At 36.1% G+C, this 72,089-nt stretch overlaps 1 protein-coding gene across 1 annotated transcript; it reads right to left on the bottom strand.

Annotated features, from left to right (window-relative positions):
• Window positions 1–38,752: 38,752 nt before the first annotated feature.
• Window positions 38,753–47,375, bottom strand: LOC120626604 (allantoicase-like). The gene is made up of 8 exons (XM_039894214.1): window positions 47,256–47,375; window positions 45,812–46,010; window positions 44,523–44,603; window positions 43,039–43,199; window positions 41,868–42,024; window positions 40,157–40,303; window positions 39,708–39,889; window positions 38,753–39,513 (listed from the first exon to the last, which is right to left on the bottom strand). Exons 1-8 carry the CDS (start codon window positions 47,313–47,315, stop codon window positions 39,382–39,384), a joined length of 1,119 nt encoding a protein of 372 aa, XP_039750148.1. The 5' UTR covers window positions 47,316–47,375; the 3' UTR covers window positions 38,753–39,381.
• Window positions 47,376–72,089: the final 24,714 nt, after the last annotated feature.

Below are 72,089 nucleotides of genomic sequence, written 5' to 3'. Positions count from 1 at the left end.
TATTTAAAATATAGGTTATACTTCCCTAGTAGACGTTCCTAAATCTGAGAACAGCTTGGATATGCGCTTACTTACGATGTAATTTCGTGCTGAGATTGTCAAAGGACACATTCCAGAATCCATCCACTCCATTACAGAATCTACTCGTATTTTCGCTCCACTGATATAATTATTTTGAGATGATTACAGCTGATATCCCTATATTTATGTTAATACAACTTTTATTTTACAGTGGATACTTACCCGTTATCAATAATATTATAAATTTGCGGATGCAACCGACATCAGCAGCAACAACATTCGTAGAATTTGTAATCGCATGAGATTGAGAAATAAGGTCCTCCAAAAAGCTAAAATAAAAGTCAGAACACCAAATTTATGGATCACCATCGTGATCATGTCCGGCCCAATACAGGGCACAGATCTCCTTTCACAATGAGAAGGGGGTTATGGCCATACTCTACCACGCTGGCTTTGTGCGCATTGGTGGACTGAATTTATTTTTGTGTTGTGCTTTGGATATAACGGACATTATGCATATAACTTTAGTAACGCAATTGTCATCAACAGTCTATAACAGTCCACTGCTGGACTTAATGTCTCTCCCAACGGGAAGGTGTCACAACGCTGGGCAGATGGGATGGTGATCGCAGTAGATGGTAATCGTAGCACAGACGCTGCTGCCCGTTTTTCCTTATATTCCCAGTCACCTCGTAAGACAACCGCAACTCTATACTGATCTGCCATCCCCACACAGCACTATAATAATGCAATACTTTTCCAAAAACTTTTATACTGTTGAATTTTACTCCGAAATCAAAATTATCATTGCCTTATTCTATTAGTTAAGGTCGCCTGGAAGAGATCACTTTTAGTGACAAGGCCGCCTTTTGCATATAATTTATGTTAATGTAAGTGTTCCTGTGTGTGTTTCCTTTATTATGCAATTAAGTTGTTTAAATAAATAAATAAATCATTTTTCGTCGAAATAGGTCAATTGAAATATACAATGTCGAAAAATGAAGGACTTTCATAAAAACGTTCATCACCATTTTTAAACCCTATATCACTCTTTTAATTATAATAGTAGTATAGCGGTTTAGGCTGTAGGTTGTCGGTAAGTTATTCAGGATAAATCCATTCGAAGATTTTGATTGGAGATGTGAAAGTGTTTTGCATCAAAGGAACGAATTAAAGATTTTTTTTAAAATTAGATTTGCGATAATTATTAGTAGTTTTAAATAAAAAAATATTATAAAAGTGACAGTGAATATTTCTATTTCAATATTTTTTTATATTTTTTTCTTTCGTTCTATAAGATAAATGAATATACATCGCCATCTAGCCCCAAAGTAAGCGTAGCTTGTGTTATAGGTACTAAGATGACTGCTGAATATTTTTATGAATAAATAAATACTTATAGTGTACAGATAAATATTTTTCAGGAGTTGGGATCGAACCCAAGGCCTTGGACTCAGAAAGTAGGGTCGCTGCCAGCTGCGCCAATCAGCCGTCATAACATTACATGGGACTGTGGGATAAGGGATACAGTTCACGGGTTGATCTGGTGTATACTTTAGACGAATACGAGCGTACGAGCAAGCTTGTGTTTAGGGATTGGAAATAGAATATAGATGTTTAATACTTACACCTGTATTTGCATTTCATGCAGTTGAGGTTCCTGAATTTAAGTGTAATGCTGTGTAATGCTTACACTCGAAACATCCGGTTTCCAGATAGGTTATCTGTCGCCTTTCCACCATCTTCCAAAAGAGGAAGTTATAGATACAAACTTTAGAAATTTGGAGATATTGAACTGCTTATTTTATTGCCACGTTATTTATTTATAATATTATGCCCAACCATCGTCCAGTATCAAAAAAAATTGTTTCAAATTGTGTAAAGTATGTTAAAACTCTTTTGATGTAAATATTTTATTACAGATGAATCATTTGAGTAGGTATCTGATAAAAAATTATAGTTCCTGCGGAATTCTTGCCGTTAAAGTCAACCCTATAAACCAATGGTAGAGTATATTTAACTTGCTAGACAGTATTTGCAAAATTACGTCTGACTATAAGAAAGCTCGGTTCTGCTGTAATAATAAAGGATCATTAGTGAGAAACAATAATTTAGTAACGTTTACAATTTATGTACAAGTAAAAACCGTCTGAAATTGAAAGCTTATAAACTTTGGAGCGGACATTAAATTGACAAATACGATCACTGTCAAACTAGTTTGGCAAATTACACATAAGATTGGTCAGCTCTAGGTCAGCTCATACCAATTATAACTAAGTTCGAATTGTGGTTTAGTTTGAAGAGAACTCGCACGACCTCTGTTATGAGGATTAATGAGGGTTTACTTAACATCAACTCATACTGGCAACACGTCGTGTCTAGTTGAGATGATATTGTTTTCTATAATGACAATAATTTGTTTTGCGTTTTTCTTCTTGCTTAATGGCATTCTAGAGGTTATGTCCAGCTTCTGGTGCTACTGTAAAGTTCTTAACTATACCTTTCTATACTGTCATGTAAAGAGTAATTCACTGTCAAAGCTGTAACACTGTGGAACTCGCGTGAAATAAATATATATCATAAATATCGATTCTAATATATACATTGATATTGTTTAGTAGTAGTTTTGTTGTTATTATGTTCATTTAAGTTTATTTTATTTTTTTGTAACATAATTTATGCACGATCGACTTTCCACATGTTTATCGGCATCGCAAGCTCAGGTTGCCTTTGAAAGATCACTTTTAGTGATAAGGCCGCCTTTGCATCCTAGCACTATTACTGTTTTCCTCATGTTTTTCCTATTGTTTTGTGTTGCAATAAAGTTTTTCTATAATTTTCTATTCTGTAGGTCTTGTTCCTTTTTTGTAATAAACAATAGATGGACTAAGCAGATAGAGCTACTTTCTCGAAAGTGCTGGCACAAAAAGCTTTAATACTACTAAACACAGTGTTAACAGAGATGCCTGTAAGCGAATTTATCAAATGGTTGGTTTCTTACCCTCCACCTGGCCTACCGCTATAAGTTTAACTAGATATTTTTATAATTTTTATTAGTGTTTTTGCCTACACTTTTGAGGAATTATCAATTTCGGGCCGCGATTGATTTAATATGCATTTTAAAATTTATACAATTTATTCAGATAAATGGGCAGGTGTCGGGCAAACCTTTTTGCAAATTGCAAAATACTGCACTATCTGTCACCACCCAGAATGAACCATAAATGATATGCGTCTTTATAAAAAAAAAACTACACTTACATAATGGTAGTTTGCAACAGAATAACAGACTGTTGGAAAGCGAAATTGTTAATACTTGTATTCAACCAAGCGTGCAGCAATTCCCTAGCAAAGCAATGGCCGATTGCAGTCTGAATGCTCACATTCTTTTGTTAGTGCAGATCTGAAATAATCTACCAAATTATATTGTAATTACTCATCCACAGAGTAAGTAAAGTGAGTGTGCACACTGTGGTTTTAAGTTGGTGGTCAAACGAGTGATGTCATCCTGAAAGAAAAAGCTAAAATTACACAGTAAAAGTTTGGCAGCTGTATAAAACAATTATTATATGTAAAAACTCGTAACGTTTTCGACAGTTATGTCATTATTTTTTTATTTTAAAAAAAGACTATTTACTTATGTTCTAAAAAAGATAACTGCTCGTTTGTCTAGTGGTTATCATATTTGACTGAACTATTTGATAGAAAAACCCAATTCTATCAAGAAATTCTTAGTAACATCCCGGCATTTGGAACTTGGCAGTCATACCCCCGTGCCTCGGAGAGCACGTTATGCGGTCCTGCGCCTGATCTTTTTCCGATCGTGTCGGAACTGCCGTCCTATTGGACTATGAGAGAGCGAGAACAGAGAGTGCACCTGTTTTGCGCACACACTAGTGCAGTATAATATTTCCCGCGAGGTTGGAAAATCTAAGGTTGAAAAACAGTTTAAAAAAGAAAATAACGCAACTGTTTTAAGCAATGGCCTCTAAAAACTATCAGACACCTTTCTTTATCTGAGTTATTATTATATCTGAGGTATTTCAAACCTACCTCGCAACAGTATAAAAATGTAAAATCTTATCCCATCGATGCAGTTTAGATATTCAAAGTTGAAATTCTCTTCATTTCGAAGTCCATTCCAAAGTTGGTAGAAATATTTTTACGGAAATACTCGCAGAGAAGCGAAATGTTGATAGTCAGATTGTGATAAAATGGCTTTTGTAGAGTGGGAGCCAGCTGGTGAATGGATTATCCAAGTTCGGAATTGCGATGTCTTGTTTCCTTGCTGGTGCCGGTTTTTGGGACGGATTTTTGCATATCAATAATTGTACGAAGCCTATTCGATATTAAACGAATAGATTCGGTCGCGGTAAGTCGGTCGTCTCAACTTATAAACGGCTACTGATGAAAATAAAGTATTGTAGCGATGACAATAGTCGAGTATCTTATGCCCCATGATTGAAAGATATTTTTTATACACCTAGTGGAGGGTCTACTAATGCTTAACTAGAGCGACTTCAACTAGGCTGCACTATCACAGACTATTAGGAGTCCTTGCACCCGCGCATCTATTTGAGTAGTTTAATAAATATACAAAAACAGAGGTTTGTTTAACAACCGAAAAATACTACTAAGTATTTTATGTATTATATTCATTAATAAGAATTAAAAACCCCCTTGACTTTCAATATGGTGCATATTCTACTAGTCAAGTCCTTGAAAATGTAATTCGCCATTTTGTCATGGCGTCCATCTTGGAAATATGTTATAGTGTACTGTGTAGTATTAAACTAGTCAAGCATTTTTATTTCATACGTTAATCCGCCATTTTGTAGCGGCGGCCATCTTCGACCAATTTTCAACAAACATTGTTAACAACATGCCCGACTTATTCACCTTTCAGACAAAAAAAAACAAAAACAAAATAAGTTTATCCGTTCGAGACATACGATGCCATAGACACACACACATAAACCTACACCCGCAGCCAAACTTATAACATTTTAAGCTTGCTCCCATCCTAAGTCTTAACGTATTAATGTAGTATATTAAATGAATATGTGTGTAGCTTAACGTATGTGAGTAGCTTAACTTGCTACAATCCGCGAAACCCAGAAAAATCTTAAAAGAACTATGATTGACGGTCGACTGGCGCAGTGGGCAGCGATCCTGCTTTCGGAGTCCAAGACCGTGGGTTCGATTCCCACAATTCGAAAATGTTTGTGTGATGAAAATAAATGTTTTTCAGTGTCTGGGTGTCTATCAGTATATTATAAGTATTTATGTATATTATTCATAAAAATATTCATCAGTTATCTTAGTACCCATAACACAAGCTACGCTTACTTTGGGGCCAGATAGCGATGTGTGTCGTAGTAAATTTATTTATTTATTTAATTTTCTTAGCTATTATGTATTGTAAACGCAACATCTCTTCACTCATGCTTCGGTGTTGGAGCGACACGTGCGAGAGAGAGCGTGAGTTCGGAAGTTCTGTGTTGTCAGGTATATAATATCAAAGAAATTACAATGTGTACATTTGTCAGGTTTTCGCGGATTATAGCGAATTAAGCTTAACGCCTGCTTAACTTAACTATTTTTATTTTATGTTCCATTTGTAATAAATGAAAAGATCATAGAATAATATTCGTGGCTTATATGTAACGCATGAGGTGGGATTTCCACCAGACTTGTAATAAAATGGTAATGAAAGATACCTACTTATGCGCAAAGTAGCTGTGCAAATAACCCCTCCGGTCATCTTTAACATATGAAGGTTTTCTTTATTCAGACGTGGTTTACGAAACCCTAAGAAAATATTGGCATAGGAACCAATGTTTCTTTGGATTATGCTCGCTATAAACGCTGACGCAGTGACGAAATGAGACTTTTTTCACTTTCATAAACCAAATAAGATTTTAAAGATGCATCATTTTGCTCCCGATAGATATACACAACAACACTTTGTTGCACACAAAAAGAAACAACACTGATGACAACTTATTAAATTTAAACTATAAATACAACTATAATAATTAAAAATAAATACAACTATTGGATAGAAGCAGGCGTTACTTTGCGGAAATCCATAATATATTATGAAAATTAAACTTAATTTGTTATACTCCGCGAACAGCAGGAAAATCTGTATGGTGTAATTTATAATTACTTCAATCCGTATATTCCACACCAAACAGATCCTAGGCAATGTACCCTCTACGCACGTTTCGCTCCGAAACCGGAGCATCCTCAGGAGATGTTGACTTTACAATGAATAATAGTTAATGACTTAACAATTATTTTTTGTAAAGTAAACATGCAGGAGTAAGGAGTATACGGATTGAAGTAATTTTAAATAACACCATACAGATTTTCCTGCTGTTCAAAATTATAGCAAATTAAGCTTAATTTTCATAAAATACAACTGTATTTGGTGAGCCTTTTTACTACGGAAGAGCTCAAAGTTCTTCATTAGGTAAACCGCATTAAACTTTACTTTTTAAATTATCGTGGAATGGTTTTTGAGGTAGCCATTGTATTTTTCTTAGCAACATTTGAATATTAAATTATTTGAATTAAAAATTAATAGTAATATATATATTATGTCAGGTGAATATTATATAACGTAAATGAGAAATTTAAATTGTTTTGCAATCACAGTGAGAAACGTGGTATATAATATAAGGTATATATCGCGGATAAGTATCCTCGCCATTGGCTCGGGTTGATAATAAAGTGGACTGAGCATGAGAGTATAGCAGTGAGTACAGCAAGTATAGCAGTGGTAACGCATTGGGTGGGAGCTCGACTTCACTTTCGGGGGGCCGAGTTCGAATCCCAGCACGCATCTCTAACTTTTCTAAATTATGTGCGTTTTAAGTAGTTAAAATGTTACTTGCTTTGCTTCAACGGTGAAGGAAAAAATGCCTGACAGTAGGTACTAAATAAAGTTCTCAGAGGTGTGTGGAGTCCACCAATCTGCTCTAGGCCAGCGTGGTGGACTACGGCCTTTACCCCTTCTCATTGTTGGAGGAGACCCGTGCTCTGCATTGGGCCGGTAATGGTTGACTCGTTGTACAATTTAGTATTTTAAAATTAATTATCAAACAAAAACCTGTCAGTTTATAATAATTACTCTTAACGAGTATCTATACGTATACATATGTATACAGAGCATTGACGTGCACTTCATATATGCGACAAAGCACTGTCTATCCAAATTATTTTAAATAACTCGTATTGAAAGGGGATCTTTCCATGTCCTTGCCTTATGCGTACCCTGACCAAGGAACCTGTTCACGCCACTGTTACAGAGTTATAGTTATACAGAGCCGTGCTGCTGCTGTACCACAGCCGCGCTGCACCACAGCCGCGCTGCTTTCACGAGGGATATATTCTTAAACCCGTGTGGAGTTGGCCCGTGTGGAGTTGGCTGCTCTTCCATCGGGCGCGTCCCCGGCTGGCGGATAGGGGAAATCCCTTACCAGATTCATCTGGCGGGAACTGGGGAAATAAAATACTCAGCGCGGACCAAAAGCAAGCAAAACAAATCCAGGCAGCGTCTGTACTCGGAGCGAGCGGCTGTCTGGTCAGCGTCTGTTCCACATTGGGCGGCTGTTTCCCTTGAAGAGTTGTAGGAGAGAGAGATAGTTAACATGGAAGCACGACAAGAAAAATACTTACCCCAGGCGGGTTCCGGCGCTGAAAATAGCGCTGGGGAATCCCGCCCCCTGACAGTCTTGGCTGACAGGGGCTGCCCCTCGTATTCTGGGGGGGGCGACGTTTTGCCAAAATGTGATAAGCCATTTGCTAGGTCTGGGCTGCTTCAACGCACGCCACCTAAAACTTCGAAGCACGCACGAACATTGACCGAATCAGAACAAACGGAGACAGAAGACGGAATATCTACTGGCGACGAAGGGCTGCAATACAAACGACCACCTTACGTCAGTCCTCTTACTTTTTTCTCGCCAATGGCGAGCACGCCTAGAATTAGAGGAGAGTGGAAACGGAAAAAGTCACCAACGAGTAAGGAGACTGAAACCCTTGAAGAAAAAGAAGAGCGTCTATTGAAAGGGCTGTTCGACAATATTATAGCAGTAAACTCACTTGTCGACAGGCAAGGACCCTATAAGAATACGGCCAACGAGGTCAAGATAAAACTGCGGGAACTACAAAAACTTTGTGGACGGGTTATGGATGTAAGAAGAATGCAAACAGAGAAGGATGAAGTGACAGAGGGGACACCAAAAAGAGCTAAAAGAATAGTGGCTGTAGAAGACAAAGGTACAAACACTTCGACTGGAGGTGAAAAGGAACAATTAGAATGGGATGATGACTTAGGCACGGAAACTGATTGGAAGGAAGTTAAATCCAAAGGAAAGCGAGTTCGACAAAAGGAGAAAAAATTGCCCTATGCAACACAGATGAAGGAAAAAAATAAAGAGAACCCCATTTCGAACAAGAAGAACAACAACGAGAATGCTCAGGTACCAAATCGGTCAGACAAACAGAATAAAGAAAGTGAAAACCCAGGAGGTAGAAAACTAAGAGGGAAAAAACCTATGGCAAAGCCCGAAGCACTTCTAGTAGAAGTCAAAAATCGTGACTATGCTAGTGTTCTAAAAGAAGTGAAGTTGGGATTATCCCGAGAGGAAGTTGTTTTTACAAAGGTTAGAAAAACAAGAAAAGGCGACATACTTCTTGAGCTGGAAGATGCGAAAAAAGGAGGAGCCTCTCAAATAAGGGAGAAAATTGGAGAAATATGTCCTAATTTAACATTTAGGGCATTAAAAGAGTCAGCTGATGTGATAATACGGGGACTTGACGTCACCGTAGAAAAACAAGAAGTAGAGGAAGCACTACGACAGAAAGTGAAAGAGTTCCGCATTAAGAGTTTCTGGGAGAATAGCTACGAAGTGAAGACCGCTATAATAGAGTTGCCGACGGAGGAAGCCAAAAAACTAGCAGAAGAAAAAAAGATCAAGATTGGATGGATGAGGGTCTCAGTTGCGCTTGTAGTGCATAAGAAGCGCTGCTTCAGGTGCCTCGAGTACGGACATATTTCAATAGGCTGCCCAGGGTATGATCGAAGCAGAATATGCTATAACTGTGGTACTGAAGGACATAAGGCCAAAGACTGCAAGTACGAAAGGACATGCGCTATATGCAAGGACAAGGGTAGAGATGATTTAAACCACCAAATTGGATCAAAGAGCTGTCCAGCCTGGAAAGAACATGTGCCTGGAATACGAAACGTGAGGCCAAAAAACGGGGAGTAGAAGCTGGAAGTAGAGCGCTAGGCTCTGATATAAAGGTGTTACAAATAAACCTCGACAGAACGCGAGTCGCCCATGATCTGTTAGCAGTGACAGCAAAAGAACATAAAATTGATTTAGCTATCATAGCAGAACCGAATAAAAAGATACTAGAGGCCCGAGACTGGGTAACGGACTGTAGAGGAGATGTATCACTGGTCATATTCAACAACAGCATCCAAACCAAGGTAGTAGCTCGAGGAAATGGCTTTATCGCGATGAAAGTGTTTGAACTTACGGTATATAGTTGTTATTTCTCGCCTAACAATAGATATGAGGAGTTCGAAAAAGATGTTAGTGAGCTATTTGAAAGTATTGAGTCACAGCGTGGGGAAATAGTGGTGGCTGGAGACTTCAACGCGGCATCGAACGTTTGGTCCACTAAAACCGAAAATGCTAGGGGACGTCTTATTATGGAGCTTCTCGCGAGTGCAGACATGATCATAGTCAATAGGGGGTTTTCGCCAACGTTTCAAAGAGGCAGTAAGAATTCCACTCCAGACATTACCTTTGTAAGCCCAGGCCTAACACACAAAATATCGGAATGGCAAGTCCTTGATGAAGATAGCTTGAGTGGTCACAGATATATAAAGTTCCATATACTCCAAAAGGAAATGAAACCGACCACACCACGGCCAATAGGATGGAGACTTGACAAACTAGAGCAGCCGGTGTTTGAATGTGTTCTGAAGGAACAATATATTAATACACCAGATGAATTAGTAGCTGCCACTAGAAAAGCTTGTGATAAAGCGATGCCAAAAAAGGGATTACGGAAGAAAGCACCCGTTTATTGGTGGAACGAAAAAATTAGGGAGATAAGAGAGATCTGCACAAAGTGCCGTCGAAAATATACTCGGCAAAGGCGAAAAAAGGGTAAAAATAACTTTGGTATAGTTGAGATGGACCAAACAGAAAATAAACTAAGAGAAGAATATAAGTCTGCTAAACTCGTATTACAACTGGCGATAAAGAAATCAAAAGAACGACAGTGGAGAGAGCTTTGTGATGAAGTGGATAGGGATACTTGGGGCCTAGGTTACAAAATAGTAACTAAAAAATTGCGAAGTAGTCCTCCAAGCCTTAATATGGACCTAATCACATCTGTGGTCGACGTGCTGTTTCCGTCCCATAATGAATTCTGTCGAATTCTATCCGATGCTTCCCCAAAAGTAAATGTTGCTATAGAGGAGATAATGAAAGCAGCCCAAAGCCTTAAGCTGAAAAAGGCACCAGGGCCTGATCTCATATGCTCAGAGTTGGTAAAAATTGCAATTGAGGTCATTCCTGAAAAAGTGAAAACCGTAATAGATGCAGCCTTTACATCAGGCATATTCCCATCAGCCTGGAAGATAGCTACCCTTGTGCTTCTTAAAAAAACAAACAAACCAGCTGACGATCCGACTGGATACAGACCGGTTTGCTTGATAGACAGCTATGGAAAGCTGATGGAAAGAGTTCTCCTAAATCGAATCGAGGAATTGCTTCCAGATCACGGTGGTCTCTCTTGCCATCAGTACGGCTTCAGAAAGGGTCGATCCACGATAATGGCGATACAAAAAGTCGTGGAAATCGCCTTGAAAGCGAAACTGGGTACACGGAGAACTAGAAAATTATGTGCTCTAATATGTCTAGATGTAAGAAATGCCTTTAACTCTGCCTCCTGGAAGGAAATAATCCTAGAACTTCGAAAGAGGCAATTTCCTGGATACATTCAAAACATGGTTGGCAGCTATCTCGAGGATAGATACATTAAAGTTAGGGATAACACGAGAAAGGAGAAAATTATAAAAGTTAGCTGCGGGGTACCCCAAGGGTCGATTCTCGGTCCAACTCTCTGGAACATCCTCTACGACGGGGTCTTCAAGATTAAACACGAGGAGGGTGTTCAACTGGTGGGCTTTGCAGACGATCTGGCATTGGTTGTCGTAGCTAAGACCGAGAAAACCCTCGTAACTAGGACAAATACAGCATTGGAACGACTCAATGGGTGGATGCGAGAGAAAAAACTGTCTTTAGCACCAGAGAAGACTGAAGCAATTGTTTTTAGCGGGAGGCGGAAGCTAGACCCTATAAAATTCCAAATCGAAGATGCGACAGTAGCTCCAAAGGAGCATATCAAATATCTTGGGGTATGGCTGGACAAATGCCTCAACTTTAAAAAACACATTGAGGAGGTAGCCAAAAAAGCGCAAAAGTTAACGGATGCGTTGCATAGACTTATGCCGACAAAGGGAGGTCCCAGAGCAAGCAAAAGAAGAGTTCTGGCATCAGTGGCTCATTCCGTTATCCTTTACGCTGCGCCAATTTTTGAGGGTGCAATGAAGATAGAACTCTACCGGAAAAAACTTGAAGCGGTCCAGAGACGAATGGCGATAGGTATCTGTGGAGCGTATAGAACAATCTCCACAGATGCTGTGCTTGTGATTGCAGGGCTTATTCCCATTGATTAAATGGTAAGAGAACGTGCCCAGCTGTACAGGGATAGAGAATTTACGCCACTAGAAGTACGGGGCAATGTCCTTACGGAATGGGATAAAGAGTGGTCTGGAGCGGGAAAAGGTGCCTGGACGAGGGAGTTAATTGGGGACCTTAAGAAGTGGCATAACAGGAAGCACGGAGAGGTGGACCGATGGATCACTCAGGCGCTCAGTGGCCACGGGGTGTTCAACACCTACCTTTTCGCAATTGGGAAAGCTCCAAGAGAGGAATGCTACTTTTGTGGAGAGGAAGACACCCCAAGACATGCTATTTTTGAATGTCCTGCTTGCACAGACTTGAGATCCGTAGCACAGGGAGCGAGTAGTAATGTAGACTCCCAGAGTCTGATAGCACGCATGCTCTCCAGTGAAGAGGAATGGCAAAAATATGCACAAATGTTAAGAAACATTATGGTGAGGAGAGAGGAACAAGAAAGAGATGAGAAGGAAAAGAGAGAAAACACTTAAAGAAGGTCGGCATGAAGTAATGCCCAGCGGTTCCGTGCAGACCTGGCAGATAGGGGGGGTTGTTTTAGTCCGTGCAAGTCGGACATGCCCTGCCATAAGGCAGAAGTCCGAAGGGATTTTTTTCCTCCTCGTTTAAAAAAAAAAAAAAAATATTCTTAAACCATGAAACTTTTCTTGTGTTATTGCTATTTCAGAATGGGAGAAATAATAGAAAAAGGCAAAGGGCTTCCGCATTGAATATTTTTAGGGTTGTCATAAAAAAAGATTTTTTATTAAAATACAACGGTCGCAAACAGACTGTCGTTGCGCTATAGAGGTTAAGCTACAGCCTAAAATAAGAGGAAGAACTAGTAATTGTTAGGTATAATGACTTTTTGAGGTAAAGTGGCAGGCAGAAGAAGGCCTGGCCGGAGAAGAATATCATGGCTCAAAAACCTACGACAATGGTTTGGAAACAGCACCAAATCATTATTTAGAGCAGCGGTGTTCAAAGTAGAGATAGCCAACCTTCGTTAGGAGACCCTAAGGAGAAGAATGACTTTTCTGCCAATAATGTTCAGTTCCTGGAGTAAGGAAATTTGGCAGGGCGCACCTACGTGCTCCGAGAGTTAAATTGTCGGTCAATGACATTATCATTATTTCGTGATATTTAAAGTCCTTCAACCCGCACCACGGTGTTCCAATGTGAGTTGCCGCAAACGCTCTCTCTCTCTCTCTCTCTCTCTTTCTTATAATATAAGGAAGGCCTGTACCTGGCTTTGGGACATTAGACTGCGCATGAACTCTGCTAGCCTTCATAGTCAGAAAGAGGCTAGCAGTACAATGGTACTCACAAATGACCAACTTCTAGGTTCCAGCGGCCACCTTGCTCTTGACAAACATAGCTTGTAACTTGCTTATAGTTTATTAAGTTTTTATTACAAGTTATAACGCTTGAGTAAATGACACTTGATTACGATACAGTTTATTATAAAAGCATGATAACCTAGAAGGTTTGGTAGCTTACTAATTTTATATTCAAATTGCATGCCATCGTACCGTAATGCGAAAGTCACTTAACGGCATGGCTACGCCGATGGTGTTGTAATCATGGAAAGTAATACTAAACCCGTACGGTTTGCATATATAAGTGTACTAGAACCATTCGCAACAAACGATAATGATGAAGAAATTCATAAGAAAAAAGACATTTAATCCCCTTTTACATTAACAAGGAACAAGGCAATGCCTAAACGAGTAATGCCCAATCTAAGGAGATTCCTACATCAACCGATCACCAAAAGTTATCAACTAAGAGTTGATGAAACGTTTTTTAGAGAGCGCCTAAATCATGAGCGGTTTGTTGTAGGCAATGTCTAGGTTTAGTGAAAACGGTCATTCGAGTACTGTGTCATTAAGACATCCCTTCAGTAGGTACGTAATGGAGAGCTATATCAAGAAGAAACAATATCCGCTGTTTTAACATCTGTATCTAAAAGAAAAGTTGAATAACTGACTGTCTAACTAGATAAGACAAATCTGGGTCGAAATTTGGCATGCGATAATGACCTAGGTGGATTTTGGGAAAGTCATCCCCTATTGGTGCTAAATAGGAGTTTGAAATTCGAATGGAATTTATCTTCAGTCTAAATCGAACTTGACGTGAGCGAAGCCGCGGGTAATATATATGATTTATGTGACGGTTAACAACCCTACGACGCACACTGAAACATGGAGATTCACTTTCAGGGCCGTATGCCTTTTATGGTAATAGCAATGCTGACTTTCTCGGGTGGAGAAGAATTTTTATTTGGCTTACACTATTCAAATGCGGACTGGAATAGTGAAAATAAAGGGGAAAAATTATTATGTTAGATATACTCGTATGTAACTTAGATGACCGCACTCTATTGCAAGCGTTGCAAAAGGTTATAATGCCGAAAAAGGTACTAAAGCCACAAGGTAAGCAAAAGCCAAAGAAGGCGCAAAATCTGGAAACGGGAAAAGACATGAAACGAAAGGTAAAAATATCACAAGTTGTGGATAAACTACAAAAACCGAAAGAAGTGTAAAAGCCGAAGGTAAAAGCTGCAGAAGTGCAAGAGGCGCAAAATCCCTTAGAGAAAGCAAACGACAGCTTTTAAAGTTAGCTCTTGACTGCAGTCTTACCTGGTGGTAAGTCATGATGCAGTCTAAGACGGTAGCGGGCTAACGTGTACTAACTAGGGAGTAGTCATACCCCTAATAGTTTTCTACGCGACATCGCACCGGAATACTAAATCGCTTAGCGGCACGTCTTTGTCGGTAACTAGCCATTGCCGAAGCCTCCCACCAGACCAGACCAGAGAGAATTCAGAAATTATAAATTCCCAAATTGCCTCTGCTGAGGCGAGCCCGGTACCTCCTAATTTAATTCACAGCGCTTACCTCTGCGCCAGGTAGGTCGTCAAAATACTTAACTTACTTTGGAATTAGTGGTTATATTTCGTCAACTGATGTCACCGTCTTCCTTAAAACCATATTAATCAAATTAGCCACTTTAATTTATCGATATCGTTTTCCACGACCTATAAATAACTTTACCCGATTAAAAAAAAAAAAGTCGATAAAGTATCAACACACCGTGGCGTGAGGCTAATTATTGTGCCCCGCACCTGGCAACCCTCCAGTTCGCGATTCAATATGTAATGAATATTGATTCGATACACTTTAAATAATCGACTGTAATGCTTTTTGGTAGTTAAATAATTTAAATTTTCGTTTAAATTATAATATGCTCGTTTCACAGTGCAGTTTAAATTCGGATCACGGTGTTTTTGGCGTATATCAAATGAGTTCAGATTATGAAATATAGGTACAGTTAATATCACAAAGCTGAAGAGTTTATCTATGGAATATTGAAGCGAATAAAAGTTATACGCTAATGAACTACAGTTATTCCAGCCAGCATTCAATTATGATTGTGAAAAATCAACTAAACTAGTCAATAATAATTGATAACAGTGACATCAATAATTGTACGGTAATAATAAATATAAAATGATCTGCAACTTTTAGTTGGAAATAACCAAGATGAACTGCTTGTTATTAAAATCATAATAAGAAATTTAAAATGAAAGCTAATTGATAAAAATACTGAGTGGGTGAATTTTATACCAAGTGAGCGATAACAAAATCCGAAGCGAGATATACCTAAACGACTCCAAAAACGAAAGAACTATTACGGTTTTTAGCTCGTTATATTTAATCAATTATGTATAAATAAATAACGTAGTAGTACTAGTAGTACTTTCGTTACTTAATCAGCTCAGTATAGCTAAATAACGTCACAAAAATACTCAAATATAACAATTTATTAACCGTAAGATAAAGAAAGTGTATAAGATTTCCAAGCTTATTAATTTAAAAAATTGCTTCGAGGAATAATTAAAAAAATTTTTAATTTGATTGGTTCTTACAGCGGTGTAGCCAATTTTTTAAGGATCGATTTCAATTAACTTGAAACCTACACAAAGTCATTCCGAGGGTCGGAAAGCGATCGCAGTCATTTTTAATGATAATACTTGAAGTAAAAAGCCCTTTTGGCAAGGAGTTACAGCGCAAGAAAACAATTATACTTGGAATGCGAAAACTGGCAGTTTATTAAATACTTTAAACACAAAACATCCATTAAATCTGATGAGCTCATTTTCATGTCTCCAACGCTTAGAAGTAACAAAATTTTGGAATTTTGTAGGCAAGTGTTTAAAGTTTCGGAGATTTCCATATTCTTCAGTCAGTCAGTAACTGAGCAAGTGAGCTTTTTTATCCTACTAATATTATACTCGTTAAAACCCAAAAAAAAAAAATTCAAAGTTCAAAAATGTTTTAATAATGTAGACCTTATCATAGGCACTTATGAAGGAAGCGTTTATATATAATATATAACATGTTTCCACTTATGTAAGGTGATGGTGATAACTACATTCGTTAACTAAAAATTAAAGCTAGGAGGGTTCCAAACGCGGCCTACGCCCGCGTTAAAGTTTGTGAGGATGTATGGATGTTTGTTAGTCTCTCACCCAAAAAAAACTAAACGGATTTGTTTTAAATTTAGAATAAAGATAGATTAAGCCTTGGATCAACACATATGCTACTTATGAAAATGTAAGATCCATATATTTTGCGCGCCATTTTCCAAATAAACGAAGCGTTTAGTATTATTGTATTACTGTCAGTTTACGCACACCGAGTGATTCTCCAACTTAAAATGACACTTTTTTATTCTTTATTACTTTTATAAGTGAATATAAATAGACAAATGTTGAGAAAAAACACTATTTTTAAATTTATGATATTTTATAAATCTTTTTATTATTTAAACTAATTAAAAAATTGTTAAAAAAAGTTCTGCCTTGGACGCCCGTATGTCTGTATGCGGATCCCGTATCTTGTGGTCACGATAACTAGCGTAATACTTCACTTATCGAGTTGGTTTTTTTATAGGCTTCAGTATTTTGAGGAATAGAAGCCTATTACTTTCCACGGTATAATTAGATGTAATTTAATTAAATTATTTACAAATAATCTCAATTTTATTATAATGAATGAGATTATGAGGCGTGCACTTTTGGTTTTTTTTTTTTAATTACAATATGTTGTTGATTTTTTATATCAACTTGCTCCTATAACTCGGTTACCATTCTTTAAGGATTCAATTATCAATTAAATTGAACACAAAGTCATTCCGAGGGTCGAGACGCGATCGTAGTCGTTTTCAATGATAATACTTCAAATAAAAAGCCCTTTAGGGCAAGGAGTTACAGCGCAATAACACTCAGATAACGATTACTGTCTGCAAACAACGAGTTTATAATGCTACATGAAATATAGTGCCTTTAAGTTAAAAAGACAGTCGTACATTAAAATCGTTATGAACACTTGTATTCAAAATGCTTTTAAAAAATAATTTAAATGTCCTTTATTTAAAAAACTATGGTGTACAGTAAAAAAGGTTAGATATATTATATTTTACCCATGGTTGATCGTGCCTTCATCCTCATTTTACCGATTCCTTTTAGATCATTTTATTCATTCTAAAAACCAGAAGCACATTTTTTTCGAGAAAACACTTTAAAAAATTACAATCGATTCCTTACTTTTTGAGTTTTCGGCCGCTAACATACGGAAACTATTTTTTTATAAATAAACCCCCTTACCAATAAAATTTGTAAAGCGTTCGCATTTGCACAATGTTTCCTCGTCTAATTTGAAATGTCAGCCAAATAAGTTATGTCAGACACAGAGAAAATTACAAATAAAACTTTTATTAAGAGGGTTTATTCATATATATAAAAAGTACATGACCAATTACGACAGTTAAACCTTAAAGCTAGATTAAAAAACCCGCATTTAGGTGTTTGTAAAACCATTTAATAATTTTGGTAGGCTCAAGTATTTGAGCAGCAAAAAACAGATCGCATGATCAGCAATTAAGAATGCCGCAAATTATCTTTGACTGAGGAACACGGGGGACAGGACCTTTTCGGGGATAATCGTGTAAATTTATAAATGTACAACCTTATCTCCCAAGTTTCTTACGCTTGTCCGCGTCTGAACAATTAATTGCTTTGCGGATATTTTTTTATAGCGTGGATTACTGTTGTATTCATTATTGTAGACGCCCTTTTATTAGCAATAGGAGATTATTTATAGGAATTTGCATATTATCGTGTTCAGCAAAAAATTTTTTTATTATTCTCAAAGGTGGTTAGGATTTCGATGTCACCTGCAGCAGGACCGAGTTCGAACACCAGGTATGCCTTAACCTTTACAAAATTAAGTGCGTTTTTAGCAGTTAAATATCATTTGCCCTCATCATTGTGAGAAAACCTGCATGCTACATATAACTGGAGGCATTTGCCTGACAGATTGTACCGGAGCTCGTATCTTTAATCCCTTGATGTGAGGCCCCGTGGAAATATGAAAAAGCTTAGCTACCTAATAAGTTGTCTACGTGCCATAGTAAGAAAATCTTTTCATAAGAGTTGACGAAGTCCGACGGGTTATTTGAACAGTTTACTTGCATAAGTCTTCACACATTCATCTTTAAATCCCTATTTACTTTGCTGGACGGCACCCAAAAAGTTATATTTATAATATTCCCAAATGCTTTCCAAGAGATGTACCTACAACTATGCATTGAATACTTAACACTACAGAATATATGTTTTCAACCCCCAACGCAAAAACGACGGGGTGTTGTGTGTGTGCGTGTGTGTCTGTCTTCGGCATAAAAATTCCCGAACACATGAACCGATTTTTGTTTTTTTTCTGTTTGAAAGGTGAATTAGTTGTCAGGTAGTTACCTAGTGTTTTTAGTGCGACATAATAGCGTATTTCATATCGCTGAATCGGCGTTATATACTCAACGATAAGCGACTAGTTGACTATGAAAAATATCAAATCCAAGATAGCCGCAACCGCAAAATAGCGAATTACATTTTTTTACAACTTTCTCAATATGGGTATTTTTTTATTTTTTTTATTAACGATAGGCCAGCGTAAGGCGACAATCATGCCCGTTAGAAAGCAATGATGAGGTTGGAGCACGCTTGCATAGAAAAAGCCTATTCACTCTAGCCTTGAAGGTAACAAATTATACGTGGCAGGAAACACAGTTGCCGGGAGGGCGCTCCACATCTTAGCGGCACGTATCAGAAACGTGGATAAAAAACATTATCAAACGGTATCAAATAAAAGGGCTCCACTAGTAGAATATTGTAGAGTATATTGAAATTAAGGGGTATTTCAATTTCAAATTTATATATTACTACGCGATTAATTGAACTAACTTAATTTTCGTTCTATAATATCTTAGCGAGGATTGCAACTGCTTCGTTGGGTCTTGTAGTTAACATGTATATTATTTCGATAACGAGTAACTTAGGTTCATTCTCGGGTAAATCTAAACTGTATTCAGGAAATTGGTTTTTTTGTAAAGAATTATGCAGTAACAGCCCAGAGTTTAGGATATTCACAATATCTTTTTCTTTTCATTGGAGAGAACAGTAAGTAGTTGATTCTGGTTATTACACTTATGACATTACAATAGTATACCAAATAAATATATAATTCATGTAGATACGCTTAAATTTTGCGGGTAAATATGGCAGAAGCTAATTAAAACTCCTCTTGCGATCCTCTCAATATGCATCTCTCGATTCCGTATTGAAACACGTACGTACGTGATCCTTTTGGTTTATTACACTTGATTAAAAGCTGGCGGATGTACGCAACTTTTGGTGTTGTTATTATCAGGTGCCGCAAAGGCTAGCACTGAAAAATAAGGACCTTATAAGAATATTACATATATGACTGTCGACATAGCTCAACGAGTCGCGAAGCTGAAGTGGCAATGGGCCGGGCACATAGTTCGGAGAAAGGATGGACGTTGGGGTCCCAAGGTGCTCGAATGGCAGCCCCGAACTGGTAAGCGCAGCGTTGGTCGGCCCCAATGAGGTGGACAGACGACATTAAGCGCGTCGCAGGTAGCCGCTGGATCCAAACGGCTCAGTACCGTGGAACTTGGAACTCCCTACAAAAGACCTATGTCCAGCAGTGGACGTCTATCGGTTGATGTGATGATGATGATGATGATGATGAGTACTAATGCTGAAAGTACCTACAGAAAACCAAGACTTAAAAGCCTCACTTAGGGGTGAAACAAAAGTTCAACATTGTTAGAGGCACTGGCGGAAAAACTTACATTTTCTTAACATTTTTCACAGTAATCCCAGTACGTAAAACATTTTAAATCGCTGAGAGGAGCTAAAGCATCCCAAGCTGTATCTAGGGATTACTAAGCTTAAACTGGTCCCACAGGGGGCGTAATCAGAAGAGAAATGGCCGATGCGCATCGGGTAAGTGCAGGAATAAAAATTACCAACTTAGCACTATAATAAAAGCCAATTAAGTTTGCGGGTGCGGTGAATAGCTAAAGTATCTATCATGGAAAATGTTTGCACATAAAACGTGCTTTCTATTAATGAAATTAACCAGTATATTAACTTCCAACCAGGAATTCCCACTTCGGGGGGCTAAGTTCAAACCCAGGGAACGCACTTCTGTCTTATGTGCGATTTAAACAATCAATTAATAATCATTTGCTTTGACAGTAAAGGAAAACATCGTAGGGAAACCGGCATGCATGTGAGTTCACCATAATGTTCTCAACGACGTGTAAAGTTCACCAATCCGCATTTTGCTAAGTGCGTGTGCGTGCCTGTGTGACTACGGCCAACACTCTTCTCATTTTGGGAGCCACGGGGCCTTTTAGTGGGCTGGTAATGGAGTTATAAATATATCCAGGATTTATACACACGATCCAGTTTGATAGATCCGATTAAGAGAAAGAGGTGAACCGCCATTTCCAACTCGGATGAGCAGCGTTCGAAAAACTTCGTCACATCTCTTCGTCCAAAATCGCCCAGTGCCTGAAGAGCAAAGTCTTCGAACAGTGCGCTTTGCCAGTGATGTGAGTGACTACTTGATCAAATCAAAAGTGATGAGATCCGTATAGCTTAGCGATTCGCGATGCTAAAGTGGCAATAGCTGGGGCACATAGCTCGTAGAACCGATGGACGTTGGGGTCCTAAGGTGTTGGAATGGCGACCCCGCACGGGTAAACGTGAAGTAGGTCGGCCCTCAACGAGTTGGATAGACGACATCAAGCGAGTTGCTGGGAGCCACTGGAAACAAGCAGCCCAGGACTGTAAATTTTGGAATTACAAAAGATCTATGTCCAGCAGTGAACGTAGCAGCAGTGAACGGTTGAATTGATAAAATCTTTAGAGTTTTTCAGTTTGAATTAGGCTTAGAAAGCTATATAGTTATATAGCGAGGAACGGGAATGACTACAGATATCTTTACAAGTCTGCTTTATATATCTAAAGCAGGGTGTAGGTTGGGTGTAGGGTCACTTTGTAGGGTGGTAACTAGCCACGGCCGCAGTCACCTCACTGGGAACATTCAGACACTTTAAATTCCCAAATCAGAACCGAGCAGGGACATCCCATTGTTAAGACCATGGCGCTCACCACTGAGCTAAGGATGTCGATAAAATGCAATTATGCTCTTGACTTTCAGCCACTTTTCAACCCGGAGAAAAGTTATCAAGAGAACAATAAAATCAGGAAAATTAATTTTGCACGTTTCCGGTTGGCATTATTTTATTATGTCTGCAACAGGCATTATTCCTGGAAGCGAACAGCGAGGCAAAAACATATTATTCAGACGAATTAAGTGGCACTTGTAAAATGTACACGTATTTTTGTAGTAATTATTATTGGATTGTCAGCTTCATGAAAATTCACGTGTTAATTTCAAAAAGATAAGATTTTATTTATAATTTAGTTCATATTTGACTAACTACTCATTAAAAATCAGTTGTGGATTTTTATTCGTCCTCCATGCATCGTAATCCTCACTTCTGAAGGTCATGATCTTTGCTACGGATATCTTATCTGTGACGATGTTGCGCCATCTTGACCTATCCGAGACATGGTACAGAGAAATGAGGAGAGGTGTGCCGAGTGTGGTGCTGTTTTGGTCTGCCTATTGAATAGATTTTACCTTTAAACTGGTGAAATAGTTGCGAAATGGATTATTCTTTAATTATTTATAATATTTTTCAAATTATGTCCACGAAAGTTGATCGTTGATGAAAGATGATTGTTGATGTCTTTGGGTTAAAAACGTTACGTGCTAGACATTTTTTTTAATACTTGACCCCCGATGTGTGTTATATAAAGAATAGAAAATATAGGGATACAAATGTGGTAGAAAAGTATTTAATTTTTCAAGTAACATCCATTGTAACTTTTCCCGTAGATTGCAGGAAAATACTCTCAGGGAATATCAAAAAATGTATGAAGGATAAGTTGCTGGCAAATGCTAGTAAAATGTGTAAGAAACGCCTCCGTGGATAAGTGGTTAGAATTTTTGAATTTCGATAACTAAAGAAATACTGATACGCTAGGGAAACAGGGAGAGTATTGGACTTTTTCCGTTATTTTTAATATCATTATTTTAAATAAATAAATTATACTATAATAAATTAAAAGAACACTTTAATAGCGTGTGTAGGTGATAAATAACATGTGGATGAAACTTCAGCCCTGCTCTTTGGGGCGGATCGAGTACGATCCCCGGATAGCACCTTCATCTTTTGTGCATTTTAAGCAATAAAATATTGTTACTTTTGTAAATAAGTGAAGGAAAACATCGTTGGGAAACCTGCATGCTTGAGAGTTCTCGACAATTTTATTAGAGGCTTGTGAATTCTACCATGCCGCACTTGGTCAGCGTTTAAGACAACTCACTAAACCTCATTCTCAGAGGACGTCCTTTAGCGGCCTAGTAATGTTTTTAATCATAATTGTCTAATTTACAACGGATTCTTATAATCTAAGGACTGGTAACAACTGTATTAGTTAAAAACTGTGTTATAACGCCCACCTCCGGGTTTGCTTGAATACAAAAAGACTAAAGCAAAGAAAATTTAAATATTACAACTAAGTAAAACAATATAACTTACAATTTTAGAATGTACTTGTTCGTATATGCGTACGGGTGCGACAGTGATTATATGTGTGTATATGTGAGTGTATGTGAGCGAATGTGAGTGTATGTGAGTGTTTGTGAATGTTTTCTGCGTGTGTGTGCGTGTTTTTGAGTGTGCTTTGCATGCAAGATCTTTGATAACTATGATGATGAAAAACGATCCAATTATTATTGCATGTCTGATTCCAGCATTATTTCAAGCAAAAAACTGCGACAAAAACGTATTTAGTCGAAGCAAACGGACTTGAACGTTTCCCTCCATTGTACAGTTAAATAATGCTTTTCACTGGCAATTCTTTAAGAAAAGTTCAAATTGCTTCTTCATTTGCGAGCTGGAAAAATATTTATATATTGTGTTAGATTTTTTAGAAAAACTGATAAGCAGTTTACGAATTTTATAATTTTTGCCTTTAGGATATGCAACAAAATTTATATTCTTAAATAGTTTTAAGGAAAAGATTAATCTTTCCTTTAAACTATTCAGTAGAATAAATTTTATAAAATTGTGTAATGCAACTGGGCTCTTCGTAAACCAGGGCGCGTCTAGAACCCTCCTAGTTTTAGGTTTAAAGTTTAAAAAAGTATTTAATATACATATGTATGAATTCTTCTTCTGTGATAGGCTAACATGGATAAAGCATTTTTGAGTTTGAATTTGTGTGTGTGTTTAAAGGAATAATAATCATATTAGTATTTGACCTACTATACAAATGTATGTTCATCACACAAATATTGTCCAGTTGTAGAAATCAAACCCACCGCCTTAGATCAGAAAGCAGGGTTGCTGCCAACAAGTTGCCTGGAAATTTGAAACTTTCCATAGGCTGACTCAAGTGCGTTTCGTTCTTATGTAACTATTGTATAATTTTTTAATGTCCCGAGAACTATACCTTGGGAGCTTTTCCGGGATAAAACACGGTCCATGTCAAGGATACATGCTATAATGTGCAAAATTTTATCAAAAACGGTGCAGTGAATAAAACTTATGATAATTTTCATCCTGGAGACCGAATATTTTTACCGGGAAAATAAAAGGTTCCTCCGGGATTTAGTTGCAGGCAGCTTGTAGGTTGTGTGTGTGTCTTTCTTTTTGTGGCACAAACAAACGGACAGACACACTTTCGTTTTTATAATATTTTATTGTTTGTAGCATAGTAATTCCTCTGTTTTGCTTGGACTCTGAAACTCTGTTTTTAATATATGGAGAGCGATGATCTCCAACACAGTTTCTACTTATGCAGGATCATCGTTTTCATCTGTTTATTGTTACCATTGTAGTTTGTCGAAGTAAAAAAAAATGGCTGGATCAAATCAAATACAGATTTTGGTGACGTAACGTCCTGTGTTGAGGCATACTATGGTACCGCAGTTACACAGATCGACTAACTGCATAGAATTAGATGCTAAGCAGAGTTTCGTGTCGTGTACGTACAGCATTACTGGCGTGTGTCTAGCCCACCTTGACAAGAGTCCATCATGTCAAAGTGGAATAACAGATCTTTGGTAAATATCAGATATTAACAAATAAAGAACCATATTTTTTTAATTCTAATGTTCTCCTTAGTCTTATTACCGCCACCTTATTTTTACCGTGGTTAATCGTTATGGGTACTTTTGCATCCGGGGAAGTGCAGTAGTTTTGCTTTTACCAACTAAAGCCGGCACTTTTAAAACGTCAAAAGAGTCCGTTTATAGTGATTTGGAAGACAGATTCTACCGTGAACAGCAGGCAAGAAACTCAGCAGATTGCTCTTTTTCAACATCATTTTTTAATTCACAATCTTTAGAATTTTACTATCTTGTGAGAAAGAGGGTGGAGTGGCCTGCTTCCAAGCAGCGTGATTGTTAAGAAATTCTGAATTAAATGTGTTTTGACACACTGTTTAAACTTATGCATTGGTAGTTCCAAAATTATCTTAGGAATCATATTATAAAAGCATATACTCATCCCACAAATGACTGTACCTTTTAACGTCTGCTAAATACGCAGATGCCACTGCCTTATGTCCTTTTAGATAAAGTCGGTTGTTGATGTCCACTTTTCGTTTATAAAGAGCAATATTTTGTGATACAAATACTGTATTGTTATAGACATATTGTAAAGCTACAGTAAGTATACCTATTTTTCACAGGGGGATTCGCGTGATTAAGATTATATATTGAAGTAGCTCTTTTCTCTCGTGCCTGGGTCACAGGAACCTTTTAACACACAACGGTGCCAAAAAACCGAAACTCAGCGCTGCATATGCTGAAACCTTTTACTGGGTTGTTATAATAATAGTTGACACACCAAATACATGGATCACCTGATGAAAAGTATGCAAGACACTTGTCCTACATAATATCGCCTAATGTAGACCACTGTTCCTTAGCAGGAAGCCGCTAATATATTATATATTCATATAAAAAATGAGATAAGTTTGTCGCTGAAAATGATAAAATAACTCCCTCCCTGTTTTCCCATCCCATCCCGTTATGTATATCATTAGGGAAAAAGTAACCTCGGCGACTTTCTTTATAAATTAAAAGAGAACACATTTATTGTAATCTGCGTGCAAACTTTGTAACTAAATTATCTGAATGGCGCTCAAGCTTTCAGGGGAATTAGCAATTTTATGACTATCACATTCAAATCTTATGTGATCTTATTAACTTGTTCGAAGACTATAACAACGATGGTTAACGATCATTTGGACTCAGATATCGAATGAGACAAAGTAGTTTCCAACTGAAATACGACTATGGTCGGTCGAATCTCGGTTGAACATTCAATCGAAGTCGTTATGGTCTCCTCGCGAAGAGCTTCAACCAACATCTTAAAAATCTTTCGCTTGGGTGTTTGAATATGAAGGGTCGGACATACATAAAAGCACTATTACAAATTTATGTAAAAAAAATGGTTTTCTCCGCTTGCGGGGCTTTTGAATGTCCTAGTAACCTGCGGTCAGAGCTCCAAAGTGACTGCAATCTCACCTGGTGGTAAGTGATGATTGCAGTCTATCATGGAAGCGGGCTAACCAGTTAGGGAGTAAGTATACCCCTAATCGGTTTCTACGCGATATCGCACCGGAACACTAAGTCAAACAAAAACGGAACACAAACACAAAATAAATAAAATCTATCAAATATTTGCGATTGCTACATGCAACGTGTCCAAGCGTTTTTTATAACAGTCGATTTTTAAATTTACCGCCTATGTAACAAACAAATAGCTATCTTTTTCCACTTTAACATTATGCTATGCATTTCACATCGCTATACCGACCGAACAGCTTACTCAATTGGAAAATAGGCAGTTTTGAAGGCGCGAATAATAGAGATTTCGTGTATTGGGAACCAATGAACTGATTTATTATGTTTGGAAGCGTGTTCCATGTGCTTAGAAATGTAAGACCGATATTTGAGGGAAGCTTATGGAAAAATGTGGTGGTAAAGATAAATTGAGTTGAAAGTATAGAAGTAGGTATGTATTATGTGCCTGTTTTAAAAATATTATGTATGGTTTTAAAATAAAGGTTTAATTGTTTTTCGCCCCAAGTTTATTCGCCGGTCTTAATTATGAATGAATGAATACATCGTGTGGTGATCATACATTCCTTCATCATACAGTTGATCAGATACAGAATACAGTTCTCACCGCAATCTCCTCCTGAAGCTTTGATAGCCCAGTGGGTAGAAGTTCGACTTTATTTTATTTATTTATTTATACACTTTATTTGTACACCACAAATGGTAAAAAAGAACAATGGACACAACAAAAATAAACTTAAAAGTAGGATACAAAGGGCGGCCTTATCGCTTAGTAGTAGTAGTAGTAGTCGCGTAGTTCTAATCGCAGCACGTACAACTTTCAAAGTTATGTGCGTTTGAAGTAGTTAAAATATCACTTGCTTCAATAATGTTCTCAAATACGTTTGGAACATTATGGAGAACAGCGTGAACACTGGGGCAGCGTGGGGGATTAGGGCCTTAACCCCTTCTTATGGGAGACCCGTGCCCTGTAGTGGGCCGGTAATGGGTTGATTGGTTGAATGGTTGATGAATACATCACATTCGTGTGGTGACGTAAAATCTGAATACAGTTGTCACCGCCATCTCCTTTTTATGCGGGTGGGAATATAACTGAGAACGGACAGCAGCGTCCTCTGTGCTACTACTACCATCTACTACGATCATTAACCCCAGCTTAGTGATTATGGGCAAACCCTTTGGTTGGGAGAGGTCCTTAGTGCAGCAGTGGACTGTAATCCCTATCCCTATCCCTACTAATATTATAAATTTCAATGTGTTTGTTTGTTACTCTTTCACGCAAAAACTACTTAACTGATCCTCATGAAACTTTGTACACATATTCTTGGAAGTATTAGAAGTAAAATAAGATACTTTTCATCCCTACATTAAGCTCGGTTCCTTTGGGAGAGGGGATGAAAGTGTTTGACGAATTTACACCATAACTCCGACAAATTATAACCGATTTAAATAATAATTTTTGTACTATAGAGGTTATATATAATATGTGTTTAATTTTGCTCAATCTTTGTGTAGATCTGATGGATGTGGTAGATAGAGGGCAGAACTCTTCAGCGGACAGCAGCAAACCCCTTATACCGGCTTAGCGATACAAAATAAAGAATTCACTTTTTTTTTTTAGAACTACAACTAAATTCAATGCCACAACAAAAACAAAATCAAACGCAGACGAAGTCGCGGGCAACAGCTAGTAGGCTATAAATGATTCATGAAAACACTTTTATTAAACACCACATAAAAATCCAGAAAATAGAATAAATATAAAATACACACATCGCCATCTAGCCCCAAAGAAAGCGTAGCTTGTTTTATGAGTACTAAGAATTTCGGATAAATATTTTTATGAATAATATACATAAAACAAATAATATACATATATACACCCAGACATTTAAAACATGCATGTTTATCACACATACATTTTTCAGTTGTGTGAATTTATCCCACTATCTTTGACTCAGAAAGCAGGGTAAATACAAACAAGTCAACACAATGCATATAATTTGGCGACCTTATCGCTACATAGCGGTCTCTAACGTGTAGTTATATTCACTAACGTGTCGTTATATTCACTAACGTGTCATTAAAATTGTTGAATCACGCCACCTGGACGCAGCGTGGTGAAACTACGCTCATAAACTCTCTTATGGAGTGCAGAGTGGAGAAGGTTGTGCTCATCAGTAGGTTATTAGTAGATGGAGTATAGTAACACCTCCTTCTGATAATCATCCAAATATGTGTTAACTAGCAATTTTTGGATTTAAACTATCGTGAGTAAAGTTTAGTAACCATTCGGACAATCTCCGAGGAAAATTCACGTGAGTTCAGACGTCAATTACATTTACATTTAATAAAATATCTAGTTATAGTTATCAAAATCTGGATTACTTGCAAAATTACTGTTAAAATCCTAATCAATTTTATAAAATATCAGGTTCTATTTATCAAAAGTTTGATTACTTGCCCACTTTACAAAATTACTGTAAAGCAAGTTAAAAAAAAACCATAGCAGATGTTGTTATGAAACTTGAAAATATGATATCTGTGTGCAGATGCACCAAAACAAAGCCAAATTAACCTTAGCTTATCAACCATTAGCTCATTTGGCAGCGTTCCAAATATTTCGCCGCTCGCTATTCTGATATGCTTTCCTAAGCAAGAAATAGAGACTTGGCAGGGAACCTCTCAGTTGCAAGTATTAATTTATAAAGTTTCATAAGAGTGAGCTTTGACCTAGTTACAAGTTCAAATCAATCGATTGCACAGGCTAAGCAACGTTCACCTAAGTTGGTGACGTGATAAATATTTCGTCTAAAAAAATTGTATGTCCTTTCATAACAACTAAGCCACCAAGACCTACATTGGGTCGTATGAGTATTTTATCAAGTGTACTGTGTATAAATAGTGTGTATGCACCCGTATTTATATCAAAATAACCACCGACACTATGTGTAGAACATTAAGTGTGTTTTTTTTAATTCTTCCATGTTAGCCCTTGACTGTATTTTTACTTAGTAACCTGTTAGGAAGTATGGCAGCTATATTAAACCCATAACTACGCGACATCTTGCGGGAACGCTAAATCGCTTAGCGGCACTTCTTTGTCAGCAGGGTGGTAACTAGCCACGGCCGAAGCCTCTCACTAGACCAGACAAGGGAATCTAACCCGGGACTTCAAATGTAAAACCACAGTATCAAGACTGAAGGGCATTGTGTATTGCACCCGTATTTATATCAAAACTAGAAGTCCACCCCGGTTTCGCACGGCTATTTAACAAAAATTTCAACATTAATTATGATTTTATATAGCCTATATCACACGGGGATTGTGTAAATTCCCAACAGTGAAAGAATTTTTCAAATCGGTTCAGTAGTTTCGGAGCCTATTCGATGCAAACAAACATAGAAACAAACTATCAAATCTTTCCTCTTTAGAATATTAGTATAGACACTGCCTAGAGCATTCGGTGTGATTTTTTAAAATTATTCCTCAAGTTGGCCCTTAGCTGCAACCTCTCGCCGTGGTTAATAATGACGCGGTGTAAGATAGTATCGGAAAAACTTTGTAGGGAAGTCTTAGAGTTGGTCGGGAATCGGTTTCGCAGTATCGTACTGAAAAGCTTAATCATTTGGCGGGACGTCTACGTCGGTAGAGTGGTAACTAGCCACGGCCAAAGCTTCTCACAAGCAAAGAAAATGAAATTAATCATTAAAATTAATTCTTAAAAATTAATTTAATAAATTAAAAAAGAGTTATTGAGTTTTTATTTATGTTATGTGCGATTAAGTCATTAAAAATACATGACTTGCTTCAACGGTTTAGGAAAACATCGTAAAGAAACCTTCTCCATAATGTCCTTAAAGGCGTGTGAAGTCAACCAATCCACCACGGCGGCCACTAGGTGAACTCATCCTAAACCCATAGAATTGTGGGAGGAGACCAGTGCCGGAGGAGTGGGCCGATAATGGGTTTATATTATGATGATGATAATAAAGTATATTATTGCTTTCGAATTAAAGTTATCATTAGTTTAAATAATTACCTACCGACTTTAAAAATTACTGTGTTTTCAGTTTTAAGAGTATAAAAGATATATAAAATAAAGGCTCACAGTCACTCAGCGGGCGATGGAGACAGCTATGCTCGGAGTATCTCTACGCGATAAAATCAGAAATGTGGAGATCAGTAGAAGAACCAGAGTTATCCGACATAGCTCAACGAGTCGCGAAGCTGAAGTGGCAATGGGCGGGGCACATAGTCCGGAGGAGGGATGGACGTTGGGGTCCCAAGGTGCTGGAATGGCAGCCCCGCAATGGTAAACGCAGCGTTGGTCGACCCCCGACGAGGTGGACGGACGACATTAAGCGCGTCGCAGGTAGCCGTGGAATTTGGAACTCCCTACAAAAGACCTACGTCCAGCAGTGGACGTCTATCGGTTGATATGATGATAAAAAAGAGCGAAATAATCCTTGTAAGGAATCCGTTCTTAAAATCCGTGATTATTATGACGTGCGGAACCTTAATTGATATATACAATAATTTATATATATATTTTCAATTTTATTCTTGCTTTAATTTTATGCTTCTTGTGTTCACTCAAGTCTAAGTGGTTTTTTTTCCCTTTAATTTGTTGGGTTGCCTCGCAGAGGTCGCTTTTTAGCGATAAGGCCGCCCATTGTACCTGTGTTTTATTTAGTGTTGTTTATTGTTTATAAGTTTTTATAATTTTGATGTGTCAAGTATACAGTATAGCGTGTTTTTTGTTTATAATTTCATTTCTGTTAGGTGTACAATAAAGTGTATTTTTTTTTTTCAATCTTAAAAAAGAATAGCCACTAAATATATCATGGAAGCCTTAAACCGAACAGCAAAATTGTTATAATTAGGAAGGGAAGGGGACGAATAAACGAAGCGAGAGCAATGAAGTCACTAAGTTGGGAATTTAATTAAAAACATCTAAATCAATCACGACTGCGCAGTCTATGTTGTGTACTTTGATTAACACTTAACAAGGCTCCAATTAAGCCAATGGCTTGAGTTTAATTAGCGAAGTTTTCCTCTCACTTGCTTAAAGATAAGTACATATTGCTGGGAGTTATGTTTATCCCCGAACGTATCTCTACTTTTTCGGAGATATGTGCGTTTTTAATTTAAGCAGTTAAATGACACTTGCTTCAACCGCTAAGGAAAACATCGTGAGGAAACCTGCATGTTTGAGAGTGATAATTGCCATAAAGAGCCATAAATGTTGAAGCTGTTCGGTAATGGAACTATCACCTCTCCTTTTTTTTTATAAATTTAAAATGCATATAAAAGTTTTCGGAACCGACAGGATTTGAACTTGCGACTCTCTGGCAATGTTAGCCTGAGCGCTTTGACCACTAAGTTACGGCTTTCTCCATTTAAAATACGTCTTAAAATTATATCTTACAACCCTAATTGGGTTTGCTTGCAATTAGTGTCAATATTCCTTGCGTTGCTTGCTCATACATCGTATGATATAATATTTGTGGGTACTTCATATTACTTATTTCAATAGGTGTACAACCTAACTTTTTAACTTTTATTTTTATTTATTTTTGCTCGGTTGACATCGCTATTTAGCAATAAGACTGTACCTGCATTTTATAGGTTTCTTATAATTTCAATGTGTCAAGAAAAGCTTGATTTTTTTTTTGTTAATTTTTGCACCATCATTACAAAGAGAAGGTTTGATGAGGCCCATTATTTAATATTCATCATAGTAGTTCAAAAGTTCCATCATAGAAGAAGCAATTTTTTTTAAATAAGAATTACAGCGAGATTATTAAGTGAAATAAATTTTAAAATGTAAAATGTTTATTGTTGATATTGGAAAAGAGCAACTGCTAAGTTTCTTGCCTGCTTCTTCTTGGTAGAATCTGCCTTCCCTCACTACACACAGATAGACTTGACGTTTCAAAAGTGCTTATATTAGGCCTAATTGAAACAAATGAATTTTGAATAAAAAATACAGGTGTATTACCACAAAGGTATTTAATGGCCGCACTAGGCAAGGTGCTAAAAATGCGGAAAGCGGTAACCCATTGAATGATTTACATCACTGCAAGCAGTGGCGTGCATAGAGGGAATGCACAGGGTATGCAGATGATAAAATGCTAAAAATCTCCAGTACGAGTTGTAAAAAACTTAAGAGAGAGAGAGAGAGTTATAAAAAGCTTACCCTAAAGTTATTATAACTCGTACTGGATTAATATAACTCATTTTATATCATCTGCGTACCCTGTGAATACCCCCTATGCACGTGCTAAAAAAATATAGATATGGGAGGCCCAGGTAGTCAGATATTCACTTCAATACCCACAATGTTCAGGATGGCACTTAGATCTTTCATTAATTAACAGTATTATTGAAGCTAAATACCTAGTTTCTTATATTAAAGTATTCATTTTATAAAAGACATCATTAAAGCCCACCAACCTGCTTTAGAGCAGTGTTGTGGGTCTGTACTCTATAAACCTGACTTCCCAAGGAGTGAAATAAAACAACTGGACTGACTCTAATACTGTATATTAAACTTCTCTATTATTCATATTACTTGTTACCTTCAAATGACTCTACTACCAGTTCGGAACGCTGTCTTCGGCAGAGAAGACCACTGGCAAGAAACACTACCGTTGCTCTTTTATTCAATCAATTAAAACAACTTATAAACACAATTACAATATCATCATTACAACGTCATATGTAATAACGCTAGGCCCTTTGATACAAGACATATTTTAAGACAGGTCAAACATAACTACTATTATCACTTATAACATCAGGACTTATGGAACAAGTTGTTTGTATAGAGCAACCTCTGCTACATAAACTGTCGGTATAAAGTTATGCTAGGGCTCCATATATGATACCTAAATAAACCAAAGGATATAAGAGATATACTTATCTGATGCCACATCAGGTACCAACATAGTACCAACAACTTATCTCAACTCCATCACCAATACATACGACTCTTGTTTCGTCACAACAATATTTCCTTAAGTATATCGTTTCCATTATAAATCATCTATTCCCAATTTGTAACGTTCTATCCACAACACTTTACTTAATCTCCTTTTTCCAATTAATTAATTTAAATCCGTCCTCACTTTTCTTTGCCGCCAATCTGACTTGTCAAACTCGCGTCTCCCGCCATAGATCCTATACTTTTCTTTGACAGTCTACTAAAGTCCATTATTCTATTTTCAATACATTATCAATGACTATACAAACTATGATTTGTTGATATATTTAATATAATCATTGGGTTTATCATAGATAAAGTGCTATAATTCCCTATTTCCTAACACACGCCACTGACTGCAAGCTTTATGATATCCTGTGTCCGTAAGTCAGTGTCAGTAAGACGAAATGAGATTCTTAAAAAAATATTAAGAATTTCATCAATTCGAAATCTATATATTTAAACAATTTATGGTCTACTTGCCAAGTTTCATTAAGATACGTTCAGCCGTTTAGTCGTGGAAACGTAACAAACAGACAGACAGATTTACATTCGCATTTATAATATTAGTATGGATTAGTATGGATTTTGAAACATAGAATAGTTTCACTTGATAGCTAAATTAACCTTGGTATTTCAATCACTAACTCATTGGCTGAGACCCAAAATTTCCGCTGCATGCTTTAGTAAGCCGCTTTTCTAAGCAAAATAACAGGATTTAGCGGAAAACTAATTAGAGGCAACACAATTAATTATAATGTGCAACACTATGAATTAAATTAAGCAACTATACTATCTCCATTTACCTATTAATTTTTAATCTACAGTATCCCGAAATTAAGCTCGGTTTCTTTGGGAGAGGGGTTGAAAGTGTTTGATGATTTTACGCCATAACACCTAAAAATTATAACCTATTTAAATTTTTAGTTTAATTTTGCCCAAACTGTGGTTGGAGATAGAGGACAGAACTCCTCAGCGGACAGCAGCAAACCCCTCATTAAGGCTTCGCGATACTGAATACTTTAAAATTTTTTAGAACTACAACTGAACTTAATGCCACATCAAAAAACAAAATCAAACGCAGACGAAGTCGCGGGCAACAGCTAGTACATATATAAAACCTATAGTTTTAATTTTTACTAGCAGTTGTCTTTTTCTTAAAGTTACAATTCGGTAACGGTACTTTTTTTTGATAACAGGTACCTTTTGTCCTTTTCTCTAACCTTGAAAGTGTGTTTGTAAATTTTCATTATGATCGGTGAAATAGTTAAGGCGAAAGAGTGTAATAAACAAACGATCTTTGAGTAGTAGTAGAGCTTTCTGTCACAGAACTCTTTGGGGGAATCGCCGCCATTTTTATTTCATTGCTGAGTTTTGGGTCAGAATGAGAACGGTTTAGGCCGTAGCCGGAGAACTCCTGAGAGTTCTCCATAATGTTCTCCATAATTCCTAACGATATTTTCCTTCTCCGTTAAAGCAAAAAGATTATTAATTGCGTATAACACACATAAGTTAGAAAAGTTGGACACGATTCATGCAGGTTCATGCAGCAGCAGATTCATCCTTATCCGTTAAGGCAAAGTGCTATTTAATTGCTTGTACACAAGTAACTTAGAAAAGTAAGACACGTTTTTGGGTTCGAACTCGGTCCTTTTAAAGGGAGGCCGTAGCTCTAACCACAAGGCTAAAACCACTTCACAGTAGTATACTAAATTTCAATATTTAGCCGGTAAGTCCCTGAAAAGTGGATTATGAAATTTGACCGAATAAATTTAAAAGCAAAATAATAACACATCAACATCAAAATAGAATAAACAAAGTAATTCGTTGCCAGTTCCAAGCCAATTAATAATTGTAAGGTCTACAATATTTTATGCGTCTACATTGGTTAAAATACAGACGCGTGTCCCCACAGATAAAGATAACCTTTGTGAGCTTAAACTGATTCGAACCAGCTAGTCGTCAGTTGCTACCAGACAGACTTGCCTCCCAAGACTTTACTCCTCGTGTAGATACAATCGTAATATAATCACAGATCATGACCTACGGTTTTGTTTCGTGTAGATGTTACGGTTAATAGTCGTGAAATAAAATAACTAAAATTAACTGGTTACATCGCGATTAAATATCAATTAACATGCTATAAGTGCACGTATTTCATTTAACGCCAATAGTTTAATCAATAAATAATCTACAACCTGGCGGACTCCCTGGGGTGGTTTTTTTATTCCACTATAAGTTAGCCTTTGACTGCAAAGCTACCTTATGGTAAGTGATGATGCAGTCTAAGATCTTAGCGGGCTCACCTGTTAGGGAGAATGGTAGTCATACTCCTAATCAGTTTCTACGCGACATCGCACCGGAACACTAAACAGGGGACGCTGCCGCCTGTTTTGGTTTCGTTATACTACTCGTACCTTAGTCGTCTGGTACGACACTCGCTGTAGAGAAGGGGTGGTGACAACTATATTCTGATCTGCCAACAAAAACAAACCAACTGGTTGTTGGTTTGTTTTTCTTTGTTCCGTTTTACTTTTACATTTAGTTTGAGTGATAATACCATAAATCCAAACAATTCATGATTTAACTGGGAAATAAGCGTAATACACATTTTCTTGTATCAATCGTAGCAAAGATAATGGAAAATTACACTGTGAAGACACTATTCGGCAATAAAACATTAATTGTTTTTACTTTAAATTTAGGTCACCTTTTAAGTGTCATTATTAAAAATGGGTGTAAGTACCTGTGTTTCGAAACTTAGACTTGTTGTTGTATAAAAGTGGATTTTCACGAAAGCTGAGATAGGCTGCGTTGCTCGGATGACCTTTGAAACCTGGTCGGTTTCATTCTATCCGAGGTAAGGTGCATTTCCTTAGCTTAGCTAATTTTAGCTCTGCTTGGGTTTAGCTATAGCTTGGGATGAGGACTCGGTTTATTTATTCAGTATTTGTTTTGTTTCTCAGTTAAGTCAAATAACTCCCCCCCGTCAAATAGTTCATCCAGAATTGCATAGGAATTGCGAATTGACGTACACAGGGTGTCGAACAATCTCATCGTCATCTTCAACTCACTACCTATTATTATAATGGGCACACCACAGGGCACGGGTTTCCACTCAGAATAGTGGAAGTAATAGAAGGGCTTAGGCCAAATTCACCCACGCTGGCCAAGTGCGTATTGTTATGCTCCACACGCCCTCGAGAACACTATGGATAAATTAAATTTCCGATGAAAATTAATCAAAGAGTAATTTGCTGCTATATAAATAAATACCCTTGATTATAAAACTATTTCAACTCTGGTTCTTTTATTTAATGCCTTAATACGATCTATTCTTGAGTACTAATCAGCATGCTGGAATCCGAAATATAATGTGTACATTGATTCAATTGAAAGGATTTATAATAAATTTCTGCGTTATATTAAACGTTGTAATTTAGTATTTGATCACAGTATATCTACAACTGAAATTACTTTAGAAGACGCGATTTAAGAGATCAAATGTTGTTATGTAAAATAATACATAATTTAGTTGACTCCCCATTTCTTCTAAGTAATATCGATTTTGTTTTTTAAACGTAAACCTCCTTTTGCGTGGGCTAGCTGGAAGACAAGGTATTCGGCAAATAAGTTTTTATCTCGTGCGTGCAATGCTTCCAACAGCAAATATTGTGAGACGGACATTCTTCATGTCAAAATTGGCACTTTTAGGTAATTTATTATGGCAAAATAAGTATTCTAAGCTTTAAAGTTTTTGTTTTTCTTTTAATTTAATTTTTTCTTTTTTTTTTGTATAATTTTCGCTTGTTAGGTGCTTATTCCTAAGCAGTTGTGGTTAATGTTTTCGTATATGTATAACTAAGTTGTGGAAACTTCATTGGTTTATGTGATATAAAAATACGGCATTACTTTTATATGTACTGTTTGTTTCCCTTGAAAAGCTAATAAATAAATAATAAATAAATAAATTTACTTGAATAATAATTAATAGTTAGATATATAACCTCGCGGACTTTTTGTAGGAAATAATAATAAGTACTCCAATATTGTAGTACTTACTTTATGTTTCAAAGTTTTTTCAGCGCACGCCAAGTAATGAATTGTATAGGAAAAATATTTGCTACTTTGGATTATATTATTGCATTTTTCTAAGGGATCTCCAATTTTTTTTTTTAAATAAATTATAGCCTTCCTGATAATTAAGCTTTGTTGGTGGAGAATTAGTTATCATCGGTCCAGTACTTTCTGAACTTATTCGGTACAAACAAACCAACAAACATATTTTCTCTATATAGTATTGGTATAGGTTAATATAACTGAAACGTGTCTTCGGAATGCTCTATGCACTGTATGCATGATTAACTGATGATGATTGAGCAACCGGCGTGAAAGAGATAACTTTGTTGTAGCAGTTAAAAGGTTACCATCTTATCACTAATTTTATATAAACAATCAATTGTGTAATTCCCTTTAACGAGTATTACATAAAAATATCCGTTAGAGGGAATTACTAAAAGTAAAGACCTAAGATCGGTCATCTACTGACCATCAATCAAATTCAAATTCAAAATTTCTTTATTCATGTAGGCCTATCCCAGGCACTTATGAAACGTTCATACATAAATGTTTTCATAATTGTAAGGGGATGCTGATAACTTCGTACGCCAACTTAAACCTGAAGCTAAGAGGGTTCCAAACGCGCCCTGGTCTAAGAAGAGCCCACAACAGCACCATCTCACTGTTAATTTATATTCAGCTATGAAGCCAGAGCAATTCACACCCAAGCTTTTTTATCTTTAAGATATTTTTCACATCTCAAAGATTTCATTAGGTAATTTGATTTAAAATAATATACAATTGCCCTTGAATGTTTTAGCAATTTTGTGTAGCCTAGTAAACTGCACAACGAGTTTATATATAATCAAGAAACTACTGTGGTAACTTGATGGATAACCTTGGGTCTGGTTCTCATAATTAACATCATCATCATCATACCTTGGACTTTGGAATTCTGTTTTTTCTCATAATAATAATTAATAATACCCGATTTTCATGTCTCCTAATTCATAAACGGATTTACTAAAACCTTTCAAACTCAATTTCACTCTCTTATTTACATAACTTCTTAACCATCCTTGAGTACTATGATCATCATCATCAACCCCATTGCATGGGCATGGGTCTCCTCTAAGATTGAGGCCTTTTTTTATTAAGGATTAAGAGTTTATGCCGTTGTCTACCACGCTGGACAAGTGCGGATTGGCAGACTTCACACCCTTGAGATCGTTATAGAAAACTCTCGGGCATGCAGGTTTCCTCACTTTCCCTTCACCGTTTGAAGCAAGTGCTTTGCTTTAATTTAAACGCACATAACTCCGAAAAGTTAGTGGTGCGTACCGGTGTTCGTACTCAGTCTCCACGAAAGGAAAGCCGAAGCCTTACTCACTAGGCTATCACCACCTATACCGGTAGTACTATAATTGCAGTTAATAAATAAATAAATAAATAAATAAATATACTAAGACAATACACACATCGCCACCTAGCCCCAAAGTAAGCGTAGCTTGTGTTATGGGTACTAAGATGACTGATGAATATTTTTAGGAATTATATATAAATAAATACTTAGAAAATACATATAAACACCCAGACACTGAAAAACACTTATGCTCATCACACAAACATTTTCCAGTTGTGGGAATCGAACCCACGGCCTTGGACTCAGAAAGCAGGGTCGCTGCCCACTGCGCCAGTCGGCTCAGTCAGTTAATAGTTTCGATTCAAAAGGGTTAAATGCAAATAAATAAGATAAAAATATTATTAATAAATTTATTACTGTCTTTTCAACGTTTTAAATAGTTAAAAAGTATAAACAACTTCACGTTAGTATTTTACATTGCAACTTAAAATAATAATACTTTTCAAAATCTTAATAATAAATACAAAAATATCTTATTAACACTATAAATAATGTACTATTTCAACACGTACGATAATTATAAATAGTAGCTCTAATTCACCATAGCTCCTCATATTTAATACAATGAATTGAAACAAAACAATTTATTTTGTATGGCGAAAGAATCATAGGTATAATTGGCACAGCAATATTGTCTTAGTCTAATTTTACTTTTTGACGTCACTACATTCAGAACTGTCACTTTAGGAAAAGTTTATTGTACAATCAATAACGACCTGAACAGAATCCAGCTACAAAATTTTATCATTGCTATAATTATGTTAGGTAAATAGCCACTCCCATAAATATATATTTGAGGCAAAAGTAAGTGCTCTGGCAATAGTGCGGTTTGAAGAAACAAACTTGAATATCAATATTTGTGAATCCAGTTAAAAAATGTAACCGATCAAGTAAAAACATATTATTAGCGAGAAAACTGTTCTAAAATCAAAACTGACAAGACCACAACCGATTCTGAGAAGCACTTGATCTAAAATAAAATAATAAAGAGCAATTTCATTGATTATGTTTCAAATTATAGTTTGTTCAACGTGGCCAAACGCCCGAATCCTGCTGAAGCCACCATCAGGTGCTATGGTTACTTTGATATGCGAGATGACGTCCGAATTGCAAGTAAACCAATGTTCTTTGTGGGCTGATAGCTGTAAAAGAAAAAGAATCTATTAAAAAGTTACCAAAGCAACCTCCTAGAAAAAACTGCAACCGGCTCAAAGTAGCCATGAGAATTTAAGAGTACTTAAACTTGGGTAGGGATGTTTCCCAGATAGTTTCATATATCGCTATAGTATTAGCGAATCTCATTATGGATTGTTGAAAGGCCATAATCAATACTAACCTTGCTTGCTTTTAATATGTTGTACCAGACAACCGGCTTTGAATGCGCCCATTCAGCGTTGACTAAAAGAGCTCCTTCTACTTTTATAGAGTCTGGGTAGTTGCCTTTAAAGTGTTCCGTATCTACACAAATCTTCTGGATTCTTCCATTGAAACCCAATTTGAAAACTGCCCATTCTTCTCCTAAAACAGATAAAATACAATAAACACTTAAATAACCTAAACATTACACTAAACATTTTATACAATTTTGGCAAGACCTAATAAAATTTAAACTAATAGCGGCCCACCCCTACCCCTGCGGCGTATTTCGTTTGCAGAATCTCCTAAAACACATATCGATTTGAAATAATCGTAAATTTTAGTGTAGTTGTCATTTTCAGTCTATTAAGTTCCTCTGACAAAAAAGTAAATAATTATTTGTAATAAAATTAATCGCAGTTATTTTACCTGTAGTTTTTAATGTACCATCATCACTGGATTCAAGAATTTCTGGCCTGTTCAGTTGCCTTGCTGTCTCCCATCCATCAGCCATGGTTTCTCCTCTTCTTGGCTTTATCACATTTTTTGGATGGCCGTAGTGTGCATTGGAATATCCTGTGGGTATACTTTTTATTAGTTATTTTCAATTATCGCCCCTAAATGTTCACTTCAGCTTGAACATGGAAACGGAATACTTTGCTGTAAAAGATCATACGATAACAAATAAATTACTTCCTGCTATTATTTACCAGGATAAAATAAAAAGAAAATTATATAGCAACCAACTCTTTAAGTTCAGTAGATTAATTCTATCGCGACAATAATCTTTGCTGGCACTGTTCCAGAGGTGGAATTTGTAGACATAATACTAATGAGTGTTATCTAAGTGATCGTTGAAGTTAGTAGATTCCCATCTAGCACTCTTGTACTAATAAGTAGATAAGTTTTGTTTCAAGTTAAATTAAAATTGATTGCACGTAATTATTATTTATATTAATTTTCTTTAATTAATTAGCGGAGGTAGATTAGATTATCGTCAGATTTATAGAAAGTAGAAATTAAATATAATTAATAGGTAGAGAGGGGTAAGTTTAGACCGATTGATTTGCGGATGTGGTTTGGAAGGCTTAGATTATCAACTGGTACTGGTAACCGTTATTTTCCTTAGACCAGTATCTTAGCTATTTTACAGCCATTAAGATACCGATACGTTTGGTGCTCGTGCATCTATTTACTAACTTGGGTGGACGTTATTTAACCTCTTTATTCAGACTCATCTAGTAAATTTATGTCATTAACTTCTTTTGAATTAAAAAATGCATTTTTAACTTTACTTGACTCGTTATTTCTGTAGAATTTTGTTAAGTAGTCACAGCTTAAGCGGGCGACAAATTCACAATTTAAATGCATAAATGCTATCGTGACAAAGAGAAGTCTTAACGTGCTGCAGCTTGCGAAATTGCAGCAATTCGTTTGGATCGTCTTGGGATAGAATTTGTGGACGCGCCACTATTAGTCCTCGCATATCTTGGGGACGTTGGAATTCCGAATCTGGACGTAAATTCCAGTGTTGATATGCCAAATTATACTTGCTTTCCTACTTAATTACGTCGTTACAAAGTTGAAATTCGTGTTAGTGTGATTGTGTATTTTATCAATAGATGTTATTAGCATACAATTTGTAAAACTAAACGTGTTTTAAGATAACCAACTTTTATGTCCTTCGTGAACAATAACATATTTACTATGGGGAAAGTTTCTAGATATATATACTAATATTATAATAGTGTATACATTTGTTTATTTTTTACTCAATAATTAAGCTGATCTTATTAAAATTGCAACATATGATAAAGCTTTATTTGAGAAATAGACAGAAGATTCTTTACATTTCGAAAAACGCTCGGAAAACATTACCGCTGGATTAAAATATAATAGACTATTTTACCACCGTGCATGGACATTCTTGCTAGCTATTTCCCAAAGAATGAGGGACCTGGATATCTCAAACACTACCGGTAATTTTAATTTTTAACTCTTAACACGGTGTTATGCCTTTAAACCACCTCATTAACTCTGGACAACATTTTTATTCCGGGAAAGCTTATCGTTCCCGTGGGATTTTTAGAAAACCAAAATGTGGGTGAATTTGAATAAACAGTTAGTGACATATACATACCTAAACAAGTAGCCCCAGTCAGTAAAGACGCCAAATCCACCAACTGATCACTGGGCGGTGCTTCTGGTTTCGCTTCACCGAACACTCGTAGTCTTGCTATACCACCGTCGGGATAAATGTTCACTCTAACATGTGTGAACGCTTCATCGGATACAACCTGGTGACAATATGTTTCAATCAGTTATAATATTTTGTTGAACGTATACAGTATACACTATCTACATTGTGGTAGGTCTATTCTCTGAAGCCCTTTTTCGTAATATCCATTATCCTACTATCGATTATCTAGCAAAGATCTTCTATATTCAGATTGGTTTATTCCTACACAGCCACGCTTCATCCCACTGAATGGAATCACACTCTTATTGTAATATTCGCAGACTGGCTTATTCGGTAATTTTTACGGTCATTGATTTAACCTTAATAACGAATTGTGTAATTCAATATAATGCTATTTATTGTATCGATGTTTCTGATAGAGTACACTTTTGTATGTCACGGTCAGAAAGGTCAATGTCCATTTTAATTTGAATTGATACTGTTAGCTTTTTATGTGAAACGCTCTATTTAACTTCGGTTACGTCTGATCATAATAGGTACATGGAGAAAATTTGTTAATACTATGATTCAGTTTTAATGTCGTGATTATATTTTAAGACAGTGGCCTAGTTGGCAAAGCGAAAATCAATCGCACTGGTTAAGAAACGGTAATTTCGAGCACTAACTGGATGGATTTACGATTTAGAAGATTTGAATTTGGCCTTGATATGACCTATCAAGGCCAAATTCATAGACACTGATGCAGATAAAAAGTAAATAAATATTTTCCCGAAATTTTCATAAAAGGTGAATTCAAATGTCCTTATTCCTAACATTAAAACGGTTATATTGCCAAAATTCTATCTTTATATCAATAAACTGAAATCAGTGCCAATAAACTGAATAAATATCTGAAGGAGATAGCGATAATACCTTCTTCTTTTAGTATTAGAACTTTCCTAAATTTTCTATAGTGTGCAAAAAGTATGTAAGTAAATCAGAACAACAAATGAAACTGCCCTAAAAAATTAAAACCTTTTTTGTGTAAATGGAAATCCTTGGTTTAGTATAGACTAGAAAAAATAAATAAAAAAAAAACAATTTCACAGATAATTGGCCTAAGCAAACCAACCTTCTGGTAGTTCATCCTGGTATCCTCATAGCCCGGCCGGAGCGCCGTTATAGGGACAATTTCCTCCCATTTGTCAGAGCTAAGCTGTTTCACCCGCTCCAAGTCACATTCGGTGCACGCCGACCCCATTTGTGTGTCTCTTTCCGGTAATAACGCCTCCTCTGTAAATAAAGTGTTTAATTATTTCGCGTTCTTATTCCCTGGTACATCTATAACTTCCTCGTGGATCTAGTGGTCAGCATTGTTTGACTTTCGATCCCAAAGTCCTGGATTCTCGGTTTCGGCCCAGCATTATTAATGGACGTTTCTGTGAAACATTCTCAGTACCAAGCCCAGAGTTCAATAGGCGGGGTCCAACCTTCTACAATTGAATCAACATGGTGGATCCAAGTTCCAAAAACCCTCTCTTTTATGAAAGAGGAGGCCTCTACCCAGCAGTGGGCCATAAATAGGCTGATGGTAATAATGAACTAGTGACAGACACTACCCTTTTAGTTTCATCTCTATTTGAAAGAAATGTGTAACCAGACATATCGGCTGGCAATGTATTTCATTTAAAAAAATCATGAAATTTTTATTAAACGTCACACAAAATTACACTAAAATAAAAACAAGAGAAGCAATACAGCATATACGTTTTTTATCATCATTAGGTTGTATGCACAGGTTTTTCTCAGGAAGTAGAGGGTTTTTGAACTAATACCATCTAAGCTTAGATACAATTTAGTCAACTTCAACGATTTTTATAACATGTTAGACAATAAACAAGATATCCTAACCCGTGTATCCTAAGGCACTGGGGACAGGCCACACCAACTCGCATATCGACCTCTATGTGCTGATCCGAAAGTATTCTGTTTAGCCGTAAAAGAGGAGAATTTTTATAAGCTGACTGCCGACCATGTAAAGGAGAGGCATTTATGAAGCAGTTAATCCAATTTGAATAACAACTAGGTTATTTTTATTTTCACATACTTTTTATTTTTCTGTAATTATCATTATACTTCAATTGCAGCCATATTTGCATAATAAATCAATAAAACAACTAAAATAGGTTTACTACACCAGAATACAGCTAAACTGCGACCGAGCGTAATAGCTAATTTCGTATGAATATTTTATTGCATTGCGTGCCATTATGATAAGAAGTAGTGCTGACGGTTCCAGATAACATTTCACTTATAAATGAACTTAATCCGTATATCTTTAACTTTTCAAACATATTATGTAGAAAGTCATAGTGTTGAAGAATAGTGTAGAATTTATTTTATATAGTAATAATATATAGCCCACTGTTTTTTACCACCCTTTATATGAGAATTAATTGTAAGACCTAGGCTAAGGATTTAGTTTAAAATTTATATTAGTCTTAACATGTTTTTATTCAGCACCCTGCTGCGACCCTAAATATAAGTCTGTGTATAACTAACATTAAAACACTGTAATTTAACTCTTTAACTGATATGTTCGAGAGTACAACGTACCTTCAGGAGTCAAACAGGCTGCTTGGATTGAGTACTTGGGTGCGTAGTTCCCAGTAAAGAAAGCGGTGTCTACTAGTAAACCTGAAACAATGAAAAGATTTTTAATTCAAAATAAAAACATATAATATTTTATTCTATTTCAAAAATGCATACTTAATATTACTTTTACCGATGGGTAGAATAAATATTTTTCAAATTAGACTAGTAGTCCAACATACCAACAAACTGCAGGTTTTTAATATTATTATAATTAATATAGTAAGTATATGTATATTATATTACAATTAGTAAGGTTTTGGCATGTATTTTGTTACTTAATTTTCTAATATTTGAACTTTAAACTAGATTTGAGTTCTTGTATTTTTTTTTATAAAGTTTTTTTATCCATCTATCTACTTATCTATCTTTCTTTTAAGGCTTTAGTTATTAACTATGTGCAGGCACACACATTTGAAATAAAAGCAGCTTCCAAATAGGTTAGACATATTTAATAAATGCATTTAAATTAAAGCACGTAGATAATAGAATATTGCTGAATTAATTGAAAACTAAATTGCACTCTCGCTTCATTAGGATGTTTTAGTATAATTAATATATAATTAGATAATGTCCATTTTGTTAATTTATTAACAAATAAAACGTACAATTTTTCAATGCATTTTCTCGAAAAGTGCTCTTATTTTTACTATGCAAAACTTTAAAGTAAACTTTTACGGCAGACCGTCCGCTCATATTTTTCTTTGAACATATTTTTATAATCTACTGCTTACTATAATAAAAACTATAGTACTATTTGGCATGTGTATACAATTGTGCATTCTTGATGCGAACATATCATAAAGCTAAAAAAATATGAAATTTCCAAACCAAAAAAAAATGCGAAAATAAAAATACTTAAACAGTTAATTAATTCTTAACTTAAGCTTAACACGCAATTTAAGTAAAGTTGTAAATGTATCAAACGACTTTTAATTATGAAAGTATTTAAAATGAAGCTCCCTGACACTGTCATACTTACTAAAATTATAAAAGCGAAAGTGTGTTTGTTTGTCCTTCCTTCACGCCCTAACTAAGCAACCAATCAAGTTGATTTTTGGCATAGAGTTAGTTGAATGGACGGAGAGTAGCATAGGCTACTTTTATCCCAGGAAAACCAATCACAGCATTTGTAAAGAACCCGAAATGAAGGTGGACCAGAAAAGCGGGCAACAGCGATGAAAAAATATTATATCTAAAAGTAGTTTAGACGTGTTTTTCCATTTTTTAAATGTGCAGCATGCAACACGTACCTCTGACAACGCATTTCGTAGCTAACTTCAGGATGCACCAATCATGGCCAGCCATCCGCTTCCGGCGCGTTTCCCATCCATCCATCCACTTTCCGAACTCCGTGTACTTATCAGCAATGAAGATCGGATCTGAGTCTGCTATCATGTTCTCACATGTTGCGAAGAAGTCGTCACTAGCGAATATCACCTTACCACCAGCCTGTGAACAAAGGAAACAGGTTTAGAAAAAAATATAGCTAAGCATATCCGATACCACTTTTATATTTTCGAGAATATCGCCGAAACATATAAACTTTTATGCTCTTATAATCGTCATAATATCAACCCACTACCGATCCACTACGGGCGCGGTTTTCCTCCCACAGTAAGAAAAGGTTAAGGCCGTAGTTCATCACGCTGGCCCAGTACGGATCGGTGGACTCCACACACCTTTGAGAACATTATGGAGAACTCTCAGGCATGCGGTTTGCCTCACGATGTTTTCCGAAACCGTTGAAGTAAGTGATTTAGTTAGAGATGCGTGCTGGGATTCGAACTCGGCCCCACGAAAGTTAAGTCTAAAGTCCTACCTAATGTGCTTTTTCTGATTAAATTTATTCTCTGAATTTTTATAATTAAGATATTATTTTATTGACCTGTGTATACAAATGTGATTATCAGCATATTCATAAATAACGTCTCTCATATTGCTGTGATTTGAGTTTTAAATAATGTTTGGATTTAGTAAATACCTACATAAAATTATCTGATTATATTTAATAAGTTCATGGTTGTTCTGTACTTAATATTTAGGAATATGCACGTAAATAGAGAGGAAAGCTGCGAAAATAAAATAAGATCCTTCGAACAACCCCCGTTAAATTTAATTTATAAAACTCGAGACAAACATGAAAGTAAAAAGATTATCAGTATCGCTTTAACGTAAAAGAAATAGGCTTTTACTTTTAATGGAACTTCTTCAACGTTTATTAAATAAAAATGGCTTATTAAAACCCATTTCAGAATAAGGAAATATACAAAAAAAAAAGTGCAGGTCAGATTTGCGCTTTAAGGCTTCAATACTTTGTACTTATTTCTGGTTTAATAATTTACTACCTTTAGTTGGAACAACACTAACTTAGCTAGTTTATATTCGATTAGTTGACAGTTATAACAATAGAATGGAAATGTCTATCTATGATTTAATATCCACCTCATAATAAACTGTTATTATAATGTTGATATGACATCGCAGTACCCAACACAATATTATAATACTTTGATCTATCTATCTGTGTTCTCTTTGCTAATCTTAAAATTAAGGTAGTGAACGAGAGCTTTTATAATGATTGAATATAGACACAGGAAGAACAACTTTGCACAGGAAGACATGTTTATTATTTAAGTATAGTAAACCTGTTTCTCTATGATTTCTGAATAGATTTAATTATGAAAAAATACTAACACTTGTACTAGCGAACTCGCTTAGCTCCGCGAAAGCCGGTATGCAAATTTTCTCGATCATATTTCTGAACGAAATATAAACTGTTACGATCAAAGCAAAACTATCAAAGTCAACCGTACAGTGTTTAATTATATTAATAACTGATCGCCGAAGTGTAGTGTTCCGCTTTTATAGACATTATTATACTGATAGTGAATGAACTTACGTACTTTATCATTACAAATTGTAAGATCGGGTCGGATCTTAAGTGCAGATGGTAATGTCATGCTTCTAATCATTTAACCTGAACGTGCGTTGCTTTAGCTATTTCGTTATATATTGTGGTGGGAGAAAGGTGACGATTGCTCAACAAGATATTCCTGCGCAAGTGGTTAAATTAATACATATTCATAGCAGAAAATCAATAACAAATCACAGTGCTAACATGACATTTACCTGTGAAGTAAATAATTTAAAACTTTATACATATAAAATAGTACATCTGGTAACCCATTTTGTTCTATATAGTCCAATGTATTTAAGATGTCTGTTATAATTTGAAATTATTGAGAATTTGTACACAACATTAATCATGTAATTTTTAGTTTTAAATCTATCAGAACCCTTTGACCCGAGATGACACGATAATTTTACATTAGTCAAATACATTAGTCAATAGGATCTGAAAATGCAGAAAGTATAAAGTGTAAGGCAATTAGGTATAGTTAGCAATATTTGTTTGCTAGTCAAACTGGTGGACTGATGCTTCGGATCACACAAGTAAACTTTCCACTGGAAAGTTAATTCTCAAAACTGTTTCAGTTTCGCTGCAGTAAAAACCCACCTACCCGCATTGAAAAAGCGTGTAGAGTCAGCGCTCTTAATACCTTTCTTTTATAAAAGGAAAAGCCTTTATAGAAAAGTGGATATTCAGGCCTGAGGCCAATAAAAAATCTAGATTATATATAAATTACACATATTAAGGCAATTCCATTGTTGGAAATTCATAAAGGCCTGGACGGGTTAAATTACCCGGGGGCTACGGGGAAAATAAACAAAAATAAAACAATACTAACACTGGTACTCGCGAACTCACAGAGCTCCGTGAAAGCAGGCACGTTGGCATTGTCCAACATTTTGCAGAAATACGTTAAAATTTAACAATAAAACTCTACCACGCTGAGGTGGTACAAAACAACTACTCGCCGGGTCGTGCGACATCGTTTATTTATAGGTACTTTAATGATACTTAGTAGGTAAGTGCATTAGTAATCAATCGGTACTAATTTTCAGATCAAATTACTAGTACAGTCAATAGGAACAGTTATTTTTAATAGCTTACTAGAATATATTATTTTTTGGTTATTTATTTATTTACCGATGATAGCCAAGTGGGTAAGGCTTTCGGGGGGACAAGTTTGATCCAAGCTTAAGCAAGTAATTTTTAATTTAAGCAATTAAATATGACTTGCTATAACGGTGATGTAACGTCGTGAGATGGCTCCATAATATATTATATTATATTACGACAACGCACACATCGCCATCTAGCCCCAAAGTAAGCGTAGCTTGTGTTATGGGTACTAAGATGACTGATAAATATTTTTATGAATAATATACATAAATACTTAGAATAAGATATTAACACCCAGACACTGAAAAACATTCATGTTCATCACACAAACATTTTCCAGTTGTGGGAATCGAACCCACGGCCTTGGAGTCAGAAAGCAGGGTCGCTGCAAACTGCACCAATCGGCTGTCTCATAATGTTTTTAAGGACGTTTGAACTCTTCCAATTCCGCCAGCGTGAGGGACTAAGGCCTAAACCCTTCTCATTCTGAGGAGAGACCCGTGCTATATAGTGGGCTGTTAATGGATGGATGATGATAATGATTTATTTATCGTTTTCAAGGAATACCCACAGCGTTTCCGCCGTGTAATGATTTAGCGACCAACTGGCGCAGTGGGCAACGAACCTGCTTTCTGAGTCCAAGGCTGTGGACCGTTCGATTTTGACAACCATATGGGTTGATAACCAGTCCTCTTAGTGCCCATAACTCAAACAACGCTTGCTTTGGGGCTAAGGCTATGTGTGTATTGTCATAACATATTTTTTTTTTGTTTTTCATATTTTTAAAAAGGGCATGTATCTACAAACCAACTTTCGTGAGTATCAGTTAATCTATGCGGCAATCTATACCAAAATTAAGAACCTGTTCTTAGATCAATGTAGGTTCATTAACACGGGCCCAAGTTATGAGACTTCGAGTCGAGTGTCCGTGCAACCCTGGAAGTCTTTAGGGGAATTAGTCCGTGCGAGTCTGACACGCCCTGACACTTGAAATGAAAATGTATTTAAGTATCTAGCACGGCTAGCACGGACAGGAGAGACTTTTATCCTCGGGGAAAGGATATAATTATTTTTTCCCACAACATTCAATTCTCGGAGCGATTCCATAAATCAGAAGGGCTAAAAGACATCGGAGGGGACGGTAAAGTTGACCTTAGGGTTCCTCCAGCGAGGTTTGGACCTCGGTTTATATTTCGGTTGAGGGCTGGACTGTAAGCCTATTCAGGCTAAAGTTTAGTCCGAACGCTCCCGTGTCCTTAAATAAGACATAACGTCTGGATGACGCCAGAAGGGTAGATCAGCTGGCGATTTATCTGTGTTACCTACTTGGAATGCATTGTCGGTCGTTGTCGCGCTTGTTTGAAAAAATATGAATACGGCAAGTAATATTTCAATCTCATCCAGTTTCAATTGACAAATTACCGTTTAGTAAATATTAACTAAATAGTTAAAACTAGTTTCTAATTAGTTATTGATTATAACAATAATTAGTGTTGATTGGTTCCATTTGTTATGTTATTATTAGTCAAATATTATGTGTGTTTTGATGTTTGCTTTGTTTAAATGACTATCCATGAGGCTTACTATTGTGCCTATAAAACTACTTTTAGTTTCATATAAAAATGGCAGTTTTATCGTATGAATGAATAATATCGTAAATAATATTAAAATAACACTGATTTAAGCAAAAGTAAAAAAAACTGATTAATCAAGATGAATTGAGGCTAACCACTATTGCTTTTAAAAATTTAATTAAAAATTAAATGAAAATAAATAAGAAAATAGGCGTAAATGTGAAAACCTGGATAGCAGCTTAATTTTTGTGCCTTTTGGAGTAGAGACTTTGGGACCCCATGTCCGGAGGCACGAGCTCTTTTTAAAGAATTATCAAAAAGGGTTATCGAGTCTACCGGTGATCCTAGAGCGGGCAGTTACCTTGGCCAACGAATTAGTTTGGCAAGGGGCAACGCTGCCAGCATCTTAGAAACTGTGCCTCGCTACGGTGGTTTAAAAGACGTTTTAGATTTTATTAAGTTTTACATTGTTTATTTTAGGTTAAATTTAAAAAAAAAAACAACAGTTATGTAAGACTGCAAGACCAAGTAAATTTATTTTTCTCTTCTCACTGATTGGGCAAAAACTATTATATACCTGTTATAGCAACCGAATAAGCAAAATCATTATAGTTTTATTTGACACTACGAACCCCCTTCCTTGTTATCTGATAGTACCATCGCAGAAATAAATTTCACTTCAATCACCTGGAGGTATACGTACTTGTACGTATTTTATCCCATTCACTCGCAAATTGTGAAAGCTACTTACGGCTAAATAATATAATAGGGATTGGAAATTTGTATGGGAAATTTTTATTTACCGTAATTTTTAAACTTAACTGAATCTTCTCGCTAAATAATAGTCTTTATAACAGGGACTACTCAGATAAATGTATATTATAAACATAAATATATAAAATATAAATAAACTTTATTATATTTATAAATAAACTTTATTATATTTAAATTCATACTAAAATCAATGGATTTTTTTATGAAACAAATTTTTTTTTGATAAGTTTCCGAAGAAACAGGCATTGTGATAATAATCATTAAGGCCTGACAATAAACAGATAGATCGTAGGAGCTATTCGGAAATTATTATTTCAGCTTTCCTATGTATTGTAAGAGCATACTGCGTATGCCCAGCAGTGGGCATTAAAAAGCTGAAAATAATAATTTAGAAACCTTACTCTTTGGACTCGACTAATGTAAAAAGTTATTCTGAGGAATGCAATAATTTATAAAGGAATTAAGTATATGTTATTATAGTATTAGTAGAAGTGGTTAATAAAATTCGGCATATATGTAGATGTGGGCAAAAATGCGGGTACCAGTTAGTTTACAGTATAAATTAACTTGACTTAAATATATTATTTATAGCTTTATCTATATTAAAACGCGCTGCGGTTAAAAGCTATTATAAATCCATTATTGCAAAATAGGTATTTTAATATCGAGTCAAATAAAATTATAAAAATGAATGCAAACACGTAAGGTTAGCAAAAAAATGTTTTATTTAATTCATAGGATTTCTTATATAAGGCTTTTGTAAAATGGTAACTTATTAAACGAACGCAGTCATACATTTACCATCTTTGTTGCGTCGTAAGTAAAAGTGAACTTTTAACAAATAACACTTATCTTGTCCTAACCCAAAGGTTGCCTGGCAGAGATCGCTACTAAGCGAAAAGGCCGCTTTTTGTTTGTATTCTACTTCTGTCTTTGTATTTCTATTGTATTTTTTTTTTCTTTTCCTTACTTCATAGTGGTGAACAAATAAAGAGTTAAATAAATAAACGCAGTTGTACATAAACATTTTATCTTTCAGAGTCAGAGGACCTAACGAACCGTTACTAAGAACTTTAATAATTCGAACTAATTATATTTATAAGTTAAACTGATCAAATCAGAAATGTGGAGATTCGTGACAGAACCAGAGTTCTGATTATACCGACACAGCTCAACGAGTCGCGAAGCTGAAGTGGCAATGAGCCGGGCACATAGTTCGGAGAATGGATGGACGTTGGGGCCCCAAGATGCTAGAATGGCAGCCCCGAACTGGTAAGCGCAGCGTTGTTCGACCCCCAAGAAGGTGGACAGACGACATTAAGCGCGTCGCAGGTAGCCGCTGGATCCAAGCGGCACAGAACCGTGGAATTTGGAACTCCCTACAAAAGACTTATGTCCAGCACTGGACGTCTATCGGTTGATATGATGATGATGATGATGATGATACAATCTAAGAAACATTCAGCTCCCAAAAACTAAAGTTACTGATCTAGCCAACTGAGTAACACAGCTGATTGCAAAAGGCTACGTCCTTTTGCAATCAGCTTCAATGTGAAGAACGAATGATGACCGAAGGATCAAGAGTGTGGCAATGGCGAACTCGCACTATTTAACGTGACCGTTAAAGATCCTTACTAAATGGACAGATCAAATTAAAGAACTCGCAGGAAACCGCTGGATACAGGCAATACAGAAACTTCACATTTGAAAATACATTGACAGTCATCAGTTGGTATTATGATGTTTCCGTTATCCTAAACGACTGTTACTACCTGCGACACAGTTTATTAATAATGAAGGCAGTATCATTCGCTGCAATAATTGATTAGTTAAATACTACTTAAAATGCTAAATAATGTAATCAGCTAATGGTTTACTTAATAATAAATAATTAAATAATATTATTCAAGTAGATGATGTTTTATATATTTTTATTATTATATATTGAAGTGGTGATAGACCAGTGGGTAGGAGCTTGACTTCACTTTCGGGGAGCCAAATTCGAATCCCAGCACGCACCTCTAACTTTTCTTTATGTGCGTTTTAAGTAATTCAAATATCACTTGCATCAACGGCGAAGGAAAACATTGTGAGGAAACCTGCATGCCTGAGAGTTCTATATAATGTTCTCAAAGGTGTTTGGAGTCCACCAATCCGCACTGGGCCAGCGTGGTGGACTAAGGCCCTTTCACATTTTCGGAGGAGATCGACTGGGCTTAAATGATGATGATGATGATTTTATTATTTAAGAATAGTTTTCCAGCAATCGTTATACCATGACACATACATTCTAGAATATAATTCTAATCACTGTACCTAAAAAGTTAGCTATGAGTAAAATTTAATGATTGTTCGCGTACCTACTTAATGTTCTATACAGAGTATAAAAAAATTTAAATGATACAAAACCTTGAAGAAAACGCGGCGATAAATAGAAAGATAATTTGCAGCTCTATGAATTGCCATTTTATAGTTAAGTGGGTTTAAATAACCATTACAGAAGAATAATTGACGAGTTAACGTTTCAGTTACCAATTTTTAAATAAAATCTATTTCAATAAATTGAACTAAATTCATATGACAGGTAAAGTTACGTTTGTGAAAAGGAAAGAGATGGCTGAACGCAAACGTAAGCGTAAGTAAAAACTAAAGAATTGCTTGTAAAAACTATATTAATAACAAAAATAAAGTTTTTATAATTAAGTTACCTTCTTTAGAAATTATAATTATCCAAAATCAAATATCGCTTATAATATAGTTCAATTATAATTGTAATTCAATTCATTTTAATTTACATTTAAATTTTCGATTTTAATGAGTTATTGTTTTATTTTATTTCTTTTAAATCTGAGTGTCTTTGATATTCATTTAATTTCAATTATTCAAATTTTGCATATGGATCACCGACCTGAAATAAAATGATTTGGTATAATTATTTATTACCAAGAAACATCGCCGTCAATTATTATTGTCTTCACTAAGCCTGACAAAACAGATGAATTTTTTGGAAAATTTATTTTATTTTATTCTATTATAATATGAATTTCTAATCATGTTACGTAACAAATTAAGGTCGTTTAGCCAACCAACATCATCATCATTGCAGCTGGTAAAAGTCTCCTTTATAAAGACAGAGTTATTTAGAGCTTAGGTGTTGATATCAGAGCTACTTGGAGGTTATACTGCTCCAATGTCAGTTGGCGTGCTTGAATAATTATTACTATTCAGATGTGGTAATGACAGGGACTTATGCTATACAATGCTCCCCCGTCACTAGAGGTCGTTATTCGTGCTAACTAGTTACGCTATAATATCTGAGTTAGCATAGTACACCATTGATACAGATACGCACCATCGTCATGATCATCATACCAACCCATTACCGGCATACGGCACGGGTCTCCTCCCACAATGAGGAGGGTTTAAGGCCGTAGTCCACTACGCTGGCCCAGTGCGGATTTGTGGACTTTTCACCTTTGAGAACATTCTGTAGAACTCTCAGGCATCTTTCCTAACGATGTTTTCCTTCACGGTTGAAGCAAGTGATATTTGAATTACTAAAACGCACTTTTAACTTTGAAAAGTTAGAGGTGCGTGCTGGGATTCGAGCTCGGCCCCCTAAAAGTGAAGTCGCGCTCCTACCCACTGGGCTATCGTCAAAATTCAATAATTCAAAATTCAAAATTCGTTTTTTTCAAGTAGGCCTAATATAAGCACTTTTGAAACGTCAAGTCTGTCTGTGAGTAGTGACTCTACCACCGGTTCGGAAGGCAGATTCTACCGAGAAGAAGCCGGCAAGAAACTCAGCAGTTGCTCTTTTCCAATATCAACAATTTACATTTTAAAATTCATTTTTCTATCTTGCGAGAGATGAAAGCGCTTGCGCTTCGCTTAATATATAGCTATAAGTATATTAGAACTATATTATTTTATGAAACAAACACAAAATTCTAGGTTATTGTTTTGTTTTACCCTAACAAAAATATTCCATGACCTGAAAGATTACTAAAGAACCAATTTATTTATCTGTCGTGGCCTTGGAAAAAAATTCTGTTACCTACTTACGCAGCCAGCTCAAAGTCGTATTGAGTTTATGTGCAATTATAGGTAATGTTTATATTCCATATCATTCGTATACAGACTGACAATGATACGGGGGTGAGAGGTGAGAACACTGTAAACCGGTAATATCCACTTTACAAAGCGGTTAAATGAAGTTTGTAAACATAACTGGTTTTGACACGGAATTTCGCGACCGATATGGCGACTCATTTTGACAGAGGGTTCGAGAAAGCGTCTGCAAAGAAATAAACTTTCCAACAGTGACTAATAAAATAATGGTGATTTCTTACTTCTCATAAAAAACATGCATAACCTGAATGTATTATGTGTGTAGCCTTATTTATATATTTTTTTAGATGATTTTCAAGGGCAAAGTAATGTTCCAACGGAAAATAATATTATAAACAATGATTGTAAGTACCAGAAGCTGAAGTTAGTATAAGTCTCATTACTTTATTTTATGTACTTATAAATATACAGTTTACATCAAGCGACTGTTCATTTTTTTAATCAGGGACTTTTTAGAAGTTTCACTCCTACCGCATGTGATTTGCACACACACGCACCTTCTTGAATAATATTCCTGGCAGTGCGGTTTGAGTTCATCAACTACAAAGGTATATTTCTATTCTTGTCTATCTCTGGTTTTCTTTAACCATAACGGCCACTGCTTTAAATTATTGTCTTCCAATATGTAATATAAACCTCCTTGTTATCTTTCCTGGTTCTTTGAGTACTGGTTTGTGATTGACTTACTCGTTTGCCACGCATTGTATGTCCTGTTGATCTCCATATGTATTTTCTAGTAGTCAAAGTAACTCTAATTAGTTCTTTCACTTCTAACTGTATTTTTTATTTCATCACGGAACCCTAAGTGTGAAATTTCCAACTCGAACTTTTTCACATCAACCATTTACCGACCCACTACAGAGCACGGGTCTCCTCCCATAATTATTATTATTATTAAAACTCTTTATTTGTATACCACAACATTTAAAATATAACAAAAACAGAAACATCGAAAGAAGTAGTAATACAAAAGGCGGCCTTATCGCTTAATAGCGATCTCTGCCAGGCAACCTTAGAATTAGGAAAAAAAAAAGAAGAGGAGAATAGACAGCTGGTGGTACAAATATTAAAATACATACATGCAAATAACTACATGCCAATACATAAACTAGTGTGCACAAATAGATAAAAAGTAAATAATATAATAAATAAATAAATATAAAAATAAACTAATATATATAATAACAACACTTACATAATTAAATACTTTAACATACAATAAATGAGTAAGTACATATATACATACTATTAAAAGTCGTTAACAATATAATGGGCCTTAACTGCTCTTTTAAATATCGCCAGTGATTTGGATCGTCGTATGCTCAATGGAAGCGCATTCCACAATTCCACAGCTCGTACGCTAAACGAACGCTTATAAAATTTTGTCTTATGATAAGGCATACACAGCGTCAGCGCACGGCACGATCTTACACCAGATTGCTCACCAAGAAAAGTGAACTTCTCTTTTAAATACGAGGGAGTATTTAGATGAAATAACACACAGTACAGAAGAGAAAGTACATGCATATCCCGGCGACGACGAATAGGAAGCCACTTGAGTTTTTGTCGAAATACGGAAACATGGTCATATTTGCGAAGGCCAAATATGAACCGAATAGCCAGATTTTGAAGACGCTCAAGTTTATTAAGCTGATCCTCGGTCAGATTAAGAAAGCTTGCATCCGCATAATCGAGAATAGATAGAAAAAGAGAATGTGCTAGCATAACTTTGGTCGGAATTGGAAGAAATGATTGCAGCCTTCGCAACGAGCTCATCGCCACAAACACTTTCTGACTCAGCTCTTTGACATGCACTGTCCATGACAATTCCCGGTCGAGGTATACACCAAGATCTTTCACAGAGTCACAAAAAGGAATAGCGATGCCATTATAAATAACAGAAGGAATGCTCAGCCAATCAACCCTCGCGATCATTCCTGAGCTACCAATAACGATAGCTTTTGATTTTGCAGGATTGACCTTTAGCCCATATTGCCTGCTCCACTCAGAAATTGCAGCCATATCATTATTTATAGCTGCAATAGCAGAACCAAGATTTTGAAGGGTAGATGAGCGATATATTTGGATATCATCTGCATACATGTGATAGAGAGAAGAGATGTTTTGAGTAATAGAGTTAATGAAAATAGAAAAAAGTAAAGGAGATAACACGCCACCCTGAGGTACCCCAGCCGCTACATCACACCAAGACGAAAAGGACTCGTCAATCTGAATGCGCTGTCGACGGCCATTGAGGTAACTCCGAAACCAGTCTATTACTGATGGAGATATGTTGATAGAGCGTAAAAGACTAAGCAAGATGTCAAAGTCAACTGTATTAAAGGCATTGCTAAAGTCAAGCAGAATAAGAATTGTATAATCTTCTTCTTAGTCGTTTCAGTCTTGACAGACTGGTCGTGGTCGTCATCTGGGTTTTGTGGCTCGCTTGACAATACTTCGCCACTCTTCTCTAACGGTTGCCTTTCTTGCGCATTCATGTAGAGGAGCCTCGATTGTGGCCTCCCATAATGAGAACTCCACCAAGCTAGCCCAGTTGGTGGACTCCACACACCTTTGAGAACATTATGGAGAACTCTCAGGCGTGCGGAAACCTCACGATGTTCTCCTTCACAGTTGAAGCAAGTGATATTTCAAATTACTTAAAACAAAGATATTATTAATTGGAAAAGTTAGAGGTGCGTGCTGGAATTCGAACTCGGCCCCCCGTAAATAAAGTCGAACTCCTATAACCGCTTCCCAAAGCGGAATCACCCTCGATATGCGCTATAACTCGAACTTAATCGGTTTTTATTTTTATTTCTTATAAACAGAGTAGTTTTGAGAAGCATTATACACGTACATTTTGCTATTCCGCTTCTCGCAGTAATAGCAATTGATGAGTTTAGTTTGTGGAGCTAAGCTGGCCTCGCAGCTGGAAAATGAGCAAGTAATTGTTAAACTGAGCAGTATGGGGTATCGCGCAAGTCTTTGTTAGCGGAAATACCAGTTCTCCCCGCAGTAAACAATCAGCTTTACAAAAGACTACCTGCTTTCTGCGACTTCGTAAGCCTTTTATCATTTTTGGTTTTACTTTGGTAACTAATTCAGTTTTTTTTTTTTTATAACTACAGTAATGATTTTTATAAACTTAAAATGCATATAAAAATTTTCGGAACTGACAGGATTTCAACCTGCGTCTCTCTGTGTGTCATCTCTGGTTTCAAAAGTGTCTCATTGTAATATGGACCTTTGAAAAAGTAGACGAAACTGCAACGTTTCCTACTAGATGACGCTAGTCGCTATAAGACTGATGTGAAATAAATTAATAATTAATAATAATTTCGGCATCGACGGTAAGAGAGCCGTAGCTTCATTGGAGAAAGCGCTCAAGCCGCGATTGCCAGAGAGTTCAAATCCTGTCGGTTCCGAAAATTTCTAAATGCATATTAAATTTATCTAATTGAAAAAAGGTATAATTTTTTTTATATATTATTATTATAATATATATATTTTTTGTATATTTGTTACGCGATTACTCCGCCAATTATACGCAAATTTTGATGATTCTTACATACCACAGAGTTGGTACCATTATTAATATAATATGATGAAGTTCTATTAGAGGGTTCCTGGAAGAATCAAGGGAACTCTTGAAATTTTATAGGAACAGCTAAAACGATTTGAGTAGTTTTTAATGTACATAACTTGAGCATTTTCTTTCGAGAAGTTCAATTTAGGCGCTTCAAACTGATGATGATCACCAAGGTTGGCCACCGAAACTATACAATAATAAGTATTACACTAGTTGCGCTTGCGATTGTGGTATAGTAGTAGTAGGTAAGCAATTTATGCTCGTGACAATAAACAACCTGATGGTGAGGTGTCTGGAAAACTCCTCAACCATTAACGCCTTCGGGAAAAGCAATATTTTCCAGAAGATAATAAACAGTTAAGATTTTACTCTTATTTATTACATAGATATAATTGCAAATATACCAACTAAATCGCGTGAAATTTATTTGTACAGAAAAAAGAACCGACTTAGTAAGAGAACAAAAAGGCAAGAAATGAATATTTTCTAGAACATTTTTAACTCAGTGCCAAGTAAAATGCAGAAATTTACAAGATACTTTCGGGTACATTTAGAGGCATTACATTTTACTGGGAACTTACTTAAAAATATTTGTAGAAAATATTCAATACACAAAGTCGGTTCTTTTTTGTCAATATAAATTTTAATTTATTAAATTTGTATGGATAGTAATTTGAAAGTATTTTTTTCGTTAGCTGTTGACAGTACACATTATGTAATAAAGATAACTCCCCGTTAATTTGTTTTTTTTGATAACAATACATTCATCTAGACTGCTTGATTAATTTGTTAAAAAGAAGTCAAATTAACATCGAGATATAGTAACGATGACCGTTTAAAAATAGACCACGGAAACCGATTGACGGTTGTGATTATAGGATGATGACTACGCCTTTCAGTTTTTTTTTAACTTAATCTAAACTAACCTATACCTGCGAGTAATTCTGAGAGTAATTTTTAACCTTATCCCTACTACAGACAACCTAGAGGTCGCGTTTCTGCACGTTGGGGTTCCAAGGTTTTGGTACCGTCCCCGTATTGGTTAACGCAGCGTTGGTCAACCCCCCAAAGAGGTGGTCAGTCGACATCGAGTCACTTGGAGCAACTGGAAACAAGCAGCCCAGGACCGTGGTATTTGGCAATATGTCCAGCAATGGATTTCAAAGATGATGATGATGATGTCCCTAGAGGTTTACTAATAAAAGTAAACAACACGTATACAAGGTTTTTCTATTCTGCCCCTGAGAGGGTTATAGGGAAACAAAGTTTGTACAGTAAAGTTATTTATAACTTTTTTTTAACGTTATACACGTTGGGTTCAGATGGAATTTACCTCAAACAAATATTATTATAATTTAATTTTCAATTGACAAGACAAAAACTTGGTATTTAGGCTTTTGGTAAACGAACGAGAAAGTGCCTGTTTCACAGTTTTAAAAGTCATATATGAAAACTTGGTATTTTAGCTTTTTTTTATACAATGTTCGTGCTCAGCAGTTTTAAAATACTACCCCAAACTGACTGATTTTTATTGTAGGGATTTCATGTTGAACGAATGAATGACTATACTTTCATTGCACACCACAAAATGTACATAAAAAGGAAACATGATTTTATCGAAACTTTAACCGATAACGCAGCGCACGCAGCGAAAGCTCTCGAAAGGAAAAAAACCCAGATTTGAAACATTCTTCATTGGTGCTATGCTCATATTCTTCTTAGCGTGATGCTTCCTCAATAAATGGGCAACACTGAAATAATTGGAGATGTCTCTTAAAAAGTTCAAAGTTTGTATTAAACGTAAGCTTATAGAAAAGTCCTATTATAGTATAAAGGACTACGTAAACGATAAAAAAGCTTGGGTGTAAATTATTGCTCTAACCAGGTTGCTCTTCTAATAATTTAAAATGACATTTTGAGATGGTGATAACAAAAAAAAAAAAACACCCGGCTAAGTTTGTTGTGGGCTTCTTCTTAGACCGGGACGCGTTTGGAACCCTCGTAGCTTTAGTTTTAAGTTTACGAATATGGTTATCGCCATCATCTCACTGCCGTGTAATTCTTATGTACGCATCAAAAGTGCCACCTGTGGGCCTACTTGAATAAAGATATTTTTGACTTTTCACTTTTTTTTTGATTTCAGAACAGAACGGAACGGAACGGAACGGAACAGAACAGATCAGAACAAAACTATATAAGATAAATTCTTAGGTATTTTATTTTTATATTTTACAAGTTACATTTAATTAATCAAAACGCACAAAACTTCAAAAAGTTAAATGGTGACTCTTTATAAAATTAGTCTATAAAGTTGAACCTAAACCTTAAATAACACTTTGTTCCTTCCGTTTTTACTTATAGAAAAGTCCTATTACAGTATAAAGGACTATATAATCGATAAAAAAGCTTGAGTGTGAATTTTTGCTCTAACCAGGGTGCTCTTCTAATAATTTTTAATGACAATGTGAGATGACGATAAATAAAAACACCTAAGTTTGTTGTAGGCTTCTAGACCGGGACGCGTTTGGAACCCTCGTAGCTTAAGTTTAGGTTTACGTATATGGTTATCGCCATCATCTCAGTACCGTGAACTTCTCATGCAACGTAGGCATCAAAAGTGCCACCTACTTCAATAAAGATATTTTTGACTTTGTTTCTGACTTAAGAGTTAAATTATTTTTAATGAATTTATGTTCAGCCGTTTGGGCTGTAGTTTGTGGGTCAGTCAGTCAGGACAAAACCTGTAATAGTTACGGATTTTTAAATGTGTAGATGAACTATTTAATAAAACCGGAGCATAAAGATATTCGCAGTTGTTAAAGTCTCACCCCGAATCTCCTTCAATATAATTAAATTTCACCGTGGAAGCGTTCATTAATCTGAACGAATTAATTACAAATTAACGTGCAAGCCCCGCAGCGTTGCGGACGTATGAATAATTTTCCGGTAAATAGAGTGGGAGCTCCGTAATGTATTGAGGGATGCATAATACATTTTATAAAATCATATTCCTTTCGATTTTTTGTAATGGTACTGCACCGTCCCGGATCGATTGACAAACTCCCTTGCGCAACGGTGAGCGCTGTGAATTTTAGGAAATCCCAAGTTCGATTCCCGGCAGGGCCAATTAGGGAATTTAAAATTTTATGAATATTCTCTAGTCTGGTTTGGTGTGAGACTTTGCACGTGGCTAGTTGCCATCCTATCGACAAAGACGTGCCGCTCCGGTGTGATCTCGCGTCGAAACCGATAAAGGGTATGGCTACCATGTATATACCAGGTTAGCCCTGGAGCTAACCTGTAGTGGAATAAAAAAAAACCTTTTTAATAGGTTTTGAGCTGAGATAGGCCTTCTTATGAACAAACCAACATATCGTTGGGCGGGCAAAGAAGACGTCCTGTAAAGTTCCGCCCTGTGTCCATCCTAAGGCGTAGGTTTGAGGCCTCATGTGCCTGCAATTACACCAGCAAACACGCCCTTCCTACTGGAATACAGATACAATGTTAATTTTCGGTAGAAATAAGCATGGTTGCATAGACAACGTATAGACGCTTTCGTAATGTTTAGCTAGAGGAGACAGAAAGAAAAAAATATTTTAACATTGCGCCACACATAACAATGACAAAGACACAACGTACGAGTATGTTATGAGAAGAATGCTGCGAGTCCCGTGGACGACAACGCATCGTTACTGAGACAGCTTAAAAGTACCAAAAGGCTATATACGGGTCTTCTTCCACAATGAGAAAGGGTTAAGGCCGTCGTCCACCACGCTGTTCCAGTGCTAATTGGTGTACTCCACACACCTTTGAGAACATTATGGAGTACTATCTACTAGGCATGCAGGTTCCCAGGTCCTCATGATGTTTTCCTTCACCGTTAAATTGAGTGATATTATAATTACTTAAAACGCACATAACTATTAAAAAGTTAGAGCTGCGTGCTGGGATTCGACCTCGGCCCCCGTGTGAAATCGCTAACACCCTCGATATGCGCTATAACTCGAACTTAGTCGTTTTTTTTAAGCAGAGTAAGTACTTTTGGGGAGCATTATACACGTGCACTTTGCTATTCCGCTTCTCGCAGTAATAGCAATTGATGAGCTTAGTTTTATAGGTTGACTTTACGTGTGGTTGAAAACACCACAGAGAACTCACGACGTTTATTTTGAGAGAAAATGAGACTGCTATACTTGAACATTAGCAGCAAAAATGAACTTGCAGTACAATGCACTAGGCTACATAAAATAAGTAATTCATTTAAAGGAAATCGTATACAATTTAACAATAAACTACCAGTTGACATCGTGGAGATATCTCGTAAAAAGTTCAAAATTTGTATTAAACGTGAGGTTATAGAATATTAAACGTAAGCTTATAGAAAATACGTATTATATTATTAAGGACTACGTCAACGTTCAAAATGCTTGGGTGTAAATGTTATTGCTCCAACTAGGTTGCTTTGTTAATAGTTTTAAATAAAAATTTGCTTGAATGGAAATTTAAATTCGCGCAAGTTCTCTAAGACGATATGACTTAGCTAAGTAGTAGGGCCCTAGATTAATTTACGCTCGATGGGTTAACTTTATTCTGCATAGCAACGGCTTGTCGTTGCATCCACACATTCAAATTCGCTTGGATGAACCTAAAATAGTTGAGCATGAACTTACTTAAAAACGTAGCTAATAGGTGGGTCCCACACAGCAATTTTCTGCGCGTTGCATTTAAACATTTGAATTTCCTTAAATCACCCAACTTAAAACGTTTAACTTAAAATACTTAATTGTACACTCACCAAGATGGTTAAACATAGGAAAAAGTAGAGCATAAAAAATCGAGACGTTGCGTTCAATTCAAATTCAAATTCAAAATTTCTTTATTCATCACAGGCACTTGTAAGCGGACGGTGATAACTTCGTGCGTCAACTTAAACTTAAAGCTACGTGGGTCCCAAACGCGCCCTGTTCTAAGAAGAGCCCACAACAAACTTAGCTGGGTAATTTTTTTTTATCACCATGTCACAGTAAACTTATATTAAGCTATGAAGCTAGAGCAATTCACACCCAAGCTTTTTATCGTTTAATTAATCCTTAATATTATAATAAGATTTTTCTGTAAGTAAATAAGTTCAAAGTTACTACATATTAACTTTGAACTTATTAAGAGACATCTAAAAGATTTCATTCGGTATTTTGTTATAAAATAACATACAATTGCCTTTGAATGTATTGGCAATTTTGTGTAGCCTAGTAAACTGCACAACGAGTTTATTTTTGCTGCCAATATTAATATTAATATTGTTACAGTCAAATTTCAGTTGATTTATTTAAAATCGCTGGAATCAGCATAAAACACAAGTTTCTTAGAATTTGCTAATGAGACCTATAGCGCTTTAAGCAAAAAAACACAAGCTTTGTTTTTCGCATTAGTGAATTTCGCATACTTCGTTTCTCGAAGTTGCATGAACACATTTTATTTTGCTGGAATGACTTTAAAATCTTTAAAATCTACTTGCTAGTAAATTTCGTACTGCTACACGGTTAAGAAGCGATATTCTTAAAGATTGTGAGATGAGTTATATATCAAGTTGTGTACATTCTTTATATTTTGCTTGCATGTATTTAAAAACTATAAGCTAGTAGTTGATACAGCTAGTTTCCGTCGTTTAGCAAGCAAGCTTAAAAGAACAAAGAAAAACCCGAAGTTCCGGTTACAAATTCCAATTCGCTTGAATGAACATAAAAATTCTGAGCTTCTACCCACGTGGATAAGGTTGGTGGTTCTCTTATACCTAGCATAAGAGTTGACGTAAGCCGAGCGGTGTTCCGGAGAGTGCACTCTTTCCATTACGGCGTGTCTTCTTTATGATAAATTGCACTTCGCTGTCCGTGAGTTATTATATGTGGCTTCGTGACAAATTGACGCTATAGAAATGACACATATAAAGTAATAACTTTATTAAAATAAGAAAAACAATATCATAAAACCATGATGGACCCACCGTTACACTAGCCGTACCATTGTTGGTACGGTGTATAAAATCATACCACCAAATAACGCCGGTGGTCGGTAAATCTTACTGTTTGTTTGTTTGTCCTTTACGCCCTAAGTAAGCAATTGAACAACCAATAAATTTGATTTTGGCATAGAGTTAGGTTAAGGAACGGTAAGTAACATAGCAACATTGTAAATACCGGAATGAACGCGTAAGAGGAACGTGGACAACAGCTGGTTCGGATATAAAACATAAAGTGCCCTATTGCTCGAATGAAGTGTCACGGACTTAAAAAAGGAACTCCGCTGATTGGTCCGCTTTTTGAAGCCAGATGTCTTTGGTTCACAACAGAGTTAACTTAATAACATATTGTAACTGATCCTTACATTAAGGATAAGGTCATAACGTCCAAATGGATGGGCTTTATTGGTTTTATGACATGGCCGCTGCATTTTCATCCTATTTTATGAAATAGACGGTGACAAATGGAGTGCTAAAGGGCCTCTCATCTCGTCGATAACATGAAATTTATGGCATCGTAAACTATATACGGTGGACTTGAAGTATATATTTTATAGGTGACCTGTCTCATAAAGGGGCTTGGTAGTATAGGTGTACCGTACCACTAAATACCTGTAGATCTATAGTTTTCTTTTTACTATCAGTTTTATTTATTTAACAACAAAACAAATACTTACATATAAAAGGAATAAATTTCATCATTGTAAAAACGGTAACTACTAACTATGGGCTGAAGGACGGCTCGAAGTACATCTGCAAAATAAATCCGACAGGGTTACCGAATTAACTGAATGAGATGAGATGATCAGGTGGCAATGGATAGGGCATCTAGTACGGAGGTCTGATAAACGTTGCGGTCCCAAGGTACCTAAGTTTTTGTATCCCTTGTGACATTCACTCTTAAAGTGTCACCTTTGCCAACTTTATCAAAACTTAAACTAATCGCATTGGGGTGGACACCTTCTTATTACTTCGTGACGGATGATTGGCGCAGTTGGCACAGCAGTGCTTTCTGAGTCAGGTGCTGTGGGTTCAATTTCCACCACTGGAAAGGGTTCGTGTGATGAACATGAATGTTTTCAGTGTCTGGGTCAGTGTTTTCTGGGTGTTTATTTGTATATTATAAGTGTTTATGTATATTATACATAAAATTATTCATCAGTCATCTTAGTACCCATAACACAAGCTACGTTTGCTTTCGGACTGGATGGCGGTGTGTCTATTTATTTATATTTATTAAAATTAGTCAGGTGCTACAAAAAGCTTCCGCTCCAATGCTCGGGGCCCGGCTTCCACGAACAAAAACATTCCCAATCAGATTCACTTCATGAGGTGGCGTTTTTAAAATATATGCCACAAAAAAAAATAAGACTTCTTCTTCAAAGAAGCTAAAATGATATTATATCTTAAATATTAAGTATAGCCTTTAGGGATGCCTGGCAGAGATCGCTTTTTACGCTAAGGCCGGCCACTGTACTTGTGTTTTATTTAGTGTTGTTTTTGTTCATAATATTGGAAAAATTAAAAATGGAAATGAAGAATTAAAATTATTGTACACCTATTACAATAATTTTAATTTTTACTTCCATTTTCATATTTAAAATGCTTACTGATTGGAACAGGATTTCGAAGCCCGATAGCTGAGGTTCACATCAGTGTTAACTAAATAACATACTGTAACAGATATTAAAGATAAGGTCATAATGACCAAACGGATGGGCCTTATTGTCATGGCCGCTTCATTTTCATTTGACAGCGCCAACTATGTTATGAAATACACAGACAAATGGGGTGGTTACCATATATCATAAATAATCATCATGATCATCATCATGTCAACCAATGGACAACCTCTGCTGGACATAGGCATTTTGGTGGAAACTCCTATGACTCGCTTGAAGTCATCCGTCTATCTTATCGGGTGTCTGACACTCTTAGTTGTCTAAGGATAAGAAAAATATGTCATCAAATCCGGGTCCAACGAACAACAACAACAAACAAGCGTTAATAAGCGTTCTGACAGAAGGGGTTGGACAACTAAAGAAATTAATTTAAAGGAAATTGTATACAATTTTACAATAAACTACCAGTTGATATCTTGGAGATGTCTCTGAAAAAGTTCAAAGTTTGTGTTAAACGTAAGCTTAAAGAAAAGTCCTATTATAGTATTAAGGACTGCGTCAACCATAAAAATGCTTGGGTGTGTAAAAATACTTTTTAGTTGCTCAGGTCTTTAATAGTTTTAAGTGACAATGTGAGATGGTGATAACAAAAAAAAAACAACCGGCTAAGTCTGTTTTGGGCTTCTTTTTAGACCAGGGTGCAAGGTGGAACCCTCGTAGCTTTAGTTTTAAGTTGACGAATTTAGTTATCGCCATCAACTCACTTCTATGTTTTATTTTATATGTAATGTACGCATCAAAAGTGCCATATATGTGACTATTTGGATAAAGAATTATTTGATTTTGACGAACTCATATTTCCTAACTCTGTTTGATATTTAGGAAATGGATACTGGGCTAAGACCTAAAAATCCGCTTCAACACGCCAAGACAAGCTATTTACCTTTGATTTCAGAGTAATTTACTGATAAACTCTTAATTTTCTCACGGAACTAAACATTCTTACTAAGCCCTGAAAGTTAATTGGAAAATCAATTGAAACCAGTTAATTGTCGAAGTAGTTACGTAATCTACTGTTTAAAAATTACGTTGATGATTTAAGCGTTCAAAAACCAATTAAAAGTGTAATAATAGGTATTATTCTAACGATGTTACTCTTTATCAGAAGGGGTTATTCTAATAATAAATTTTATTGATAAATTTTGGTATTGATAAAATTGTTAACGCTCGTAAGCATTAAGCTTTGACAGATTTCAGGTCGAGTGATTGTCATTATTCGTTGTCCCAATTAACAAGCGTTCGTAGTATCGAAAGAAGGGTTTTCTTATTTGCTTTTTATTAATGTAAACTCACATAATCACATCTCGTCTATCATAATAATTTGTTAGCTCATAAAATAATTAGTACACATGAAATGGTAGAATTTGATGGACTCCGTATATTAGACGAAAAAAACAAGCATATTTTGGAAAATAAACAAACTTATCTTAAAAGAAAAAAGATTTAGACAAATAATTCCACCAGGCTGTTAAAATGCGCCTATGGGCTTATTTATATATTACTTGCTTATCCTTTTTTTGGTTCTCCTATAAACCCGCGAAAACACATCGAACAACTGTAACAAACAATGAGTTGCGATCGGCCGCTTTCAAAGTACGCTAACTATATGAACTATAGAATGTAACGATTAGCGTCTCATTTTTTTCAAGTTATACTTCTTAACACCCTGAAGTTCGCTATAAGGCTCATTCCGGTGATTGATAATGAGACTATTATTTGTATTCCAAATTTAATAATGTTTATTATGTCAATTTCTTTAATTATATAAAAATATTTTTTTGTGTGATATTAAAATAATAATAATAATAATAATAAATATAAATATACTACGACAATACACACATCGCCACCTAGCCCCAAAGTAAGCATAGCTTGTGTTATGGGTACTGATATGACTGATGAATATTTTTATGAATAATATACATAAATACTTAGAATATGTATATGTATATATGGGGTGTAAGTGGGCGAGGCTAGTACCAGTCAGCCTCCCAAATTGCCAACCTCACCTGCACGTGGTGCACCCTGCCGTTTAACCGACGAGGCTCTGGCGATCGACAAGTGGCGGTATAACCACTTCGAATTGGCTAGGCTGAACAAATGGCACAGACCGGTGTCGGGCAGCAGCGACGCCGGGGCGATCAGTCTAGCCCTGCGATGACCAACCCGCCTGCCCAGCGTGGTCATTATCGGGCATAACTTTAATGGGAAGGAGAAAAAAACCACAGCCCCTAGTTCCCGGCGGCCCCGCTATTCCTGGCTATTCCGCTGCCAACCCCGACGACTTGACCTGGCAACATACAACCGAGTTGAGGACCGCCTCAGTGCCTGAAGACGAAAGTCTTCGAACAGTGCGTGTTGCCAGTGATGCTGACAGCGGTTATGGTAACGGCGGGGCAAGGGGTGTTGCAGCCCCGTACTGGTAAGCGCAGCGTTGGTCGACCCCCAACGAGGTGGACAGACGACATTAAGCGCGTCGCAGGTAGCCGCTGGATCCAAGCGGCTCAGAATCGTGGAACTTGGAACTCCCTACAAAAGACTTATGTCCAGCAGTGGACGTCTATCGGTTGATGTGATGATGATGATGACTTAGAATATACATATAAACACTGAAAAACGTTCATGCTCATCACACAAACATTTTCCAGTTGTGGGAATCGAACCCATTTTTGAAAAGATTTTTAACTTGTTATATAATTTTTATCTATTTATAAGTATAGACACGTTTTCATTTTATGAATAGATATCTAGGTAAATCAATTTTTGACTTGAGATTAATTTTATATAGAAGCAGGACGCTCCTGCGAAATATGTTCCTATTTAATTAAAATTACAAATAGTAAAGAAGTGTTGCTTTCAAAAACTACATAATATATCTTCGGAACTGTCGCTTAATTTGTTATTTTATGAGTTTGGATAAGCGCCAGTTGGAAGCCGGCAGTTGCATTTGTTAATGAATGCTATTGATTTAGTCTTTAATTTAGCTGAATAAACTGAAAAACTTTTATGCGACTAAAAGAGCAAAGTTTTGGCAAATGTTACAACCGTTTCATTTTTTCGCCGCCCACCAATTTTTCCTGCAAATATGCACTGTTAATGTGTTTTACAGTAATTTTAAACTCTCTATATTCTACATAAATAAGTCGATGTTTATTTTACTTCTATTACTTATTTATTAGTAGCCCAGCTTATGGTTTACCACCTGGAGCTGAACAAAAAAGTAGAAATAGTCAAAAACTTTTTAACAAAAATGCGTTGTCTCACCTAGCCGACGTAAAAGAAGCGGATCTGAATTATTCTTTTGTGTTTTTTATCTTTCATCATCATCATTGTCATATCAACCCATTACGGGTACGGGTCTCCTCCCACAATGAGAAGGGGTTAAGGCCGTAGGTCCACCAAGCTGACCCAGTGCGGATTGGTGGACTTCACGCACCTTTGAGAAGATAATGGAGAACTCTAAGGTATGCAGGTTCCCTCACGATGTTTTCCTTCACCGTTGAAGCAAGTGATATTTTAATTTGCTTAAAACGCAAAATGTAGTATTTTGGTTTTTACATAAATAAATTTGTTTTTACGAAAAAATAATTGAAATAAAATTTTCTAATCTAGAAATTTTATTTGTACGAATCAGTACGAAGAGTACAATTACTATTAATAATATATATATAAATATAATTGCTAATAATTGTTGGTATTATTTCGGAGTTTAATATGATAACTAAGCACACTTAATTAAATAATTGAAAATTTTAGTACTTTTCGGAAAAAAAAACTCAAGTCCAGGCTACTTTAAATTGCGGGTAATGAAAACATAGTTTTTTAGCGCAGACGAAATTAGAAGTAAGTAAATGTCAGTACCTCAAAATAAAATAAATAAATAAAATATTCGTTCAATAGATATATATAGATAGATAAAGGCTTCTAAAGTACAAATCACACAGGAGCTCGGACGGTATAGTTAGATTTTTTGTATAAGAAGTTCCGGTAAAACTCCAGAATACACTCGCACTGGCTCCTGTGTGTTACCTCTTTTAATGTCTTAATTACTCGCTCTAATTACCTACCCATTATGGCCCGACGTCTGGTGTTTATAATGGCAAATGTAAATTCGGATAATTTTATACCACTTTATTTCTGGAACGCTAAAACATTTATTAATTAAATTAAGAAGCCAAATGCTTGATTCGTTAAAAAGTACATTTGATTAAAATATTGATTACCTGTTCACATAGGTTTAATATGCATGAAACTCAATAGATTAAAAGAATGTTAGTTTATCTTATCGAGACGCTTGTTTTGTCGAAGCGAAGCCCAACCGGGTGAGTTAGTTAGGTATCATTATACCAACCTATTACCGGCCTACTAAAGGGCACGGGTCTTCTCCCATAATGAAAAGGGGTTAGGGCGTAGTCCACCACGCTGCTGGACTTCTCACACCTTTTAGAACATTATGGAGATGATGACCAGGTATATATATCCTCCTCGTCTAATTCGACCACAGCGACTCCTTCTAGATACCACATAGTCAGTACTCCATCAATTATCTATATATATATATAAAAGAAAGTCGTGTTAGTTACACCATTTTTAACTTGAGAACGGATGGACCGATTTTCATTTTTTTTTTATTTGTTTGATTCCTGTTAGTCTGGAATAGGATAATAAGTATTAAAATATATTATTTATCATGAAAAAAAAAAATTTCAATCAAAACAATAATCTAGCCGTTCATTAGTAATAAAACACAAGTGACAGCGCACGTCATGTTGTCTATGAACGTAGAACGGTTGAAGTGTGTGATGTGATAGAGAGTTACATTAATCCGGAGTAGGATGAGTTTTACGTATTGTACTTTACAAATATATTGTGATGTAAAAAATATAAAGGCGAAATGAAATTCGCGGAGACAGCTAGTATTGTAATATATGGTCGGCGACGGTCTGGGCTTTATCTTATTACGTCTAGCAAATTGTTCTGCGCTCGGGTATGCAGGTTGCCTCACTATGTTTTCCTTCATCGTTGAAGCAAGTGTTATTTTAATTGTTTAAAACGCACATAACTTAGGAAAATTAGAGGTGCGTGCCGGGATTCGAACTCGCAAGTGAAGTCGAAGTCCTACCCACTGCGCACCCCACGCAGTTAGGTATAAGACAAACTAATCTTATTATATTCAATCTCATAAGACTCACGTCAGACCTACATCAGTCAAAGCTAGGTCTCAGAGGGAGCGACCTACCCATATTTTTCCTAAGATAACGTAGAAATAGAACTGTGCGTGTTATTTTGGACACCGTTTCTTTTATGTAATCATTATATACATCCGCAGCATTTTATTATTATTAAACTCTTTATTTGTATACCACAACATTAACATATTTAAAATATAACAAAAACAGAAACATCGAAAGAAGTAGTAATACAAAAGGCGGCCTTATCGCTTAATAGCGATCTCTGCCAGACAACCTTAGAATTAGGAAAAAAAAGAAGAGGAGAATAGACTGCTGGTGGTACAAATATTAAAATACATACATGCGAATAACTAGATGCTAATACATAAACTAGTGTACACAAATTAACGTACTCTTCCAGGAAAAATGGTTTAAGATCCTTGGATGAGGCAATTCGGGATTTTATAAATTCAGAATTTTCTCCTTGACGACCGTTTCGACAAAAAAGTGACGCGTTTGAGTTCAATATAACTGCTAAACAGGTTAGCCCTTTTCCATCTA

The sequence above is a fragment of the Pararge aegeria genome, chromosome 9 (genome assembly GCF_905163445.1).
Source record: "Pararge aegeria chromosome 9, ilParAegt1.1, whole genome shotgun sequence".
Lineage (NCBI taxonomy): Eukaryota > Metazoa > Arthropoda > Insecta > Lepidoptera > Nymphalidae > Pararge > Pararge aegeria.
Note: the sequence above shows the minus strand (reverse complement) of the source record. Positions and strands in the feature narration are given on the sequence as shown.

Excerpts from the sequence above, each read along its gene's own strand:
- LOC120626604 (XM_039894214.1), bottom strand. The coding sequence starts at position 47,315 with ATGATCGAGAAAATTTGCATACCGGCTTTCGCGGAGCTAAGCGAGTTC. Across the intron at positions 46,011-47,255 it reads GCGAGTTCGCTAGTACAAGT|GCTGGTGGTAAGGTGATATT; the intron begins GTTAGTATTTTT and ends CTTTGTTCACAG. Across the intron at positions 39,890-40,156 it reads TGGTACATTAAAAACTACAG|GAGAAGAATGGGCAGTTTTC; the intron begins GTAAAATAACTG and ends TATCTGTTTTAG.